General features: G+C 43.4%; 1 protein-coding gene and 1 long non-coding RNA gene across 3 annotated transcripts; one reads left to right on the top strand and one right to left on the bottom strand.

Annotated features, from left to right (window-relative positions):
• Positions 1-5,550: 5,550 nt before the first annotated feature.
• On the bottom strand, positions 5,551-7,868 carry LOC104008136 (uncharacterized). Its single transcript, XR_682600.5, has 3 exons — positions 7,339-7,868; positions 6,423-6,479; positions 5,551-5,718 (listed from the first exon to the last, which is right to left on the bottom strand). It is a non-coding gene; the product is annotated as an uncharacterized LOC104008136 (long non-coding RNA).
• A 25,364-nt stretch (positions 7,869-33,232) lies between these two features.
• Positions 33,233-51,130, top strand: LOC736064 (lysozyme-like protein 1). 2 transcript variants are annotated; one of them, XM_054660926.2, is made up of 6 exons: positions 33,257-33,417; positions 33,624-33,729; positions 36,069-36,232; positions 36,746-36,904; positions 50,020-50,098; positions 50,895-51,130. In XM_054660926.2, the coding sequence occupies exons 3-6, from the start codon at positions 36,094-36,096 to the stop codon at positions 50,962-50,964; spliced, it is 447 nt and encodes a 148-aa protein (XP_054516901.2). In that variant the 5' UTR covers positions 33,257-33,417; positions 33,624-33,729; positions 36,069-36,093; the 3' UTR covers positions 50,965-51,130. The 2 variants fall into 2 exon arrangements, with proteins under 2 accessions (XP_001137565.3, XP_054516901.2); XM_001137565.7 differs by lacking the exon at positions 33,624-33,729 and having other exon boundaries at positions 33,233-33,417.
• Positions 51,131-72,089: the final 20,959 nt, after the last annotated feature.

The raw sequence follows: 72,089 nt of genomic DNA, 5'->3' as shown, positions 1-72,089 counted from the left end.
CAAGCTAATCTCAAACTCCTGGGCTCAAGCAGTCCTCTCACCTTGGTTCCCCACAGTACTGGGATTACAGGCATGAACCACTGCACCCAGCCCCAATATAAATCTTAATATAAAAGACCCAAAATGGGCCAGGCACAGTGGCTCATGCCTGTAATCCCAGAACCTTGGGAGGTCGAGGCAGGTGGGTCATGAGGTCAGGATATTGAGACCATCCTGGTCAGCATGGTGAAACCCCATCTCTACTAAAAATAAAAAAAAAAAAAATAGCCGAGCATGGTGGCGGGCCCCTGTAGTCCCAGGTACTCAGCAGGCTGACACAGGAGAATTGCTTGAACCAGGCAGGCGGAGGCTGCAGTGAGCCAAGGCCGCGCCACTGCACTCCAGCCTGGGAGACAGAGCGAGATTCTGCCTCAAAAAAAAAACAAAAAACAAAAAACAAAAATGAGATGCTGGCTAGAGCACCTCAAATATGTTTTCTTTTGGGACCAATCCCTTGACAGAGACAAAACAGTTATAGATTTTTCAAGGCACCCTTTAATATATTTTTAAATGTGACTCCAAGAAAATTTCAAAATGACCTGTGTGGCACACATTCTATTTTTACAGGACGGTGCTGACTTCCATGTTGCACGTGTTTTCACAGGAGCAATGGAAGGAACTTCTAGAGTCCCCTCTCTTTCCTGCCTCTTCTACATTTCCACAGACTGCACACTCACGGCAGCAGCCTCTCAGCACACAAAAGGAACATAGGAACCGTGAAGGGCGTGATGAGCTGACCATAAGGCCGGCTCCTTTCTGCCTTTGGTGCTAAAGATGGAAGGTTCCGGCACCTGCCCCCCTGGGTACCTCTCCGTCAGCAAGGCTAGAGCTACTCCGTGCAGCAAGCGCCCCTGTTCAGGCCCCACATGTCATGATTGTCTGTCCTTCTCCAAGGCAGCATTCAGACACCCCGCAAGCAGTGGGCATGTCAAGCCTCCTCAGCTACTAGGGGAATCCCTTAAGACAGACCAGGTTTAAGGTGCCTCACCCACCACATCTGAGCACAGCCAGCGGGTGACTGAAAACAGTGCCAGCCCTCGGGAAGGAACGAACCCAGGGGTTGTCAGAGGCCGTCTGAGAAACACCTGACCTCAACAGAACCTGAGATTGCCCAATGTGGGCTACAAAGGCCTAAAATAGATCCGCTTATTTTAACTTCAAAGAGCTTATTGTCTCCAGCCAAAGGGAAGCAGGCCACTGAGAAGAGTGGGAGAGTTCACTGTCTGCAGAAACAGCAGCCTCCACACGCCCAGAGGCAGCATTTCCCATTCCAGCCCCAGCCTGCTTGGAAGCCCCGGGGCTTCAGGTCACTGGGTTTTCGACCCCAAGGGCAACTGCAGTCAACTGGCCTCTCTTGCCTTCTAAAAACCTTAGCCAGCGTTCAGGTGGTTCGTATCTCATCCTCCACTCAAAGCCTTCTGGCTTCCACACCTAAGGTGATCCTCCATTCTTCTAAGGGGGCAGTGCACCCATTTCACTATTCACCAGGAACCTCTTTTGCTTTGTGCTTTTTGGCTTCATTTAAATTTCCACTGGCTCTCTGGGACTCCCAGTTCCTGATGGGCTGGGGAGTCTCTGCATCTTCCAAAATGATGGAGAAGGGGCCAGGCGCTGCTTGGTGCCAGGACATAGTAGTTGGCAGGTTTGCTAATGAGGAATGTGTTAAAGTCGTTTTTGAAGCAATGATTTCAAGACTCTTTTAAATAAAGTTTATGGGTAGCAGGGATACATTATTTGACAGATGGATTTTCTTTCACTTCAGGATCTCATTTTTGAAATCTGAATTTCACACGGTGTGTGAAAAATATGCGCATGTGTATACTTTCTAAATATCTAATTATATTTGAGAACTTTACAAATGGCTGAGGGTTAAATGTCTTTAGTTATGTTATCTTTAACACCATGTATGTCTCAAGGAAGAGAATTCAAATTGCCATTCCAGTGTAACCTAAGAAGACACAGAAGTATCAGAGGAAATAGTGTCAGAACTCCTGACTCACACTTCTATGTGCACATCTCATTTTGATTTATGTTTCTTAATGCATGAAAGTCACACTCATCATCTCTCCCTTTCACAGATGCTTAACTTATTGTAGAGCTAGAAGGGGCCTGGGGATCATCTGGTTGAAAGCATTCTTTTTCTTTTCTACTTGAAGACTTCTGATCCTAGAAAGTGACCAGGGAGTGCATCACTGGTGCATCATATCGCCTCCAGCCAGAAGGTGCATTTGCAATTGTAGGGCCAGTCAGCAAGTAAGTCACCATCGGTTTTGAAAGTGTGCACTACCTGGTCAAAAGCTGGTCATCATCACATCTGTGATTTAACAATTCATCAATACTTTCCCATATAAATGCTTGGTAGTATTGATCACCATGCATTACCTAATTTTGTTTCAACTTATAACATACATTACTGTACATTCTCAATAAAAGGCATAGCTACTCATGAAACACGCTTAAATGATGAACTAAATACTCGTAAATCACAATTATGTCCTTGTTTTTTATACTTAGGTTTAAAATCTCTGCATGGGAAACACAAGTCCGTATTTTACATGGAACTTAAAGATATTAGTGGTGAATTCAATTTTTTTCATTATAAAGGCTTTAATAACACACTAAAGCCAGACTTCACTTAGAAGGTTTTTAAACTGAAGAAAAAGTCCACACTTTAAAATTCAGGCACTTGCTTGCTGACACAGTGTGTGTGTGTTGCTGATCCCAGTTCTGAAACATCTCCAGGCACAGCCTTCTGCCCAATTTTAGCTGCTCTGTGACAGGTTCTCAGTGTGTACCCTAAGGACAAAAATGCACAAATGCTTCACAGAGAAGAAATTAGGTGGCACATGCTTGTCTCTTTGATGCACTTCCAAGAGTGATGTTAGTCTGAAGGCTTTTCCTAACACAGGGAATGTTACCTTCCTGACGAGGGACTGCCCTGCTGGCTGCTGGCTGGTGCCTTGCTGCCCTCCTGCCTCCTGCTGAGTCTGTTTCTCCAATCTTCCTCCCCGCTTTTCTTCAACAATGCCAATCTAGGAGGAAAACATGCCAGCCACAAAGAGTTCAGCACCAAACTCTTCCTTGTGATAGAACCATAATCTAGGTAAGTGAGGCGGCTTGGGCCAAGACACGACCACGACCACCTCATTGTAACATTTTGAATTTTATTTATTCTGAGATAGCATGTCTGGAAAAATAATAGAGTCCCTTTTCTAAGATGGCCCCGAAGATTTTACAGTTGATTGAAACACAGAGCTGAAATCTGACTTGCTAGATAAAAGATGCACCATTATCCCAGCCAAGGAATGTTTTTCCTTGCCCTTGGGCTGAGAGCAAGAGAACCGTTCTCAGAGAAAAAAAAAAAAAAAAATGCCTTCTAGCGACGCCTTCTGGTCAGTTGGTGAAATAACATGAAAGGACTAAAGCTGCATCGTAGCTCCTACTTGCAGAAGAGAATGCAGAAGTGGGCTTAAAAACATAAAGCCATGAGGTACTAACAGTCTCTTAATATCATCCCTTTCAATTAGAGGTAAAATTTGATGTTTATGACTGTTTCTCTTCAGATATTCTAAGCCCTGTTCTTTTCCTATAAATGAATTTGGTCTTTCTAATCTGTCTTCTTTAAACAGAAACTATTTCCTACCAACCCGTTTTAAAAAAATTATCCCAGCACTTTGGGAGGCTGAGGCAGGTGGATCACGAGGTCAAGAGATCGAGACCATCCTGGCCAACATGATGAAACCCCATCTCTACTAAAAATACAAAAATTAGCTGGGCATGGTGGCACGCGCCTGTAGTCCCAGCTACTCAGGAGGCTGAGGCAGGAGAATCGCTTGAACCTGCGAGGTGGAGGTTGCAGTGAGCCGAGGTCACGCCATTGCACTCCAGCCTGGCAACAGAGCGAAATTCCATCTCAAAAAAAAAAAAAATGATGTGTCCAATTAACCTACTTAAATCCCTACCCATAGCAGCACGGGGGAATTTTATTGAAGGGAAAGCAGGATACTCTGCTGTTATCATCTCTATTTTTTACAATGTGGAATATTATTACAAGGGCTATCCAGGACCCACACAGGGACTGTCCAGCACCCACCTCCACAATCTGTTCATTCCACTACTGAAGTTTAAATTAGAAGATACGGGAGACGAAGCCCCATTAGCTCATATTTTCGTCTCTTTTAGCTGGTGTCTGGTTGACCAGATTTCTTTTAAGGAAGCAGGATCTTGTACCTCCAGCCCATTTCACACTTAGCACCATGGCACACAGGCTGTCATTTTAATAGGTATGCATGACATAATATCCATGATTTGAGAATAGCTGTGTCTCTTTGAGTCTCTGTCCACTGACGTGTGTGACTTTCATATTGCATGCTTTTCCTGTCCTTGAATAAGGAATGCCTTCCTGTCTCTTTTTCCCTTAGTCACTTATTAGCTCCATGACAGTTAAACCAACCTGCTAGGGACATATTAGAAACCAAGACTCAGATCCTATTAAAACACGGCCAAGATGAGAAATATGGATGCATCCCATTAAAAAAGTAACATTTCGTGAGTCAGTTAAGACAACCTCACTGATGACCCTGGATCATCATTACTCTAATTAACCTTATACTTAGATGTGCCGCCTGATGATATTGTGTGTAAAAATTAAAGCGTAAACACTTAAAAGATGTGGATGAAATACACCAAGGATTTGTCCCATCCAGTGTGTTTACAAGATCAACTGCCATTTTCAAATGCAGAGCAGGCTCAGCCTGAGGAGGACAGGAGTTAGACCCCTGTCTATCCTAATGTTGTTGAAATGCAAACCCTTTTTGGTCAAGGAACAATGTCATAATACCTTAGGCACAAGAGCAACTGTGTGGAAATGGGGGCTGGGTCCTTCCGCTATAATGAAGCACAGATTGAGATCTTTGCCTGACTGTGTAGGGGACAACTTTGTGCCTCCATTTGAACATATCAAACTCCATTAATGACAGTGATCTACTAAGAAGCACCTGAGATACAGCTACTGTGTATGGCACAGACATTCATTTCCACACTTCCTCATATCTATGATGATGTGTCATGGAGTTTTAGCACATTAGGCAAATCAAATTAGCACTCATAATATTCTGCAGCCAAGGGGACTGGAAGTACAGAAAGATTGAGTTGGGAAGACCAGGGAACAAGAACTCACATGGATGGATGGGTGGATGGATGGATGGATGAGCGGATGGAGAAAGGGAGGGAGGGAGGAGGGAAAAGGAGGAGGGAGGGAAGGAGAAAGGGAGGAGGAACACGTCTAAACCATTTCTACAAAGAATCTAGCTCCCTTCTTTGATGGACAGATTGCAAAAGGATAGTGCCTGCTTAGAGGCAGGTGTGAGAAAGAAAAGATAATAGCCCTTTAAAAGTTTGCAATGACAAGAGACACCAAGATTCTGTTCTCCAAATCACTTCCATAAACCGAATTAAATACAAAAAGAATTCTTTGCTTCATACATTTTAATAAATCAAATTCTAGGGAGAAAACATATTGCCAAACATTGAAACTTCAGAGTTAGATATTCAAGAGAATAATTTTAAAAGCTATGACAAATCTTCAAAATTTAACAGTCCTTGAGACAAGGCCACTTTATCTTGAAACTTTCCTTTGATGTGGGAATCCAATGAAGCTTAAGTTTTTATTGTTGAAATCTAAGGGAAAAGAAATAATATAACATTGAAATAGTTACACAAAATGTTAAAAATCCAATGAGAAAAAATTCCCCAAACTCTCTCTGAACATACAATTTAGGAAAAAGGAAACCACTAACCAGATAAAAACTAGAAATACAAAAATGACACCTTCCAAGAATCAAATTCCACATGGAAATTTACATAGGCAAGTTTTTTTTTCCTCTTCTCAAAAGTAGCCAACTTTACTAAATGGGTAAAACTAATAATAACACAAATAATAATAATTCACACATAGTTCAATGCTATCATTTGAATTTGTCCTGGCAACAAGAATACCTCAAAGCAATTAAGTACTGAATAGTTCCATACTCAGGAATAAAGGAGAAAATAGGAAATTTTGGTCACGGTAACTAGGAATGTTTGAGATGCCTTTAAAGCATGGGAATGGGGACTGAAGACCAAAAAACAACTCAGCTGTGTCTTTTGCTTTCATTAAAATCAAACAATAATGACCAATAAAAATAACCATTTACTTATTTTTGAAGACAACATATATTATGTAAAGAAAGCTGGTAACAATTCTATACAGGAAAAACACATCCCAAGTGAACAGGTTAATCAAAACCACAGACAAAATTTATAAGCAGTCTAATGGCATGTAATCTGTTTTACATCCATAGGAACCATTTGCCCACTAAGAAAACCACAAATAGACCACTTACAGAAACTCCTTCCCCTAAGGAAGTGCCTTTGGCTGTTCAATAGTTACAGGCAGAAGCCTGAAGAAAAAGAAGTACAAAATATATCAGACGTCGACGCTTTATTATCCATCAAAATACAGCCTCGATCCTGGAATTTGGAACTGTGGCCAACTAAAGAAATACAGTAAAATGAAAAGTATAATGCCAGTAAAACATCTAAGCTTTTCTCCTAATTATACAAGTATGTTGTTATGTATTTAGCCAAAGAGAAATCAATTCAGAAAGCTTTCAAGTGCTGTCGGAGAAAATTCCTGAATCTGAGGTCCGAATTGTTCAAGTCACTTCCCAATAGTGCATTTGAGCTGGAAAGCAGTTCTGATGTATAATGGCTGAGTTTCAAATATGATACTCAAAATAACCTTAGCGTTTCATTTTTGTTCAATCAGTGAACTGAACATGCCACCCCACTTCAGTAGTTAAATTGAAAGCATGTATTTTCCTCTGTGCTGGAAGAAAGCCACTGAAAAGACAGTATCTTGTTCCAAACTGTCTCACATGAAGAGTTAATAAAAAGACGCTACTCACCACTGCCTACTGGAAATAATTTAGTATGTATAGCATTTGATTTAGAAAAATATTTTAGCTAAAGTGCAGCACATCTAGAATTTGATCCAAAGTGTGGGCATTCCAACTGCATTTGCAGTTTTTCCTACAAAAAGGTTTCAGTGGTTTAGTAGTAACTTTAACTTACTAAAGGAAAAAAATTCACATTATCAACAATCACAAATAAGCTCAGTTAGATATTTAAAGTGTCTTTTGAGAAACGTGTATAAGTAACTGGACACAGGAGAATACACAGGGCAAAATAGAGGACCCCAAGCATTCATTATGTTATAAAATCCATACATAAGTGCATTTCATATTTCTCTTGCCTTACCTTGTTTCTCAGAGAATTTGAAAGCTCCCAAATAGCTGGAAAACCCTGGGCTTCTGAACATGGCTGCACACAGACGGCTCGGTCACACAGCCTGCTCTACAGCTAATTCTCAGCCAGCTACCACCTTCGTCTGGTCTAAGCAAAACTGGGTTGAGATTTTTCACAGTGCAGGACTAGAGCGACCAGGCACTTGTGTCTTTGTGCCTATGGTACAGGAGAAGCAAGAGGCCGCTGGCTGGAATAGCTCAGACCCCATAATCAGATTATGAACAGAAATTAAGCCTGGAGGCGCTGCAACAGACTGGAGCCCAGTGATGGGACGTGGGTGATGTAGATGACCAAGGCAAAGCCATGGCGCATCCCAGCATTTGCTCCGGCTAAGGAGACAGTGCTGCAACCTAACCATCCTCGGAGGAGTCAGATACAACTTCCTCTCCCTACAGACACACATACAAAGAAAAACCTACAGAGAGCCTCGTGTGTTGGGAAGAAGAGACGCTTGAGTATTTCCAGGCTGCTCCAAGTCTGGCTTTGGCTGAGTTAAATGAAGTATTTTGCTAACAGAGAGCCAAAAACCCATACTTAAGATTTATGAACAACATATGAGTGAAACTGTGGGAAAAGAAAGGCAGATATTACTAGAGATTCCAATTTTTTTTTTTTTTGAGACAGAGTTTCTCTCTTGTTGCCCAGGCTGGAGTGCAGTAGCGAGATCTCGGGTCACTGCAACCTCAGCCTCCCCAGTTCAAGTGATTCTCCTGCCTCAGCCTCCCAAGTAGCTGGGATTACAGGCACCTGCCACCATGCCCAGCTAGTTTTTTTGTATTTTTAGTAGAAACGGGGTTTTGCCATGTTGGTCAGGCTGGTCTTGAACCCCTGACCTCAGGTGATCTGCCGGTCTTGGCCTCCCAAAGTGCTGGGATTACAGGCATGAGCCACCGCGACTGGCCCCAAAATTTTAATTTGAGGCAGAAGCCATTACGTTAAGCTTCACCTGTTAGACCGCCCCCAGTTTAATTTTAACCACAATATGTAGTCGGTGGGCCCAAGCAATGCTCATGCAATTCCAAGAAAAATTCGCAATAATTACAGACTGACCATATTTACAGAGAAATGGAACATTCAAGAAAACCAAGGGAAATAATCTCATTTGCAAGCTAAGGAAATAGGGCTAGAAAGGTAACTGGCTCCTGGATAGACAACTGTTTGGTGATGGAGCTACGGGATCCTGGGGAGGTGGGATCAAGACTGTGATTCACCACACCCCCACCTAGGAGCAGGGACTCTGAGTTTGTCTTTGTATCTTTAGTTCTGGACACTGTACCTGGTGTACAGTAGGGCTGCAGGAAATGTTTGCTGAATGACCACAGGAAATCACAAGATAATCTCTTCTAAAAACTAGACATCTCCTTCTAAAATGGGTGTGTGGAGTTAGTATCATGTGTTCAAACCAGGTGGACTTAGACTAATTTGTAAAATACAAACACACTTAAGGTGAAAATGAAGAATTATATGCTGAATTAATAAAGACACATAAACACAAGGTACATCAACCCTGGGTACAAGAGGTGTCAGTGATAGCATTTGGTATTTTTCTCTAAACTCCTCATTACATTATAGTCATAAGATCAGGAAAAAGTATGGCAAATAGGATAGTTAAAAAAAATTCAGCAAGGAACAATGTCAGTACCGTGGATAACTAAATTAGAAACTTGATGGTAAGGTCATAGATAATTAGCAACAAAAAGAAAAGAGGGAGTGTTGGGAGGAGAAGAGGAAGGAGAGGAAATAGTAGAAGCAACTGATTCTGGAAATAAAGAGATGAACCAGTCATGGTGGCTGACGCCTGTAATCCCAGAACTTTGGGAGGCCAAGGCTGGAGGATCACTTGAGGCCAGGAGTTCAAGACTGGCCTGGGCAACATGGCAAGTCCCTGTCTCTACAAAAAATAAACAATGAGCTGGGTGTAGTGGTGCGCGCCTGTAGTCCCAGCTACTTGGGAGGCTGAGGCATGAGGATCACTTGAGCCCAGGAGGTTGAGGCTGCAGTGAGCCATGATCACACAGCTGCACTCCAGCCTGGGCAACAGAGTGAGACCCTGTCTCAAAGAAAAATAAAAGAGAGAGAGAAAGAGAAAGAGAGAGAGAGTGAGATAGGGTGAAATTGTATGTTGACATGTGGACAAAAAAATCCTCTATAAAAAACGTAACACTTTACAGAACATAGTATCACTGCTTATCACACTTTCAGTGCCTGAAAACTGCTCTTCCTATAGAATAGTCAATTACAGTCATCCTAAAAGAATCTAAATGTTGATTTTGAATTATTATTAAAGAATAAGCCTATTCTAAATTTTCTTTTCAAATTGTCCTGTCACTTGCTTTTCCTTTTTTTCTTTTCTTTTTCTTTTCAACATTTATTTTAGATTTGAGGGTATGTGCTGCAGATTTGTTACATGGGTACATTAAGTGATACTGAGGTTTAGGATGCAATGGATCCTGTCACCCCAGGACGGAGCATAGTACCCAATCGTCAGTTTCTCAGCCCTTGCCCTCCTCCCTCCCTTCCAATATTTTAAAAATTTTAAATGAAATTCTACTACAGAATTTTTTTAAATGTTGGATATTCTCTTTAAGTTGGTAACAAAGTCTTATTAGAATTCTTTGCTTCACCTATGGATTATGATACAAAGCAAACTGACTTAAATATGACTTAATTGTTGAAAGGAAAAAGCATAACATTTTTTATGAAATTATGGATATAAAATTTAATCTATTATTTAAGCATCCTATCCATATGAAACCAAATAGGACTGTGAAGAAAAATCTATATTTTATGTTAATAGAAAGTATCTGTGAAAATTTTTCATTTACTCTCCAATAATTATAATGAATTATTATTATTTTTAGTTTTTCCACTTGACGTTCAAAAATCATTATTATCATCATTGTTTTAGGCTAGCTCATTCACACAGGGGAGCTACAAAATACCCAAACATTTCCTTACATCATTCTGTAGGTTAACATATTTATTTGCAGAGGAATTCTAAGTTGTGATTGTGGCTTTCTTAAATTTCAGGGAGAAGACGTTTTAACCGAGCGCTGATGGTGGTGTATTCCCTTTTCAATAGCATCACACAGCCACTAGCTCAGCATGAATACACAAAGTTCCCTGCTGCTGTGTCCACTGAGAAGCACTAACCTTACTCAGGGGCAATGCTTTATGGAAGTACAATATTTTAGCGGATATTTTTAAGGTTTTCATCTTTAACTAAAGAGAAGTAAAAGAAAATATTGAAGTTGCCTTTAGATGGGCATGCGAACCTGCTTTAGGAGAAGGGGTAAAACCGTGTGCCTGGGAGAGGCCAAGGGAGGTCACTGTCATAGCATGTCATGGAACATGGTCATGTCATGGTACACATCACACTATGCCATGGTACACATGACATCGGGCCATGGTATGTGCCATGTCGTGTCATAGTTCATGGGTGGTGGCTGGAGGAGACCTGAAGGATCTATGAGTAAGCCATTGCAATGCTGACACCCCACAGTGGTATCACTGGAACAAGTGAATCAGGCCCGGGTGGACCCTGGGAAGACTGGAGCCGAAGGGGCCTTTCTGATCACCTGGTCTTCATGTAATGAAATGTTAGATGACTCCTGCAGAATACTCAAGGTCACAAAGCTTGTGGCGTGGAAGTGCCAGGCTGAAAATCCACATGCTCTGACTCTCCCCAGGACAACTCCCACGTTCCTGATCAGCCTGAGCACAAGAGAACCGGGGCCATTGTTGCAAACTTGTCCTGGATTGAGGGAGGTCATAGGGCCTCCCAGCCCTGGCCCACATGGATGTCGCTGGTAAAGGGGCCAGCCTGACCCCAGAAGGAGCCGTCAGGCCAGCTGCAGTTGTCTTTCATAAACCTTATGATTTCTAGATCTAGTTTTGATCCCACAGACCTTGCTCGAAACCAGGGCTACCCCCAGATATGAGTAACTAGGGCATGGCTAAGGCCATAAGGCTCAGAGAGGTCAGTGACCCTGGTGGGGTGTGGGTGTTGTGTATGAAAAGAAGCAATTGATTATTATTTTCCTTTTCTTCCTAATTCTCCCACCTTACTGGAGAGGGATAAGATGTGGACATGGCTACTATGAACTGTGTAGGAAGCAATGACTCGTTAATTCTATTTCTGGAAATGCACACAAAGAAATTACTATGAATGAACTCTAGGATGTTTACCATGGTTTTGTTTATAAATTTATAAAATTAGAACTAGTCTACATGGGGGTGCATATAGAAGACTGCGTAAATAAATTACAGAAGCAAACTAGGGTTGAAACTCCATTACTGATTTGAAAATTCTTAATGTTACATTGGAGATACACACACACCTAATCAGAATGACAGGAGATAGAGCAAGCATTAATTTTCTTATAATTCAGAGATAACTCTGTTCATGTTTTTCCTTCTCTGTTTTCCAAAGTATCCACCATATGCACGATTTCCTTCTGTAATTAGCAAAACAATTAAATACAAATGAAGATGAAGCCACAATAAAATAAAAAAAAAATCAAAGAGGAAAATAGGACGGTGAGGCCAGGATAAAGTGAAAGGACATATATGGAAGCACTTTGAAAATGGACTGCATTATTTAATCTGTGCAAAGAACTCCGTATTGAAAAGAGATTCAGGTGCACTACACTCTCCTGCGGAGGTCTGTACGATGTCACCTCATGTTACCTCGTTGTGCTCACCTAACATCAGTGAAAGCACTCCCAGTCTACAGAAAAATGAGCTGGAATTTATTTATTTATTTATTTATTTATTTGAGCTAAGGTCTGGCTCTGCTGTCCAGGCTAGAGTGCAGTGGCATGAACACTGCTCACTACAGCCTCAACCTCCTGGACTCAAGCCATCCTCCTACCTCAGACTCTTGACTGGCTAAGACCATGTTCAACTATTTTTTAAACTTTATAAATATGGGATCTTGGCCAGGCACGGTGGCTCACGCCTGTAATTCCAGCACTTTGGGAGGCTGAGGTAGGCGGATCACCTGAGGTCAGGAGTTTGAGACCAGCCTGACCAACATAGTGAAACCCCATCTCTACTAAAAATGCAAAAATTAGCTGGGCATGGTGGTGCATGCCTGGAATCCCAGCTACTTGGGAGGCTGAGGCAGGTGAATTGCTTGGACCTGGGAGATGGAGGTTGCAGTAAGCCAAGATCGCGCCATTGCACTCCAGCCTGGGCAACAAGAGTGAAACTCTGTCTCAAAAAAAAAAAAAAAAACAAAAAACAAGTATCAGATCTTGCCGTGTTGCCCAGGCTGGTCTCAAACTCCTGGCCTCAAGTGATCCTCCTATCTCAGAGTCCCAAAGTGCTGGGATTACAGACATGAGCCACTGTGCCCGGCTATGAGCTGGAATTTAAATGGACAGTACAGGGGAGTGTGATATTACGACCTGCAGTTGTCTGAGTACATACTGTTGTGAGTTACTGATACACTTCCAAAATTAAAAAGTGCCATGGAAGTGAGTTTAATGAAATCTACTATAAGCCACTAAAGACCACAGCTGGACTGAAATTCCAAAGTGAAGGATATATTTTCATAGCCCAGTAAAGGAGCATTTTGTACACTAGCAACAGCCATAAATGGTATTCTCATTTTCTTTGTTGAATTTTCTTTATGTGTGTAGATCCTTAATCGGAGGCAGAACTGCCTGACCTGAGGCAATCCCCCATGGAAAGCCCACTTAGGCCCTTTCATTTCTCTTTGATCACATCTCACTGGTCGGTCAGACTTTCCAGATTCCTCATTTTAGTCTAATTCTCCTCCTGCGTGCACTGTGAAATGCTCTGTGAATTTTGGTTAGTGGTAATATTTTGGACAAGCCTGCAAATAAAATGTTGCGTTACATCACTGCATAAGGTAATTTAAAACAGACCACGTAGGTAGAGATGAAAAGGCAAAAGTACATTTAATAAGAAATATTACAAGTCACAACTATTTTTTCTTTATCAGATGCGTTGAAAGAAAACGGTGCCAGCCTTTCTATACTTCAGAATTCTTTTTCAAAGAAAAGGCTTATTGCAATCACCTAAAAGACTTTATTAGTGTCTTTAAAATAAATGTTCAAAAGAGTAATGTTAACATTTGTAATTAAATTATCTCCAATCGTTTTAGTTTCTGGTTCATTCCAAATCTATGACTAATGATTCTTGGGGAGAAAAATGCAGGTACCTCAGAGGAAGAAAGGGTGGAGAACTGATTGTCAGAAAAAAAGACATAGGTCAGTTCTGTTTAAAGTACACACTGAAATATACATACAATGGAATATTATTCAGCCTTAAAAAGGAAGGAAATTCTGATGCTTGCTACAATGTAGAGGAACCTTGAAGACATTATGCTAAGTGAAATAAGCCAGTCACCAAAGGACAAATACTGTACAATCCCACTTATATGAGGTTTCTAGAACGGTCACATTCAGAGACCGATAGTAGAAGGGAGTTTATCAGGGGCTGGGCAGAAGGAAAGTTGGGGAGTTGTTGAATAGGTAGAGTTTCAGTTTGGAATGATGAAAAAGTTCTGGAGAGGGATGGTGGTGATGGCCGCACACTCTGTGAGCGAATGCACCTAAATGCCACCAAACTGTTCACTTAAACGTGGTTGAAATGGTACATGTCATGGTGTGTATATTTCAGTGCAATCTACAATAAAATGTACACTGAGGGCAAATCACAGCTGACATACAATGCAGGCACATGCTGAGCACCTGGAGAACAGCTCTTGTGAGGGGCACATGGCCGGCCCACCACTCGCCGGAGGCCAGGAGATGCCAAGGACGATTCTGACCTCTTCAAAGCCCCAACCCACAAAGGGCTCTTAAATAATGATGGGATGAATAAACATAAAACTAGCTGTTCCCAGAACGATGGCTCATACCTGTAACCCCAGCATTTTGGGAGGCTGAGGCAGGAGGACTGCTTGAGGTCAAGAGTTAGAGACCTACCTGGGCAACACAGCGAGACTCCATCTCTACAAAAAAAATTTTAAATTAGCTGGGCATGATGGTACACACCTGTAGCCCTAGCTACTCAGAAGGCTGAGAAGTGAGGATTACTTGAGCCCAGAAATTTGAGGCTGCGGTGAGCTTTGATTATGCTACTACACTCCAACCTGGGTGACAGAGTGAGACCCTGTCTCTAATAATAATAGTAATAATAATAATAGTAAACCTAGGCGTTCACTGTATGAAGTCTGTGGCTGCATCCCGGGACATCATAAGGTGCAGCGTGCCACACCTTCAGAGCTGCAGGGGCCCACGCCTCTCCTCTCGTGAGAAGAAGACCTCATGCAGAGGGGAAGGGGCTGACTCGATTACAATCGTCCAGGGAGAGCGGAGAAGGCTCTGCCAAATCCAGTCATTCAGTGCTCACTACTTGATGGTTTTCACTTGAACAGAAAGCAGGGAAACACTGAATCGTCACAGAGGAGAATTTCTTGTGAGTCTAAAAGTCCAGATGGCAGACAAGCACATATATAAAATGTCTGTTGGTACCAGATAGATCATAGCTGTTCTAGAGCTAGACTTGAATGATTTGAAGGAAAGAGTTTCGAATCAAGTAATTTCTGGCCCTCCTTGTTCTCAGAAGGGCATCTTAATAAAATAACAACAATGACAAACTCAGCAACAATAATCGGTATGAAAATGCAAGATAAGCTCACCCACCCACCATCGCTAATGTCACCCTTGTTTTCCACATTTTTTCTTTTCTTTTTCTTTCTTTGTTTTGAGATGGGGTCTGGCTCTGTTGCCCAAGCTGCAGTGCAGTGCAGTGGTGCAATCACAGCTCACTGCAGCCTTGACCTCCCGAGCTCAAGCCATTCTCCCATCTTGGCTTCCTGAGTAGCTGGGACTATAGGCGCACACCACCATGCCCAGCTAATTTTTGTATTTGTTGTAGAGACAGGGTTTCACCTTATTGCCCAGGCTGGTCTTGAACTCATGAGCTCAAGTGATCCTCCCACCTCAGCCTCCTAGAGTGCTGAGATTACAGGCATGAATCACTGCGCCTGGCTTCCATGGGTTGTATTAATTGGCACCAGAGACCTACCAGGCTCTCAGAACAGGTCCCCAGCCCCTTGCTGATTGATGCGGGGTAGGGGAGGGTGTGTTCGTGATATTTCACACGCTCATGATTGACTTTCTTCATGGTCATATTATTGCATTGGGAAAGCAGATCCCGTGCTCACAGTGCAGGTGCCTTGGGGAGGTCATGACACAGAATAAATCAAAGGCACATTCCACACTGTCTGTTGAAATGACTCAAGACACGTTTACACTCATGCGTGGGTGTAACATTGGATTTGAGGCAAAGGATTTGAAACTTGGGTGACCCTCAGACCACATGGGGTGCTTGTCTAAAATGAAAGTCCTCCCACCACAGGTGATTAGGATACACCCACAGAGTTAGAAAACACGAATACAAGCCACAGATGATATAAAGCCCAGGAAGAAGCAGGGAAACAGCATAATCAGATGGGGTGAGTGTGATGAAGGAAGGCTTCCTGGAGGAGGAGACTGGAGAGCTTATTTGTGGAGGAGATGGTGGCAATAGATGAATGGGGAGGCCATGGGCCCTCACCTCCGTGCCAGGAAGAAGAGTGGACAGTGTGGGAGCTGGAACTGGGAAGAGGCCTAACAGGGGCGTGGGCTTAAATGGTCCCATCCCTCTGCATGGTAAATGCACCTGACAGCAATCACTTAGGCACACCCTGAGAATGGCCCTGTATGGCGGAGGCACCTGCATGGGGTTCAGGGTTCCAAGCTAAGAAATCCAGGAGAGGCCAACTGGAGATTCGTTCCTTATCTGTGAGGAACATCTGAGCAGCATTCCCGCCCCGCCCCCACCACTGCATGCACAGGGGGTCCGGACTGTTTGTTTTGGGGTATGTGAAGGCTGCCAGGTGGAGATTGTCGGTGGAGGTGCCAAGTGGACATGCTATTACTATATAAACTGCATGCCTTTTGAAAGCGGTTGTGGTTCTCCCACTCAGCCCACTGCCACTGGACTCTCTCCCCGTATCCAAGTCCCCAACAGAACCCCGTGCCTTGTTCACTGGCTCTGGGTCTCTTCTTCGGCCTCTTAAAACTGGTGCCTTCCCATGGAGTCGACAGGGGTCCGGCAAGCAGCCACCCACATTCAGACGGAACGTGCTGTGGGACCAGCCAGGGCATTTCGGGGTGGGAAGGGAGGCCGTGGACAGTGCGTGAAGAAGCATCAGAGCCATCCCTGAAGCCCAAGTGAAAAAAGAAAATTCAGACGCTTGTCACACCCAGACATCAAGCTGGGATACATCATGCTGCTTGGTCTTCAGGTAGTGAGAAAACACATTAAAAAAAATAGGGTCTTGCTCTGTTACCCAGGCTGGAATTCAATGGCATGATCATAGCTCACTGCAGCCTCTACCTCATGGGCTCAAGTGATCCTCCCACCTCAGCCTCTCAAGCAGCTGGGACTGTAGGCACCCACCATCAATGCCCAGCTCAGTTTTTTATTCTTATTTTTCCTCCTGTTGTTGCTGGGGTGCAGTGGCATTATCCCGGTTCACTCCAACCTCAACCTCCTCAACTCAAGTGATCCTCCCACCTCAGCCTCCCGAGTATCTGGGACCACAGGCGTGCATCACCATGCCCAGCTAATTTTTGTATTTTTCGTATGTGCTTTCGCTATGTTGCCCAGGCTGGTCTCAACCTCCTGGGCTCAAGTGGTCTGCCCGCCTCAGCCTCCTAAAGTACTGGGATTACAGGCGTGAGCCACCGCGCTCAGCCAAAATTATTTCTTTAACAGAAGGAGAAAAGTGAATTTGTGCTTTCCCTGAACAAGTAGCAGATGTACGCAATGAAATGAAGACGACAAGGACAAGGACACCAGATGGAGCAGAGCCAGCAGCACCTCAGACGTTGTCTCCCAACTGTGCTAAAAATACACACACACACACAAATACACACATACACACACACACACACACACACAAGCGCTGAGTCTGACTCCAGCAGTCAGAGCTGTCCCTGTTCTCATGCAGCAGCTTATAAGCCCTGCTGCCCCAAGATCTCTGGAGGGAGGGGAGAACTGAAGCCGGGGTCCGGAGCAGTCAGGAGTCAGAGTGAGCCGCGGTTCGCGTCTGTCTTCCCGGCAGGCCGTCCGGACGCCTCAGCTCAATGAATGAGAAGCCGCTTAGACAAGGGATGTGAGCCAGAGCGCTCTGAGCGCGGTCACTGCCGCATCCTGAACACAGGCTCCTCCAGGTGTTCGTTTGCCTCATGTGCAGCTTTGGTCCATGAGCCGTAACCCATAGAACCTGAGGCATCTGAACGAGCATTTCAGTGCAGGAAAGTGCCGTCTTCACTAACTTTCAGCTACTGCAGCAAGTTTGGAAGAAACTCAAAAGAGAAAAGATGGATTCAGCCTTACAGGTTCCGTTGGGAAAACGGTCCCCGTGGATGCTCGGCTGTGGCTATTAACCACACACACTCATTAAACAGCTTTACTGAAGAGAACACAAAGGAAAGGGGAGGCTGGTTAATGCAATTTGAGGAGAGAAATGTACGATGGAGAGGTAATTGAGTGCATTCAGTCTACTCTACATTTTTATTTTAGTTTTTAATTGACAACAAATGTACATGTTTATGGGGTACAGAGTGATGATTGGATACATTTAATGTATAGTGATCACAGATTCACTAGTGATCACTAGTGATTGCCCACTAAGCCCTAGATACATGAGCTATACCATTCTGTCCTTGGGGAAGTCACCTCCCCAATGCAAGTGACTTATCCACTTAGCCCACTTGTGGCAGCCCTGGAACGCACGTCCCCTGGCTCCTAAAACTCTGCTGTTTCCATTGTACCACCTTATTATCTGGTGATATTTCCTTCCTACCACACACATGACCTCACCATTAGATTAGAAAGACTTTAGTATAAAACATAAACAAGATTGAGAGTCTGCAAAACATCCTGGGTTAAAAGGAAAACATTCCACATTTCCTGATATAGAATACTATGAAGCCATAAAAAACAATGAGATCATGTCCTTTGCAGGGACATGGATGGAGCTGGAGGCTATTATCTTTAGCAAACTAACGCAGGAACAGAAAACCAAATACCGCATGTTCTCACTTATAAGTGGGAGCTAAATGATGAGAACACATGGACACACAGAGGGGAACAACACACACTGGGGCCTTTCGGAGGGTGGAGGGTGGGAGGAGGGAAAGGATCATGAAAAATAACAAATGGGTACTGGGCTTAATGCCTGGGTGATGAAATAATCTGTACAACAAACCCCCATAACAGGAGTTTACCTATATAACAAACCTGAACTTAAAAGTTAAAAAAAAATCCTGATAAAGTCCATACTCCGTAGAATAAGCCCTGATACAGGACTGAACACACAAGCTACGCAGTGAAGAAAGCCTTGTACCATTCTGTCCTTCGGACAGTCACCTCCCCCTGCAAACCTCCTGTTCTCCAACCAACCCATAAAGTATGCCTGCCAAGGAGAGTGTATATTCCTGTCACCACGGAGGACTATCATTTATAGAACAGTAAGTACTAGGCCACGTCTCCGGGGCTGGGGTTCTCCGGCTTCGTACAGGACACAAGCTCACTGCCACCACCTCTGCCAGCCAGTCCCCAGCCACCAGCCTCCGCAGTCTGCCTAATAAGGCAATCTGCAGGTTGACCGGTGGCTTACAGGTCACCACTGCAAAATGCACACTCTGGGCTTGAAGCAAAGGGAGAGGCTACCTTTTGGCAGACAAAGGGTTACCCTGTGCCAAAAACTCTTCCAAGGCCGCACTGGGACTCCATTTACATAATAATAGAAACTTGTCCCTGCAGTTGGCCAGACTCCAGCCACACGGTCCAGCTTACAGAGCTGAAGAAAGCTGAACTTCTGCAGTGGCCTGGAGCTTGCTCAGCCTTTACATGGAAACGTCTCCTCTTTGCCTTCTCCCAACCTCATCAGAGGACTCCCAGAAAGTCCATCTTGCAGGAACTTATGTGGCATATATTCGATTCTCTGAGGCTCCCTGACTTCAAAATAGCAACCTGCAAATTGACTGCATATCCCAGATGCTTAAAAAAGAGCCATAGGTCAGGGGAACAATTCTCAGCATTCCAGAAAATAATTACACACTAGCGAAAAGTGGACGTCTGTATTTCCAACTAAGGAGGCGGAGTTGTTGGTCAAGCGATGCCTGATTACAAATATTCATTATTTTTAATTCTATGAAGATCTGGACTCAGAGACTCTCCCCCACCCTGGCCCCTGCACTATACTACGCATACAAGGAAAAGAACAGATCTCTGGTGATTAATTGCAGCACATTCATCATTGCATGAATTTACTTCAGCTTTTACCCACGGGGCCCCTTTGTCATTCAGAAGGCATCCCACCCACTGGCTCACCAGAATTTAATATGTCCCAACGGAGTTTTGAAATCTACCAGCATTTCAACAGTGGACTGGAGCTGCCGAACCACAGCAAAATTAGGAAGGGGTCAAGGAGCATGAGATAGCAATACCGTGGAGGTTAATAGTCAGCAAACCACTAGTTTAGAGTCCTGTGCCTAGTCAAATCTAGCACCGCTGAAACGTATGCCGGTGGCAAACAGAGACGCATCTGACACTTCGTCCCTTCTCTCTGCCCTTTGTGCCGGTGTCCAGTGCGGACTCTCTTCACGTTAAGACACTTCCTGTGCAGCTTCTCGGACACCCAGCAGTGAACATACAGCACCCATTCATTCTCCGCTTCTCTGGGAAATGGAGTCTGGGATGTCTGAAACAAGACTTATGAAAAATGGTTGCCTATTAAGGGCTATTATGTTAGAGACATAAATAGCGGATTGATTTTTAGTTTTTACTAAGCCAGCATTTACCAATTTAAATTTTGTTCTAGGGGGCTGGGCACAGTGGCTCACACCTGTAATCCAAGCACTTTGGGAGGCTGAGGCGGGCAGATCACCTGAGGTCAGGAGTTGGAGAACAGCCTGGCCAACAAGGTGAAACCCTGTCTCTACTAAAAATACAAAAATTAGCCAGGGGTGGCACGTGCCTGTAGTCCCAGCTACTTGGGAGGCTGAGGCAGAAGAATCGCTTGAACTCAGGAGACCGAGGTTGCAGTGAGCCGGATCGCGCCACTGCACTCCAGCCTGGGCGACAGAGCAAGACTTTGTCTCCAAACAAAACAAAACAAAACAAAACCCAAAATAGTCCCTACGGAATTCTCTATAATAGAGTGGGGAAGGAAAATAAAACCTTGGGATCCCCAAACTCACTATGCCAAAGGGAAAGTGAAGCTTAGGAACTGAGTCACATAAAACTGCCTTCCTTTTGCTCCCAAAAAGATAGCTGTGACCTCACAGGCTTACTTTACCTTATGTAAAATGTAGATAAACCATGCAAGAAACAAATATGTAATTGACTTCCCCCCCTTTGTTTTCACAAGTAAAATGTAGATTCACTAAGTGCTCATCAGAGCCTCACAAGAATGTGACAACTTGCCTCATTCCCTACTGACATGGCTTCACTCTCTGTCCCCACCTGAATCTCATCTGGAATTGTAAACTCCACATGTCAAGGGAGGGACCTGGTAGGAGGTGGTTGGATCGTGGGGGTGGTTGCCCCCCTGCTGTTCTCATGATAGTGAGTGAGTTCTCATGAGATCTGATGGTCCCAATGGGACTTACGTCTGTTTTTCCCGGGTGCATTCTCAACCTTGGCAAAATAAACCTTTAAGTGGATTGAGATGCCTCAGTTACTTTTCAGTTTACAAGAGGTTATCAGAAATTCCTGTCTAGATATTCATGCCAAAGGGGAAAAAACAAGGATGTGAGACACTCGACACCAAAAGCCTGTCCTCCAGCTCTGTGGAAAGTAGCACTGGGAAACAGAGTTTTATTTATTTATTTATTTTGAGACAGAGTCTTGCTCTGTCACCCAGGCTGGAGTGCAATGGAGTGATCTTGGCTCACTGCATCCTCCTCCTCCTGGGTTCAGGCAATTCTCCTGCCTCAGCCTCCCGAGTAGCTGAGATTACAGGCACCAGCCACCATGCCTGCTAATTTTTGCATTTTTAGTAGAGACAGAGTTTCACCATGTTGGCCAGGTTCCTCTCGAACTCCTGACCTCAGGTGATCTGCCTGCCTTGGCCTCCCGAAGTGCTGGGATTATAGGTGTGAGCCACCACGCCTGGCCTGGAAACAATTTTAAAAAGTAACATCAACCCCATGCTGCCCTATCACATCATCGCCTGCACGGCCTCGACACTGAAGCACTCAGCTCACACTCACCTTTGTCTCCTCTAACTTAGGCAAAGGAGGAGAGGATCCACAGCTGGCCAACAGTGTGGTGGGAATCTGGAGGGGAGGAGAGCGGCTCTGGGCCCACTGTAACCCCCAGAAACTGTGGGGACTTCACCAGTCCCCTTGCATGTCCCCTGCAGCCTGTAGCCACGGAACAGGCTGGCATTTGTTTATTTTAATGACAAGCAGCTAATTTCCTACTGTTTAAGGCCAAGTTAGATGGCACTGAAGCACCACCGTATTCCCCCTTTCCTCTTCAGTTGCTGGCTTTGGGGGCTGTTTGAGCCCCAGTTGGAACTTCCAACCAGAGACCAGGCAAGAAAAGAAAAGGAGGTGAGACAATTTAGTTGCCAGCTACTGACCCTTGCAGCAAGCTCTGTCAGTCAAGACTCCTGGAACAGGGGGTCTGGAGTTGCAGAGAGACCTGGATCTACATGGATGTTCTTATATGGCCAAACCTCAAGACCTCAGGAACTGCAAACTGAAGATAGTAATAAAAGAATACATTAATTTCCCACATAATAGGCAATGTCTACCAGACTAATATTAAGTTTGTTCTCATTAAATATAATGTTGTAAAGGAAAATTCCTCCCTTCCAATCCCTGGGACTCCCTCCTTAATAATATATTACCAGACCTCCCATCCCATAGGCACTCCCATGTTAAGTCAGTCTGCCCAACAGGTTCCCAGCACAAAAGAGCTACTCACATGCCTGATTGTACTGTGCCAGCCCCTGACACTCAGCCGTGATGGAATATATTTAGTCACCGTCTGTGCATCAGAACTAGAACCTTTGCATTTCCTCCCTGATGTTAAAACGGCATCACCCTTGATGTTAAAAAGTCAAATAGCCTTTGGCTATTAGATCACATATGGCATTTAATTGGGTATCAGAAAGTGATCGTAAAATAAGGAAAGACTCGATCGTCATTTGCAACCTATTTATATAATACTTTATTTTTAAGCACATTATCAGGCTGTATTTATGGATGTTATTTTTAACCTGGACACATGCTTACCTTGTGTTAAGCTTAAGATATGCTGATATAGTTTTAAACCTCATCCTGCAGTGCTGATTTGACTTAGTCACAGTTATTCACATCTAAGAGTATCAGCTGAAGTACTAACCACTCCTTGAAAAATAGCGCCTTAAAAACTTGATTCCTGAATGCACTCTGTCTCCCTCTGGTGGCAGAAAAGAATTGATGCACTTCCCAAAGCCAGTTTTACAAAACACTCTTACAAATAGAAAACCTGAAGCTAGGACGTTTTTTTTCCCCATAGGTTTTTGGGGAACAGGTGGTATTTGGTTACATGAGTAAGTTCTTCAGTGGTGATTTGTGAGATTTTGGTGCGCCCATCACCCGAACAATATACACTGAACCTGATTTTATCCCTCACCCCCTTCCCACCCTTTCCCCCTGAGCCCCCAAAGTCCATTGTGTCATTCTTATGCCTTTGCACCCTCATAGCTTAGCTTCCCCTTTAAGTGAGAACATTTGATGTTTGGTTTTCCATTCCTGAGTTACTTCACTTAGAATAATAGTCTCCAATCCCATCCAGGTTGCTGCGAATGCCATTAATTCATTCCTTTCTATGGCTGAGTAGTATTCCATCACATACATACACCACAGTTTCTTTACCATTCATTGATTGATGGATATTTGGGTTGCTTCCACATTTTTGCAACTGCAAATTGTGAAGCAAGGAATTTCTGTTTAAAGTAGCTTTAATATCTCCAAGATATGCAATAAATTAACTGTTAGCAAATTATTTCATTTATTCACTCAACAAATATTTATGAAGCATCTAATATGCCAAGCCTGGTTCTGGGGATGTGGATACAGAGACAAACTCCCTGCCCACATGGACTTGGCTTTTAGCAATAAACAAATTAAAGAATAATGTTTCACATACTCACTGGCCTTTTCATTTTTTTTCATTTTTTTTTTTTTATTTTTTGGAGGTAGAGTCTTGCTCTGTCACCTAGGCTGGAGTGCAGGGGCACGATCTCAGCTCACTGCAACCTCTGCCTCCCGGGTTCAAGCAATTATCCTACCCCAGCTTCCCAAGTAGCTGGGATTAAAGGCACGTGTCACCACACCCAGCTAATTTTTCATATTTTTAGTAGAGACGAGGTTTCACCATGTTGGCCAGGCTGATCTCAAACTCCTAATCCACCTGCCTTGGCCTCCCAAAGTGCTGGTATTACAGCCGTGAGCCACCGTGCCTGGCCTGGCCTTTTCTTTTAATGTACGTGAAGTGAAATGTATTTACGTACATGAAATGTCAAATACTCTGGGAAAGCCTGTGATTTTGCATTGCTGCTTTCTCTCTTCAGTTCCTTATCTGTCATTCACCTTGACCTCCCCAGGCAGGTCCAGAACTTTCCACCCCGTGCCTTCAAGAAGAACCTGTTGAATAAAATGACTATGGGCCATGGAATCAAAACCCAGGGAATCCAAACTAAGAGGCTTTATTGTCAGCTAAATAAAAGGGCTTTTGCAGTTTCACTTGCCCATATTATAAGCTAAAACATTGACAGTTATAAAAGTGAGGGAGTCTTATAACTAATAGGTCTCTATAAAACTGATGCAATAACGTATCTTAGCAAAAATTTTGTATATAAACACTGCAACTGTGTGAACATGTGCCTGCAGTCCTAGCCACTTGGGAGGCTGAGGCAGGAGGGTCCCTTAGGTTCAGGAGTTTCAGTCCAGCCTGGGCAACGTAGTGAGACCCTATCTCTAACAAAAAATAAAATAAAATAAAATAAAATAAATTCTCCCTTGACTGCGTACGAAAGCTCCCGTGCATATCAATGGAGGCAAGGAGAAGCAGTACCTGGAGAGGGTGGGGGTTGTTTTGGAACCTCAGCTCAGCCAGGGGCAATGGAGCTGAGGGCGGAGGTGACAATGCTGTATGACTTCTGTCTCTACTAGCTCCTGAACTGCAGCCACAGATGCCTGTTACACTTGGACCCAAGCAACCCTACATAAGCTGTGAGTCATTGTGCTCGTGAGTCACCTGTTCAGAGAATGTGAGTTCTGCAAGCAGCATTTCTCTTCTCTTCACTACTGATGGTGAAGGAATATCAACAGGATGGAGAAAAGTCAATGGTTTGAATCTGGTGTTTGCCCTCACCTGTTGTCTGTCCCTGGGGCTGCCTGCTGTAGGCATGTTACTGACAGCAACATGTGACAGCTTCTCCATCGTGCCTCCAAGGGGTTTCTTCACTTCAGTTTCTTCCTACATACTGGGCTTGCTCATAGGTCATCCCAAACTTCAGGTCTTAAGAATATTGCCATAGATAGTCCTCTTATGAGCTAGCTGATCATATCTTTGGAATATGGTAAAAATAATTAACACTAGAAGATGGACCCACAGGGAAAAGGGGAGTCAGGTATGTCTGAAACCTAAGAAAGGATTTGGCTGTGTTTTCCAGGGATGTAAGGATAATAGTATATAGAACAGAACACCTAGGCCAAATTGTTGGTTAGGAATGTCATCTCCTTGGTTCGTTTTTTTAGTGTCTTGCTATCTGTTCCGAATCTTAGAACCACAACTCTAAAAGAGGTCTGAAAAATTTTGCCTTCAAGGCTCACCTTTATATAAAATTCACTATGGCTGAAATGAAACTCATATTCCTTCTTGTTTCTGTCTTGGGTTTTCTCTTGGATTGGTGGTGCTGAGGCTTGAAACATTGGAGAAATGTTTGATGTTTTTCTTTCTCTTTTCTTTCCCCTCTCCTTCACTAAGCATGGGACAATTATTCCTTGTGTCTTTTACATACATCTGTTTATTGCCAGTCCCCATGTGGGGATGTCTTGGCAGTTGTGTATGTTGGCCTGAACCTCAGGAGAGAAATCTCAGCCAGAGATAAATTTGGGGATGAAGAAGCCAAGAAGATAACCAGGGACAGGGTAGGTAGAGCAAGAAGATAAAACCAGGCTAAAAACCTAAAGACAAAAATGTTTAAAAAATGAGCAAGGGGATCACAGAAAAAACAGAAATGGGCAAGAGGAGCTGGGCACAGTGGTGCATGGCCGTAATTCCAGTAATTCAGGAGACTGGTGCAGGGGGATCACTTCAGCTGAGACCACCAACATAGTGAGACCTCATCTCTAAAAAAATGTTTTTAAAAATTAGGTGTGGTGGTGTATGACTGCATTCTCAGTTACTTGCGAGCCTGAGGCAGGAGGCTCACCTGAGCTCAGGAGTTAGCGACCAGACTTACCCAATGGACTTGACTTAGAGATGCATTACCTGTGGGAACCCCTGAAACTTAGGGCATGTGCTACAATCCCCAAAGTTCCCTAGAGTAGTCTTAGACTCAGCCCTGTCTGTCACCCTAATGTCATAATGACTCCCGCACTGGTCTATAACAGTGCCAGAAATCTGACTAGTAGGAGTTCATTGATTTGGGTTAAGGCAGTGACTTTTTGTTTTCTAACAAATTTGAAACCAGTTATTATTCAGAGCCCAAATATTCAAGCTCCTTCCACTGCTCCTACACCCACAGAAATTAGAGCTGGAGAGCAAGTCAGATTGCTCTGGGGATTAGGAGTGGGTGTGTCCATTCCCTAAGGTGGCTCAGACCTCCTGGTGCAGGGTTTGGGGAACAGGGAGCTCAGTCCTAAGGTAACATCATGGGGATTTTCGTCTCTGAAGAGCTAAAGCTTTCAGTCTGAAAACTGTATTTGAAGATGTCTCAATTCATATTGCCATTCTGTTGGGAAAAGTTACACATTGAGTCAACCTCAGTAATTAATTCCCAATCGTAAATTCATTTGTCAAGTTGGCCAGCTGAGCCCTCAGGAAAGTGGCCATCCACGGTGTCAAGGTTAATAGAAGATGGAGAGAACTAACTATTACAGATTTTCTCACACTTTAGTGGGCATTAGGATCACCTGGGGAGCATGCCAAATCTCAGACTCCTAGAGGCCACCACACCCCTAATTCTGATTCTGCAGACCTAGACTAAGATCAAGAAAATTTTATTTTAACACGTTTTTCAGGTGAGGTTCCCAGGCTGATGGTGAGAACTACACTTTGAAAAACACTGGTAAAAACATTGTAGACCCAGTTATAGGAAATATCCAGAACAGGTAAATCCACAGAGACAGAACACAGAGCAGTGGGTACCAGAGCTGGGAAAAGGGGAAATGGGAAGTGAATTAATGGGAACAGAGTTTCCTTTTGGGGAGATGAAAAAGTTATGGAACTAGAGAGAACCGATGGATGTGTGCTGTGAATGTACTTAATGACTCTCATTGTATACTTTAAAATGGTTAAAACAGTACATTTTATGTAATGTCTACTTTACCCCAAATTTTAAAATAAACAAATAAATGAAAACACTGCACGCATTTAAAACCTCTGCTGCCATCATCATCACTGAGCTGACCAAGTCTATGTTTGATTTGCTTCGTGTTTCTGCGTGGTCTCAGCTTTGTAGCTGGTGACTCCATGTAGGTAAATGTGTAAGTCAGCTTAGGAGCTTGAAATTTTACCCCTGTGTTGTTTGGCTCTTGTGTCTTCATCTTACTTTCTATGGTCCCCAGATAAAAGGATGGAGAATAATGTATCTATCCATTTGCTTCTTTTAGTTTACTGCGATATGTGGCCGTTTAGGTGGCACACAATATCACCAGTGCGGTCCCATTTTATATGAAAAGTAAGTAGGATCAGACTGTATCGGTAGAGTGAAATTAATACAGTTAATTTGATTAAAATGAGACCTTCAAACAACAGAACCCTCACATAATTTATCATGAGAAGAGGAGCGACTTTGAAGACGCTTTGTGGCACCTGTGTGCTGGGTTTCTCATTGGCAACATAGTTAGAATCATTGGCCACTGTAGAGGTTAATCACTTTTATTTTACAATAATCAAGCAGTTCAAATCCGCTCACCTTTTCTGTGATAAGTGGCTATCAACAGTATGCTAGCTAACAGATTTTTAAACTTACTTTGGAATCATTTTAGATTTATAGAAAAGTCGTGCGGAGTCCAGAGTCCCACATACCCTTTTCCCAGTTTCCCTAACATGAACATCTTACACGTCTACAGCACGTTTGTCAAAACCAAGAAATTAACATTGGTACAATGCATTAACTGCAGGCTTTATTCAGCTTTCACTCGTTTTTCTAATATTGTCCTTTTTCTATCCCAGGATCCAATCCAGGACACCGCACTGTTTTTAGTTCTCATACTTGTTTAGTCTCTTCCAGTCTAGCGTTTTCTCAGCCTTGCTTTTCTTGACTTTGACATACTTGAGGAGCAGCGGTCAGGTATTTTGTGGATGTCCATCCTTTGGGGTTTTATTAATGTTTTCTCATGATTTGAGTGGGGTTATGGATTTTGGGGAAAGAAAACCACAGAGGTGAAGTGCCCTTCTTATCACGTCCCATCGAGGGACATAACATGACTCATCCTTGATGAGGTTAACCTGGATCACTTGGCTAAGATAGAGTCCGCTGGGTTTCTTCACCAGAAAGTCACCATTTTCCCCTTTCTATATTCTATCTGTGGGAAGCAAGTCAGTCAGTCCAGCCCCTACTCAAAGGGAGGAGAATTAAACTCCATTTCCTGGAGGGGGATTACACAGATTACTTAGAATTCTTCTGTGAGACAGACTTGTTTCTTGTCCTCAGATATTTATTTATTCAATCATTTATTTATATCAGTATGTCCTCATATATATTTATTTTATTCTCTGAGTTAGAATCCAGTGCTATCGTTATTTATTTTGTTGTGTGATTGTCCCAGTTTTGGCCACTGGGAATTTTCTCAGTTTGGTTCCTGTGTTTCTTTGATATGCGCCTCCCCCAACCGCAGCATTTCCTTATTTTCTGGGACCAACAAGATACTGCACACTTATTTTGCATTTTCCCTGACCCAGTCCTGAAATCAGCCTGTTTTCTTTTTCTTTTGAGACAGAGTCTTGCTCTGTCGCCCAGGCTGGAGTGCAGTGGTGCAGTCTCGCCTCACTGCAGCCTCCACCTCCTAGGTTCAAGCGATTCTCCTGCCTCAGCCTCCTGAGTAGCTGGGACTACAGGCGCGCACCACCACACCCAGCTAATTTTTTGTATTTTTAGTACAGATGGGGTTTCACTATGTTGGCCAGGATGGTCTCGATCTCCTGACCTTGTGATCCACCCGCCTTGGCCTCCCAAAATGCTGGGATTACAGGCATGAGCCACCGTGCCTGGCCAATCAGCCTATTTTCTAAAGAGTCCTGGTTTCTTTTACTGGAGAATGAAATGGTATTAGAAGCAAGTCTGTGTATTGAGAATGCTCATAGCTACTGGAGTGCCACTGTTTCTAGGTAGATGGACAGATTTATATTCATGTCTCCCACTCTAATCCAGTATCACAGAGTTCAATTCTAGTCTTTCTCTTTTGCTTGTTTTTAACTTCTCTCTCTGACAGTGTGAAATCTGGCTCCCATCGTCTGCAATGTTTTTCTTCATTTGTTTATATGTAAAGTAGTTTCAGAATTGCTGACACTGGCCAGGCATGGTGGTTCATGCCTGTAATCCCAGCACTTTGGGAGGCCGAGGCGGCTGGATCACCTGAGGTCAGGAGTTCAAGACCAGCCTGGGTAATATGACGAAACCCCATCTCTACTAAAAATACAAAAATTAGCTGGGTGTGGGAGTGCATGCCTGTAATCTCAGCTACTGGGGAGGCTGAGGCAGGAGAATCGCTTGAACCTGGGAGGCAGAGGGTGCAGTGAGCCGAGATCTCACTACTGGATGCCAGCCTGGGTGACAGATGGAGACTCTATCTCAAAAAAAAAAAAAAAAAAAGAATTGTTAACATTTACCCCTATGAGAAAGAAATTCACCAACTGGAGTACAGTGTTTATGTACAGATTGTTTCGTCTTTAGACTTTAAATATCCAGTCAAAACACTGTTTTCCAAAGTTACCTAGATCAGTGGCTCTTTTCATACTCCTTCAGCAAATGTATGTCATACATTTGTAATACAGTTAGGTCTTTTTGTCGCAGATTAAATTCTATCCTGGTATCCCTCAACATCCTGGATGATTTTTTAAATTAGCATACAATGAAGCTCCCCCTTCATGGTGTATGCGCCTATGGGTTTTGACAAATTCATGAAGCCATGTATCAACTACCCCAGTACCATAGAGAACAGTTCCAATGACCTAAAATAGGATGTGTGTGGTCCCTTTTTAGCTGATTTCTCCTCTAATCTTTGACAATCATTGAACTGTTTTCCATCCCCATAGTTTTGCCTTTTCCATAATGTCATACGCCTGGAATTATATAACATGTAGTCTTCTGGGTCTGTCTTCTTTTATTTAGCAAAATGCATTTAAGATTCATCCACATTGTTGTAGGAATCAAATAGCTCATTCCTTTCATTGCTGAGTAGTATTCCATTGTATGGCTAGATCCCGGTTTTTAAATATATTTGCCTGTTGAAGGTCATCTTGGTTGCTTCCATTTTTTAGTGATTATGAATAAAGTTGCTATAAACATTGGTTAGCTTGTTTTTGTGTGAACGTAAGTTTCTGATTCACTTGATTAAATACCTAGGAGTGTGATTGTTGATTTATATAAGTCTGTGTTTAACTTTATAAGAAACTGCCAAACCGTTTTCCAAAGTGACTGTACCACTTTGCATTTCCACCAGTGATAAATGGGAATTCTTACCGTTCTCTGTCTTCATCATCATTTGGTGTCGTCTGATTGATTTTAGCAATTCTAATCAGTGAGAAGTGATATCTAATTGTGGTTTTAATTTATACTTCCCTGGTGACAATGATATTGATCATCTTTTCATATGCTTATTTGTCATTTGGATTTCTTATATGATGAAGCGTCTGCTTAAATCAGTTGCCCATTTTTTAATTGGGTCATATGTTTGCTTATGGTAAAATTTTAAGAGTTCTTTATATATTCTGAATACAAGGCTTTCATCAGACATGTGATTTATAAATATTTCTTCCAGTCTGTAGCTAGTCTTTTCATTCTCTTAACAGTGTCTTTCAAAGAGCAAACATTTTTAATTTTGATCAAGTCCAACTAAACGTTTTTTTTTTCTTTCATGGATTGTGCTTTTGTTGTTGTGTCTAAAATGTTATTGCCAAACCCAAGTCCTGCTGATTTTCTATGTTTACTTATAGAATTTCATAGTTTCACTTTTTACTTTTATGTCTTTGATCCATTTTAGATTAATTTTTATATGAGATATAAGGTATGTATTCTTCAATATGCCTTGTTTTATTTTGTTGGTTTTGAACATGTGTTTTGAGCATAGACAGTCTTATTTTAGTACCATTTGGTGAAAAGAACATCATTTTTCCATTGAATTTAATTAGCATCTTTATAAAAAATGTTGTTGACTAAATATTCATAGATCTATTTCTGGGCTCTCTCTTCTGTTCCACTGGTCTATGGGTCTATCTTCCCACCAATATCACTCTCTCTTGATTACTACAGCTTTATATTGTCTTAAAATCATGTAGAATGAGCCCTTCAATTTTGTTCTTTTTCTGAATAGTTTTGTTTATTGTAGTCCATTTGCCCTTCCGTATAAGTTTTAAGATCATCTTATTGATATTTTCAAAACAATTTTCTGGGATTTTAATTGGAATTCCATTAAATCTATAGATTAAATCTTAACAACATTGAATTTTTAAATTCAGGAACATGGTATTTCTTTTCCACTTAGGTCTTCTTTAGTTTTTCATCTGTCTTATAGTTGTCAGAATATATATCCTGCACACATTTTGTTAGGTTTACATTTAAGTACGTCATATTCTTGTGTGTGCTGTTGTAAATGATATTTTTCATTTTAGAAGAATCTAAAATATTTTGATTCCTAGTATATAAGAATACAAATGGCTTTTGTATATTTACTATGTATCTGAAAACTTGCTAAACAAGCATTTTTGAAAAAAAAGACAATCTGTCTCTATTTTCTCATTGACTATAAAATTCCTATTTCAAAGCACTTTGAAAAAGATGTTTGAAGAAAAACCTATGTATTTTCTCGTATTATAGACAATTCACAAGAAAAAGCACACAGGCCAGATGCCGTGGATCATGCCTATAATTTCAGCACTTTGGGAGGTTGAGGTGAGCAGATTGCTTGAGATCAGGAGTTTGAGACCAGTCTGGCAGACATGGTGAAACACCATCTCTACTAAAAATACAAAAATTATCTGGGCGTGGGGGCACATGCCTGTAATACCAGCTACTCGGGAGGCTGAGGCATGAGAATCGCTTCAACCTGCGAGGTGGAGGTTGCAATGAGCCGAGATCACACTACTGAGCTCCAGCCTGGGCAACAGAGGGAGACTCTGTCTCAATTAAAAAAAAAAAAAAAAAAAAAGAGAGAGAGAGAGAAAAGTCCACAAATGGCTTCTGAAGATAAGAAAAGATGCTCAGACAGCTTGAAATAAGGGAAGCTGAAATTGAAACTTTGCTGACAAATTATGTTTCATCTCTAATATTGGCAAATATCTTAACCTTTGGTAATAGGGTATGCTAGCCATCTTCGTCATACAAGCCCACGTGGAAGGCAATTTGGCAACATCTAGCAAAATTACAAAATTACAGTCCTTAACCCAGCAATTCAATTTCCAGGAATGTATCCTACAGATATTCTTGCAAATGTACAAATGACAAATATACAAGATTACTAATTGTAATATGTTTATCATAGAAGAAAAAATACCTTAAGTGTGAGTCAATATGGAATTGGCTAAATATGTTATATCTACACAATGTAATACTATATAAACTTAAAACTAGATTTCAACAAGACCTTTGCATTATTTGCAGATGGAATTTAATAAAATACAATAATTAGTTAGGTACAACTAACAACAAACTTATACTGAGATCTACATATTCCAATGAGAATTCATTTCAAATGTGTCATTAAATCTGAACACAGAAATAAATGGACGTTCAAACTAGCTCTTTATTGAGTCACAAAGTGTTAAGCCAAATTTTTTAAAAAAAATGAAATCATATTAATTATACATAAACATTTTTTCTTTCTTTTCTGGCCCTCCTTTGAAAATATTTTATTAATTAACAATATAACTATAGCAAAGAAATGTGCTGTTAATTAATTTTTAATGTTAATTTCACCTCTCATTCATTTTCAGATTCTAGTTTTGTGTATGTTGATAATTTATGTAGCATATTAGTACAGAGGTACAGAAGTGTGATTTATAATTTAATATACATCTAAAGGGGATACATGCTTAACTTTATTAATGGAATTTGTGATAAAGTTTGCAGACTGTTGCCTTAGAGAAGAGCTCTCACTTGGACGGGAGGCCCTGGCCAAGTTGTGTAGTAAGGAGGGTTGTTGAGAGGAAAAGAGAAAAAATGAGAGGTATTAAGGCCCAGAAGAGAGTTAGCACCTGCCTCAGAACACAAGCGTGCAGGATGATATAGCTTTTAGTGCCAAGAAGTAGAATTCTAGCATCTCTAGGTGGTGAGAAACAAAGGACTAAGAATTTTTCTTTCTCTAACATTCTAAAGAAAGGTTCTTGAGCTAGGAAAGGATTACTCGAGCCTTGTTAGAATCAGACATGGCTTCAGGGGATGCAGGACGCTCCCCTGAGCTGCCTGTCACCGACTAAGTGGAGCAGTGTTTCTTCCGCAGACTCAACTGAGAAGTCAGCCTCTGCGGCAGGCACCAGGAATCTGCCTTTTCAGTAAGACCTAAATTACTCTTATGAAGCCCCCTGTCCCTGAGAACCAGCAATGGCAGGTTCTTGAAGGATGTAGAACATGATGCTTGGGGTTATCATTGCTACGGGTTTTGTTCTGACTTGTTTGAGATCAGTTAACATTCTAAGGCAGAGGATGGAAACCAACTTTATTTGTAAGCTCTGCATCTTTTTTTTTTTTTTTGTAACAGGATGTCACTCTGTTGCCCAGGCTGGAGTGCAGTGGCACAATCACAACTCACAACAGCCTCAACCTCCCAGCCTTAAAAGATCCTCCCACCTCAGCCTCCCAAACAGGTGGGACCACAGTCACACACCACTATGCCTGGCTAATTTTTGTGTATTTTGTAGTGACAGAGGTCTACCTTTGTTGCCCGGGCTGGTCTCAAACTCCTGGCTTCAAGCAATTTGCCCTCTTCACCCTCACAAAGTGCTGAGATTACAGGTGTGAGCCACCATGCCCGGCCTAAGCTCTGCATCTTAAACCTAGTTTGTCTGTCCCTCACAGCTTAACACAATGCTATACACCACGGACTGGCATGATCTCTCCGAAAAGGGCCAGATAATAATATGTTAGGCTTTGTGGTCTATACAGCCTCTAACACAGCTACTCAACTCTGCCACTGCAGCAGGAAATCAGCCACCAACAATATGTTACCAAATGGGTGTAGCTATGTTTCAATAAAACTTTACATACAAAAGCGGGCCTGGTTTGCCCACGCTTGCTATTCACGTTTGTAATGTACATGCCCCTCATGCAATGCAGTTCCTTACCTTATTGCTTAGTCACCTTAAAGCCCTGCTTGTTACTCAGTGCGGTGGCCTTGCTGATGACTACTTATCCCTGTTTTGGGCCTAGCCTTTCAATGCAGGAATCCAGCCCCAGGGAGAGAAACTAATGACTGGAGAAGTTTCCAGGCAAGTGCAGAAAATGACACGGGATGAACATATGTAAGAACATCAAGTTCAGGATCCCGAGTAGTTGTCAGAAATTTCACTTCACCCCATCCCAGCAAGGCTGTTGTATTTGGGGAAGACATTATTTTAAGAGGGGAGGAGATTGTGGAAAATCAGTAGGCAGCAGGAGACGGCGCTCTTGATCCTACTCCCATTTCAGACGATTCTGTGGGGGCCTCTTTATTGTCCCTCTGCTCCCCCAGGTGCTTTCCTCCTTTCATGAGGCTTTGTCCTCCATCCCTCTTGCTCCCCAGTCAGGCGCCAGACTTTTAGGAGGCCCCCCGGAGCACTGGTGGTGAAGCTTAGCAAAGCAATGTATTTGCAATCTAAGATAAAACAGTAGTACTTTGGAAGCAATGCTCCCACATTTTGAAATGCATCAAGAAAAGAAAATGAAAGATTAGGTGCTTAATCTTCACCCTTCAATAAACCCCCAAACGATGAATCTTTTTTTTTTTTGAGGTGGAGTCTCGCTCTGTCGCCCAGGCTGGAGTGCAATGGCGCGATCTCTGCTCACTGCAAGCTCAGCCTCCTGGGTTCACGCCATTCTCCTGCCTCAGCCTCCCGAGTAGCTGGGACTACAGGCACATGCCACCACACCCAGCTAATTTTTTTGTATTTTTAGTAGAGACGGGGTTTCACCGCGTTAGCCAGGATGGTCTTGATCTCCTGACCTCGTGATCCGCCCATCTCGGCCTCCCAAAGTGCTGGGATTAGAGGCGTGAGCCACCGCGCCTGGCCTAGACGATGAATCTTAAAATTTTCCATTCAGGTCCACGTGTATTTCATCTCTGGCTGAAATGGGGTGTCTGTTTCTACACATCCAGTTGATCCTTGAACAAATGTGGGGGTCAGGGGCGCCAATGCCTGCTCAGTTGAAAATCTGCATGTAACTTTTGACTCCCCAGAAGCTTAACGACTAATAGCCTACTGCTGACTGGAAGCCTTATCAATAACATGAACAGCCAATAAACACATATTTTGTATGTTCTATGTCTATACTGGATTCTTACAATAAAGTAAGCTAGAGAAAAGAAAATGTTATTAAGAAAATCATAAGGAAGGGAAGTTATATTTACTATTTGTAAATATTAACTATTTGTTAATAGTAAATATTTACTATTATATTATATTTACTATTTGTTAAGTGGAAGTGGATCATCATAAAGGGCTTCATCCTGGTTGTCTTCACACTGAGCAGGCTGAGGTGGAGGAGGAAGAGGAGGGGTTGGTCTTGCTGTCTCGGAGTGGCAGAGGCAGAAGAAAATTTACAGATAAATGGACCCACGCAGTTCAAACCTATGATGTTCAAGGGTCAGCAGTATAGGGAATGTTTCACCCTTGTATTCTATTTTTCATTCATAGAATTAAAATAGACATCCTAAAAATGCCGCCTGTGGTTTTCACCTGGATGTGTATTAAGGAAGGTTAATTTTTTCACTTACTTAACCCTGAGAACACAGCATTGACTTGAAAGTTACTGTATGGAAAAGCATTAAGGAGACAGCCTGCAGTCGCATTCCTTCCCTGGACCGTAGAGTGGCTAGTTTTCCCTGATGGTGGCTCTGAATGACCAAAGTGACAGGCAGCATCTAGGCAGGGCTGTGCACAGTCACCGCTGCTGGATTTCGAAGTTCCTGAATCAAGATCATTTGACCCATTCTCCTGCTCTTTGGCAGGTTCTGTCTCCGGCAGGCTTTGAGGATGAAGGCTGCGGGCATTCTGACCCTCATTGGCTGCCTGGTCACAGGCGCCGAGTCCAAAATCTACACTCGCTGCAAACTGGCAAAAATATTCTCGAGGGCTGGCCTGGACAATTACTGGGGCTTCAGCCTTGGAAACTGTGAGACTCTTTCTTTCCTGCTCTCCTTCTGTCCTTGACCTTTCCCCTGAGATGTTGAAGGTCCTGGCCACACTCCCTGCTGTGTCTTCCCAACTACCCCTGCTCTGCCCTCACCGCACCCAGGGGTGGCTGCTAGCCTAACTGTGGCTCTCTGGGTCTCCTCTCCTTCCTCCCCTGCCCCTTATTTCCTTATTCCTGGAGTCCTGTCCTTACGACTCCAACCAGGGAAGGGGAAAATAATGCCACCTCTGCTGGCATTGTGGGGAGTGGGGGGACTTGACTGTTGGTCTAGATTAGGCTCAGCCCCTGACTGGGTGTGCAGCTTCAGGTGTGCCATCCCAGCCCCCGATGTGCCCCTCGTGTGCCCCCTGGGCACATGCCCGCCCTGCCCTGCCCAAGGTGTATTGGGAGGAAGCAGTCAGGTAACAGGGATGAGGAAACTTGCCCTTAGACCAAGCTTAGAGCAAAAGATGGCACCTCCTTTGCTGGCGTTTCTGGCTTTCCCCCCTCCAGGGATCTGCATGGCGTATTATGAGAGCGGCTACAACACCACGGCCCAGACGGTCCTGGATGACGGCAGCATCGACTACGGCATCTTCCAGATCAACAGCTTTGCGTGGTGCAGACATGGAAAGCTGAAGGAGAACAACCACTGCCACGTCGCCTGCTCAGGTGAGGCTCTGACTTTCCAGTGATGCCATCCTCAGGAGCAGGTGAGAAAGCCGACAATGGGATCACCAACCATGTCTTGCTTTAACTAAAATTTGGAGTTCAGACTTGCAAATAGGTCTGTTCAAGATTGGTAAATTATGCAACAGTTTCCAAGGTGACACTCAGGATCCTGCGGCTGACTTGTCCAAAGATGACTTATTCCTTGTAGACAGTTTTATGAAGCCCTCCCCAAAGCAGGGGGATGGACAAACAACCCTACTGCCCTTTCATGTATAGAGATATTTGATGTCTTCAGTAAGAAAAAGGAAGCTGCCTGCCAGCTGCTTTCCATAAGCAATTCACTCAAAGGATGCAGTTTGTACTTCTTTGAGCAGAATGAGATGAATACAATTTACGTTTCTTTCTCTTTTCTCTTTTTTTGAGACAGGGTCTCACTCTGTTGCCCAGGCTGGAGTGTAGTGGTGCGTTCATAGCTCATTGCAGTCTTGACCTCCATGACTCAAGCAACCTTCCCTCCTCTGGGTGGCTGGAACTACAGACATATGCCCAGCTATTTTTATTTTTGTTTTTTTTTGTAGAGACAGAGTCTGTCTGTGGGGTCTTGCTATGGGGGTCTCGCCCAGGCTGGTCTTGAACTCCTGGCCTAAGGTGACTGTCTGACTTCACTCTTGTACCTTACATGGCAAAAGGGACTTTGCAGATGTGAGGAAGGATCTGAGCCTGAGCAAGAGAGATTATCTTGGGCAATGTGGGTGGAGCCAATCCAATCTCATGAGTCCTTAGAAGGAGAGAATCTTGTCCAGCATACCGAGTCATTAAAATATCATTGAATTCACTTAGAAAGGAATTAGGTTTCTAATGCTGCCCTAAAAAATTACCACAAACTTGTGGCTTAAACATCGCAAACTTTCCTTACAGTCCTCTAGGCTGGAAGAGTGCCAGCGGATTCACAGGGCTGAAGTCAAGGTGCTGACAGGCCTGTTTTCCTTTCTGGAGGCTCTGCAGGAAAATCCATGTCCTTGCTCATTTGGGTTTTGGCAGAATTCAGTTCCTCGGGGGTGTTGAACTGAGATCCTTGTTGCTTGCAGGTTGTCACCCAAGGGCCATTCCAGGCTTCTAGGGACCACTTACACCCCTTGACTCATGGCCCCTTACTCCATCTTCACAGCCAGCAATAGTGGGTCGAGTCCCTTTCACACTTTGAATCTTTCCTCCTTCTGTCATGGGATCTCTTTGTAACCACAGCTGGGCAAGATTCTCTGCTTCTAAGGACTCAGGCAGAGTCCCTTTTGCCATGCAAGGTACAAGAGTGAAGTCAGAGAGTCACCTTAGGCCAGGAGTTCAAGACCAGCCTGGGCGAGACCCCATAGTGAGACCCTACAGCCAGACTCTGTCTCCACACAAATTAAAAATAGCCAGGCATATGCCTGTAGTTCTAGCCACCTAGAGTATATTTTCTGAGAATCAAGTTGTTACATTTTTTACCTCCTATATCATAAAGAATCCTGGCTGGAAAACAGAACAAATGCAAACTGGGTAATTGGAAGAGAATATTAATAGACTCTACTTACAAAGATCTGATCAAATCATAGAAAAACCATGGCAATAGTGAAGTGAGGGATTAGGAATCCCTTGCCCAAAGAGGAATGGAAAGAGAGCTGTGACCAGCACTGAGGTACAAAAGGTCTGCCGGGAGAGGACTGCCTTCTAGGATCTGAGATCTTCCCTCAAGGGACATGACTTGTGCTGAGTGACCTGACAGAAATAAAGCTGGAAGATATTATATGTATATGCCAACCTCAGTGTCCTTCCTCTGTCCCTTCCCTGCTGATGCCTACTCTTATTTAAACCCCTCCAGAAGTCAGAGGACGTGGGAATCCATTGACGCCAACTGTGTGTGTTGGCCTCTGAGTGCACAGAGCATGGTGGAGAAGGGTAGAGAGTATCTCATCAGGGCAAAGATGAGATACTCAGCTCAGCTCCTGTGCACCCTCTCTCACAAAACTGTAGGAAAACGTACTCCACCAAAAGGATAAACTAAAGCAATTAAGAGGAAACATAGTTCGGGAAACAAGGGACTCGATAAGGGAGAAAGGCAAGAGGAATGCCCAGCCTGAGAGTGAAGGATGATCCCAGGATGAGCTTTTATTAAAGATTTCTAGTTACACCTCATTACGGTAAGAGAATATGGTCTGTATCAGTGGTCCCCAACCTTTTTTGGCACCAGGGAACAGTTTGTGGAAGACAAATTTTCCGTGGACGAGGGGGAGGAGGATGGTTTCAGGATGATTCAAGCGTATTACACTTATTGTCCACTTTATTTCTATTATTATTACATTGCAATATATAAGGAATAATTATGCAACTCACCATAATGTAGAATCAGTGGGAGTCCTGGGCTTATTTTCCTGCAACTAGACAGTCCCATCTGGGGGTGATGGGAGACAGTGACGGATCATCAGGCATTAGATTCTCATAAGGAGAATGTAACCTAAATCCCTTGCAAGCGCAGTTCACAGTAGAGTTCACACCTATATAAGAATCTAATGCGGCCACTGATCTGACAGGAGGTGGAGTCCAGGCAGTAATGTGGGAGATGGGGAGGGTCTGTAAATACAGATGAAGATTCACTCACTCACCTGCTGCTCACCTCCTGCTGTGAGGCCACACACATAGGTCTGTGGTTCAGGGGTTGGAGATCCCAGGTCTATATGATTTCAAACCTTTAATATTTCTTTAACCTTGTTTTACAGCACAGCAAATGTGTCTTACGGTGAATGTGCATTTGAAAAAAAATGTATATTTTATATTTGGTGGGTGGATGTTCTATAAATGATTGTTACTTCCTTTCTAATTTTCTTACTTGTTGTACTATACAGTGAGAAATACATACTGAAATTTGCAACTATCATTTTAGCTTTGTCTATTTCACCTTTCAGTCTTGTCCATTTTTGAAGCTTTGTTCTTAGGCATATATTCTTTGAGGGTTGTTACGTCCTTGTGGTGAATTGACTCTTTTATCACTGGAGTCCAAGTTTCTCCTTAACTCTGGTGCTATTTCTCATCCAGAAATCTACTTTGTTTGATAGCAGTATAGCCCACTCTCGCTTTCTTTGAGGAAATATTTGTATAGTATGTTTCTTTCCATCCTTCTACTTTTAATCCATCTGTCTTTATATTTAAGGTGAATTACTTATAAGTAATGTAGAGTTATGTGTTGCTTTTATATCCATTCTGGTAATTACTGTTTTTCAGTAGGAGTGATTAAACCATAGGTCAGCAAATGTTTGCCTAAAGGGCCAAATGATAAATATTTTAGGCTTTTCAGGCCATATGGTTTCGATTGCAACTACCCAACCATGACATAGTGTGAAAGCAGCCATAGAAAGTATATAAATGAATGGGCCTGGCTGTGTTCCAATAAGACTTTATTTACAGAAACGGGAGATTGGCCTGTGGGTTATGCCATGATTAGGCCGTTTGCATTTAATGTGATTACTGATATGACTAGTTTTTTCTTTTTCTTTTTTTGTTTTGTTGAGTTGGAGCTTTGCTCTGTCGCCCAGGCTGGAGTACAGTGGCGCGATCTTGGCTCATTGCACCCTCTGCCTCCTGGGTTCAAGTGATTCTTCTACCTCAGCTTCCTGAGTAGCTGGGACTACAGGCACATGCCAACACACCCAGCTAATTTTTTGTATTGTTTTTAGTAGAGATGGGGTTTCACCGTGTCAGCCAGGATGGTATCGATCTCCTGACCTTGTGATCTGCCTACCTTGGCCTCCCAAAGTGCTGGGATTACAGGAGTGAGCCACTGCACCCGGCTGATACGGCTAGTTTTATATTACATCTTGCTATTTTGTTTTCTGTTTGTGCCATCTATTCTTGGTTCCATTTTTTTCTGCCTTCTTTTGAATTTATTGAATATTTTTTAGTATTCTCTTTTATTTCCTCCATTGGTTTGTTAGCTATACTTCTATTTTGTTTTTAGTTGTTACTGTAGGGTTTCTAATAGGCATCATTATCTTATTACATTTTACCTTCAAATAACACACCACTTCATATGTAACATATGAGTTTCTTAACAGTATACTTCAATTTTTCCTATTCCATCCTTTGTGCTGTATTGTCATGCATTTTTCTTCTATATTTGTGTACCTCACAACGCATTTTTATAATTTTTTCTTTAAACAATTGTCTTTTAAATAAATTTTTAAATGAGAAAAAAGTTTTATAGTATCTATTACACATTTACTATTTCCAATACTCTTCATTCCTTTGGTGGATTTACTTGAGCAGACAGTTAATTGATATCGTTTTCCTTCAGCCTAAAGAACTTTCTTTAACTTTGTTTTGTTTTGTTTTAGAGTAGAGGTCTATTAGCAAGCATTCTCTCTGTCTGAAAATATCTCTACTTATTTTGATTTTGAGGAATATTTTCTTTACATATAAAATTCTGGGCTGACAGTTCTTTTCCACCTCAAGTTGTTGTTATTGTTGTTGTTTTGAGACAGGGTCATGCTCTGTCTCAGAACAACACTGTGAGTGTAGTGGCATGATCACAACTCACTGCAGCCTTGACCTCCTGGACTCAAGTAATTCTCATGCCTCAGCCTCCTGAGCAGCTGGGACTACAGGCACGTGCCACCATGACTGGCTGATTTAAAAAAAAAAAAATTGTAGAGATGGGGTTTCGTCATGTTACCCAGGCTGGTCTCAAACTCCTGGGCTCAGGAAATCCTCTCACCTCAGCCTCCCAAAGTGCTGGGATTATAGTTGTGAGCCACCACACTTGGCTTCAAGTTTTTAAAGATATTCGGTTGCCTTCTGGCTTGCCTTGTGTATGATGGGAAACCAGTGATTTCCTTCTGTTTGTCCCCGGTATGTAATATGTGTTTTTTTTCTCTAGTTGTTTTTAAGATTTTCTCTTTGTCACTCATTTTCAGCAGTTCGATGATGTGTGATATTTGTGTTTATCTTACTTGGTATTCATTAACATTTTGTATCCCTGAGTTTATAATTTTCATTAAATTTGGAAACATTTCAGCCATTCTTTCTTCTACTGCTTTTCTTTTCTCCTTCAAGAATTCTAACGGCATGTATGTTCGATCGCTGATGCTGTACCATTCATCATTGAGGTTCCTCGTTTTTTAGTATTTTTCCCTCCCTGTGTTTTATTTTCAATAGTTTCCATTATTATGTCTTCAAGTCGGCTGTTACTTTTTTTTTTAATGCTAATCTATTAAGCTTATTGATTGGATGTTTCTTTTCAGATACTGTATTTTTTATTTGGCATCATAATTTTGTTTCTTTCATTTCATTTTATTCCTGTTTCTCTTTAAGTCCTTGATATAAATCATCATATTTATAAGCAGCGATTTAAATTTCTTATCAGCTAATGCAATCAACTGTCATTTCTGAGTCTTGCCGTTGACCAATCTTTCTCTTAGTATGTGTCACATTTCTCTGCCTCTGCGCATGGAATAATTTTTTATTGAATACACACACAGTGTATGTGTTGACGGCTCTTGTGAGTCCTCGGGTCTTGTCTTCTTAGTTTAAAAGAATTTCAACAAAAGACACATAGCAAAGGAGATGTAGCATAAAGTAATTTATTGAGAAAGAAAAAGACTATTTTGAAAGTTAGGTGCAGAATAGACAGTACACCCTGAGAGAGGAAGATTTCAGGGCAGCCTGCTGGTGAAGATTGGACAACAAAGACCGGTACCAGGGATGCTCCCTTTAATGGAGACTTCCATGGTTACTCATAAGCGGGTGGGAAGAGGTGTTGCTAGTAAGCATGTTCTGGGCGATCCTCTTGGTGCACTTGCTCAGTAGCTGTACATGCTTGTCCATACATCTCATGTCTCATTAGCACCTTAAATCTCCACCCAGGGATCTGTTTTTTATTTTTATTTTTTGTGTGTTCTAATAAAACTTTATTTACAAAAACAGCAGTGGCCTCACGCTGCAGTTTACCAACCTCTGCCCTTGAGGAAATTCTAAACGATCCTTCTATTCTCCTTGTAGAAGATGATATTACACAATTTTTGGCATATGAAGAAGCAATCGATAAATACAAACACAAAAATATGTAGGAAAATCATATTATCTGTGCCAAACAGAAAATTGCAGAAATATTTCCTTTTTGCAGATTTTTGTGAATTTTTCCAGCTTTTTAACACTTGCAACATGCCATTTTTTAGTATTTGAAATAGCTGTCTCTTTAATATCTAAATCTTCTTTTCTTTTTTTTAATTTTTTTATTATTGTACTTTAAGTTTTAGGGTACATGTACACAACGTGCAACTTTGTTACATATGTATACATGTGCCATTTTGGTGTGCTGCACTCATTAACTCCTCATTTAGCATTAGGTATATCTCCTAATGCTATCCCTCCCCCCTCCCACCACCCCACAACAGTCCCCAGTGTGTGATGTTCCCCTTCCTGTGTCCATGTGTTCTCATTGTTCAATTCCCACCTATGAGTGAGAACATGCGGTGTTTGGTTTTTTGTCCTTGTGATAGTTTGCTGAGAATGATGGTTTCCAGCTTCATCCATGTCCTACAAAGGACATGAACTCATCCTTTTTTATGGCTGCATAGTATTCCATGGTGTATATGTGCCACATTTTCTTAATCCAGTCTATCATTGTTGGACATTTGGGTTGGTTCCAAATCCTTACTATTGTGAATAGTGCCGCAATAAACGTACATGTGCATGTGTCTTTATAGCAGCATGATTTATAATCCTTTGGGTATATACCCAGTAATGGGATGGCTGCGTCAAATGGTATTTCTAGTTCTAGATCCCTGAGGAATCGCCACACTGACTTCCACAATGGTTGAACTAGTTTACAGTCCCACCAACAGTGTAAAAGTGTTCCTATTTCTCCACATCATCTCTAGCACCTGTTGTTTCCTGACTTTTTAATAATGGCCATTCTAACTGATGTGAGATGGTATCTCATTGTGGTTTGGATTTGCATTTCTCTGATGGCCAGTGATGATGAGCATTTTTTCATGTGTCTGTTGGCTGCATAAATGTCTTCTTTTGAGAAGTGTCTGTTCATATCCTTTGCCCACTTGTTGGTGGGGTTGTTTTTTTCTTGTAAATTTGTTTGAGTTCTTTGTAGATTCTGGATATTAGCCTTTTGTCAGATGAGTAGATTGCAAAAATTTTCTCCCATTCTGTAGGTTGCCTGTTCACTCTGATGGTAGTTTCTTTTGTTGTGCAGAAGCTCTTTAGTTTAATTAGATCCCATTTGTCAATTTTGACTTTTGTTGCCATTGCTTTTTGTGTTTTAGACATGAAGTCCTTGCCCATGCCTATGTCCTGAATGGTATTGCCTAGGTTTTCTTCTAGGGTTTTTATGGTTTTAGGTCTAACATTTAAGTCTTTAGTCCATCTTGAATTAATTTTTGTATAAGGTGTAAGGAAGGGATCCAGTTTCAGCTTTCTACATATGGCCTGCCAATTTTCCCAGCACCATTTATTAAATAGAGAATTCTTTCCCCATTTCTTGCTTTTGTCAGGTTTGTCAAAGATCACATAGTTGTAGATATGCAGTATTATTTCTGAGGGCTCTATTCTGTTCCATTGATCTATATCTCTGTTTTGGTACCAGTACCATGCTGTTTTGGTTACTGTAGCCTTGTAGTATAGTTGGAAGTCAGGTAGCATGATGCCTCCAGCTTTGTTCTTTTGGCTTAGGATTGACTTGACAATGCGGGCTCTTTTTTGGTTCCATATGAACTTTAAAGTAGTTTTTTCCAATTCTGTGAAGAAAGTCATTGATAGCTTGATGGGGATGGCATTGAATCTATAAATTACCTTGGGCAGTATGGCCCATGAGCATGGAATGTTCTTCCATTTGTTTGTATCCTCTTTTACTTCCTTGAGCAGTGGTTTGTAGTTCTCCTTGAAGAGGTCCTTCACGTCCCTTGTAAGTTGGATTCCTAGGTATTTTATTCTCTTTGAAGCAATTGTGAATGGGAGTTCACTCATGATTTGGCTCTCTGTTTGTCTGTTATTGGTGTATAAGAATGCTTGTGATTTTTGCACACTGATTTTGTATCCTGAGACTTTGCTGAAGTTGCTTATCAGCTTAAGGAGATTTTGGGCTGAGACGATGGGGTTTTCTAGATATACAGTCATGTCATCTGCAAACAGGGATAATTTGACTTCCTCTTTTCCTAATTGAATGCCCTTTATTTCCTTCTCCTGCCTGATTGCCCTGGCCAGAACTTCCAACACTCTGTTGAATAGGAGTGGTGAGAGAGGGCATCCCTGTCTTGTGCCAGTTTTCAGAGGGAATGCTTCCAGTTTTTTCTTTTCTTTTCTTTTCTTTCTTTTTCTTTTCTTTTCTTTTTTTTTTTTTTTTGAGACAGAGTCTCACTCTGTCACCCAGGCTGAAGTGCAGTGGCACGATCTCGGCTCACTGCAACCTCCGCCTCCAGGGTTCAAGCAATTCTCCTGCCTCAGCCTCCCGAGTAGCTGGGATTACAGGCGTGTGCCACCACAGCCAGCTAACTTTTGTATTTTTAGTAGAGACAGGTTTTGCCATGTTGGCCAGGCTGGTCTCAAACTCCTGACCTCAAGTGATCTGCCTGCCTCAGCCTCCTGAAGTGCTGGGATTACAGGTGTGAGCCGCCGCACCCGGTCGACATACTTTCCTAAGCAAATTCAGTTGTGTCCAATGAGTACTTTCAAAACATCCCAATTGTGCAACAAAATGCTCTAACAACGTAGGAGGGGACAAACAACTTTACGCGGTGTCTGCTTCCTGGTCCTGCATGGCCTGACCCTTTCAGGAATCCTTACAGAACATTGCCAGCCAAGCAAACTGCCCTGCCCCCAGTACAAATGTGCGCTTTCTGTACATGCCTGGGATGACCTCCAATCCCAGAATAATAGAATGTGATCTGCTTCCTCCTCACTGTGTCTCTCCAACCCCTAGAGACAGCCCCAAACCCGTGTCTCCCAGGAAATACGCTAGACCACTTCCAAACACAAACGAGTGTCTCAGCATTTATTAAGCGCTTATGCACCCGAAATAAAGGGTCTCTAAGTAATTTGAACATATATCAGGTACCAAATGCTTAAGTTTGGATAACCTCATAGGTAAATAATTACTAGAAAAATTAAAAGTATATTTTCATTATCAACTTTATTAGCATATAGTGTTCCATGAGCAGGAATCTTGCTTAAGTGGCCTCTGTTGGAAGAAGGAATCAGAGGAAAACAGAATTTAAGCCCTCTATCGGAATACAGGCTCATTAACTGAGTGTGTGAACTTGGTTTATGGGGATAAAATGGTACCCATAGAAATGGTTGTTCTGAGGACTGATGGAGATTTTGCGTGAAGAGATTTAACATGTGCCTGACATAGAGTAAGATTTCAATAAAGTATTAGCTAGTGGTAATAGCTATTATTATCCTAAATATTTATATCTCAAGAAGATAGGCAAAAGACTTTTTTGTTGTTGTTTGTTTGATTGTTTGTTTTGAGATGGATGTTTGTTTTGAGAGGATGGTCTCCATCTCCTGACCTGGCGATCCGCCCGCCTCGGCCTCCCAAAGTGCTGGGATTACAGGCGTGAGCCACCGCACCAGGCTGGCAAGAGACTTTTATAAGCTGATATAGCTTTAGTTTTCACTGTAGAACTATAAACCAAATGCTAGTGAATCTGCGTATGTTGTTTCAATTGCTGTCTCTTATAGACGATGCATTTTGTTACTTTTTCTCCTGGTTAATAGAATTTTGTTTTAAATAAAAATTAAGCCACATTTAGAATAAATTTGCTTTAAAAAAATCTATCACTACGTTTATCTTCTAGTGAAGCCTAACTGAGAAAGCAACAAAATTAGCAACTCAAGGAAATAGCATGCTCAAGGAAAAATTCCACTTTCAACTGAGTTAACAAAATAATTTGGAATTACAATGCCTTATTGAAATGCAACATTTTATGCTAACATTATTTTTGGTTATTTTTCTGGTAATAAAAGTAGTACATTTCAATTGTAAAAAATTTTAGAAAATACAGAGTAAAGACATAAAAGCATTGGTGAACCCACAGTTAAGAGCCAATCTTTCTTAAAATACTGGTGAATTAATGACTATCTTTTTTTTTTTCTAAACCAGTGCTATCTAATAGAACTTTCCATGATGACAAAAATGTCTTCCATCTGTGCTGTCAAACAGAACCACTAGCCATGAGTGGCTATAAAGTATCTGAGATGTAGCTAGAACAAATAAGGAACTAAAGTTTTAATTGTGTTTAATGTTAATTAATTACAATTTTTTATATTTTTCCCAGCTTTATTGAGGTATAACTGACAAATCAAAATTGTATATATTTAAAGTAAATAACATGATAATTTGATATATTTATACGTTGGGAAATGATCACTACAATTGAGTTTAACATTACCTCACATAATTACTGTGTGTGTGTGACAGTGTGTGTATGAGAGACAGACAGAGAGAGAGAGAGAGAGAAGAACACTTAAGATCTACTCTCAGCAAATTTCAAGTAAACAGTACAGTATAATTAACTATGGTCACGATAGCGTACATTAGACCCCCAGACCTTCCTCACCTTATAACTGAAAGTTTGGACCCTTCCATCAGCATCTCCCCATTTTCCTCACCAGCCGCCGCTCTACTCTCTGCTTTTATGAGTTCAACTTTTGTAGATTTTGCATATGTGTGACATCATGTGGTATTTGTCTTTCTGGGTCTCACTTCCTTCACTTAGCATGACGTCCTTCCGTTCATCCATGTTGTTGCAAATGTCAGCATTTCCTTCTTTTCCATGACTGAATAATATCCCACTCTCTATATAAACATATTTTTATCCATTCATCTGTCAACAAATATAATTTTAATTTAAATTATCACATGTTGCTAATGCCTGCCATATTGGACAGTAAAGCTCTTGATGGATATTTTTATGATATTGGGAACTTAACGTTGCATTGGGAGCATTTCTCCATATTATTAAATATCCTGGGAAAACATAATTGAAACAGCTCTTTATTTTATTAAATGAAGGTATTATGACTAATTTGAATATCACTGATTATGAGGCAATTAGATTTTTTCATTTTAACTCTTGTAAATAATGCTATAGTAAACCACTTTGTAAAGAAATATTTGTCTAGTGTCATGACTATTTCCTTAGGATAGATCTGGAGAGAGAAATTATTAGGTGAAAGGATAAAAACCTCGTTAAGGCTCTAAACACATGCTGCTATGTTGGTTTCCTGAGACACTGAATCCATTATACTCCCACCAGCAAGTATCCAGAGAACCTGCCTCTCCGTGCCCTTGTCAATATCAAGCATTACCCAATTCTCTTAAAGAAAAAATCTTTGCATAATTGACAAGCAGTAATGAGATCAAGTGGTTTGAGTATTTTTGTCCTTGATTGGTGGTTGTGGTGGTCATGGAGATGGGCCTCCCAGATCCCCTGCTAAGGGAAGACATGCTGCCCCCGCTGCAGTTGTGTGATGAGCAGACAGTACCTGCCACCTGCTTCAGGATTGGCTTCAGGTGCAGGTTGCTCCCTTCCGGGATGACCCACACCCATTGATGTGTGAGGCAGAGGCATGCAGACCCGGCATGTGGGCCTGACTTGGGTCACTCTGATGGGCAGTGCTCACTTGGGAGCTCATGGCTGGGCTTCCCAATGAATTGCTGGGTCTGTGTCACAAATGGACATCTCCGTCTGCCCATCCTGCTTCCCCCCAACCGATTCCTTTCATAGGTGTGGATTGCTGAAAATATCTGGCATTTCAAACCCATCTCAGCATCAGCTCCTGGAGGACTCAACTTGCAGTAGAAGTAATGTTGAACTTGTTTTGTTTATTTGCCTTTTTCTGTCATGTTTGTGTTGAGGATTTTGAGGCCACTTCTAAGCAAGCAGGAAAGAATGTGGATATCAACTAATACATTTCAATTCAAAGATTTGTTATGTCTGAAGCAATAGAAAAAATAATAGGTGGCGGGGCATGGTGGCTCATGTCTGTAATCACAGCACTTTGGGAGGCCAAAGCCAGAGGATTGCTTGAGCCCAGGAGTTCCAGACCAGCCTGGTGAAACCCTGTCTCTACAAAAATAAAAATAAAAAATGGTCAGGCGTGGTGGTGCATACCTGTATTTCCAGCTATTTTGAAGGCTGAGGTGGAAGGATTGCTTGAGGCCAGGAGGTTGAGGCTGCAGTGAGCTATTATCATGCCACTGCACTCCAGCCTGGGTGACAGAGTGAGATTCTGTCTCAAAAAGGAAACAGAAAAGGAAAAGTAATAAAGACAAAGACTGATGTATTTGATTTAAAAGGTAAAACTTTCTGCACATGAAAAACACCCTGGATAAAATTTTTTTAAGACACAAACTGAAAAATGACAATAGACAAAATTTAATATTTACCTGTAAAGAAACCTTACATGTCAAACTAACCCAAATACAGAAAACACTATACTATCCTGTCTTATGTTCCTTTTTTTTTTTTTTTTAAGACAGAGTCTCACTCTGTTGCCCAGGCTGGAGTGCAGTGATGTAAACACAACTCATTTCAGCTTTGACCTCCTGGGCTCAAGTGATTCTCCCACCTCAGACTCCCAAGTAGCTGAGACCACAGGTGTGTGCCATCACACTAGGCTAATTTTTTTACATCTTGTAGAGATGAGGTCTTGCTATGTTGCCCAGACTGGACTCAAACTCCTGGCCTCAAGTGATTCTCCTACCTTGGCCTCCCAAAGTACTGGGATTGCAGGTCAGCCACCACGCCTGGCCTGTGCCTATTTCTTTAGGACATAAGGAACATTTTCACATAGCGTCTTCTCTAAACACATTTCCAAAAACCCTTCAGGATTGGGCTCTTCCTCTGAAACGTCAGGTAGTGCAAGACGAAGATGGTCTTCAAACAAAAACAAAGTTCTTTTCATTATGAAGAAGCTCAACAAAAATGAGATTGTGGCTTTGCAGGGAAAATTATAGTTCTTCCAACCTTCCCATCCCAAAAAGACTGAGAAAAATGAAGCAAACTTGAGTTGGGGTCCCTCTCCAATAACAAAGTCTCGCCTAACCCTGATGACCTCTCTTTTTACAGCCTTGATCACTGATGACCTCACAGATGCGATTATCTGTGCCAAGAAAATTGTTAAAGAGACACAAGGAATGAACTATTGGTAAGAGTCTTTCCTTGGAAGACTTGGGCTGTCATGGGCAAAACCTAGTGTGTGTATTTGTCACAGTTATGGTGGAATTGACAAACTCACCTCCGCAGAGTGGTCCAACCAATGGAATGAGACCTTGTCTATGTTCTCCTCCATCGGTGTGTGGGTGTGCAGTGAACATAGTAGTACATAGAAAGGGAGAGGAGACATGGGATTGAGTTAAGATAATTTGCAAGTGCTTTTCATATGAACATATTCCAAACAATGGAGAAAGGTATTTTCTAAAGTGACTTGGAAAGGGTCAATTGAGTCAATTCAACAGAGGGAACAAAAAGCTTGAGTTTGCTCTAGATTTGGATAAGATTTTGAAGGTTATGGCAACATTTTGCAGGGAAAGAGAATGAGCAGCAGCAAGAGGAAAGTGAGCAGGTCTGTGTCATGGCGACTCAGCAGAAAGCGTCCCCAGCATTGAGCCTGGGGCCTTGCATTCCCCGCTGCTGTGTTCTGGTGAACATTGCCAGCCGGCCCCACTCAAAGAACCCGAATTTTCACAGATGTGGGTGTGACATGAAATGACCCATCCTTACAAAAGTTGATTGCTTGTTGCTGAAGCTAACAATGGCTAGGAGAAAACCAGGAGATCAAAGTCTGAACAAGGCAAAATGACAGCGTCCTTGGATCTCAGAAGCAAATGAAACCCAACCCAGGGTCCACTGGCGATTTTGGTTAATTTCTGTAGGCTTTGAAACTGAGACGGTTTGGATTGTCACGCTTCTTTCTGCTGCTCTTGCTTCCCTCTCGTCCTCAGGCAAGGCTGGAAGAAACACTGTGAGGGGAGAGACCTGTCCGAGTGGAAAAAAGGCTGTGAGGTTTCCTAAACTGGAACTGGACCCAGGATGCTTTGCAGCAACGCCCTAGGATTTGCAGTGAATGTCCAAATGCCTGTGTCATCTTGTCCCGTTTCCTCCCAATATTCCTTCTCAAACTTGGAGAGGGAAAATTAAGCTATACTTTTAAGAAAATAAATATTTCCATTTAAATGTCTTCACCCTGACTCGGTTCCCTTTTCTCTTTCTTTCCTTTCTTTCTTTTCTTTTCTTTTTTCTTTCTTTCTTCTTTCTTTCTTTCCTTCCTTCCTTCCTTTCTTTCTCTCTCTTCCTTTCTTCCTTCCTCCCTCCCTCTTTCTTTCTTTCTTTCTTTCTTTCCTTCTTTCTTTCTTTTTCCTTCCTTCCCTCCTTTTTTTTTTTTTTCAGAGTCTTGTGCTCTGTCCCCCAGGCTGGAGTGCAGTCATACGATCTCAGCCCACTGCAACCTCCACCTCCTGGGTTCAAGCGATTCTTGTGCCTCAGCCTCCCAAGTAGCTGGGATTGCAGGCATGTGCCACCACACCCAGATGGGGTTTCTCCATGTTGCCCAGCCTGGTCTCAAATTCCTGAGCTCAAGGTGATCTGCCCACCTTGGCATCCCAAAGTCCTGGGATTACAGGTGTGAGCCACCGCACCCCACCCTGACTCAGTTTCAATGATGTCTTAATGGCATCGTGTTAAGACTTGAAAAATTGCCTCCAAAATGCTCTAGCCCTGAGGGAAACAAACGTCCCTTCTTCATTGTAGGGAGTCCTGGTTCCTGTGGCCAATCGAAATAAGACTCATTTGAAAATAAGACTCCCTCATCTTCAGGGCCATCCTCAGAAACAGGATGCATGCAGAAGGGTTAGGTTAAGAGCTGGGAGCACCTGAGGGGCGGAACCCCCTTAAGAGTATCCCAGTAGGACCATAGATGTATGCATACCCACAAGCCTAGACACCATTTGTCTACCTACACGCACGCAAGAGATGTGGAGAGACAAGGCAACTGAGATTCATGGTTTGATGATTAAAATTCTCATGAAGGTTTTTAGTTGTATTTTCTGTATTTTGCATTCGGCATTTTTCAAGTTTTCCATGACATATCTTGCTATTGAAGAAAACCATCCACTTTTTTCCAGAATAAATAAATAAATAAATAAGACTTCCAGTGAGGCACAGTGGCTCATGCTTTTAATCCCAACAATCTGGGAGGCCAAGGTGGGAAGATTGCTTGAGGCCAGGAGCTCAAGACAAGCCTGGGCAACATAGCAAGACTCTGTCTTTATGATATTTTTTAAGCCCTGCATGCATTAGGTATTTGTCCTAATGCTCTCCCTCTCCTTTCCCCCAACCCCCTCAACAGGCCCCAGGGTGTGATGTTCTGCTCCCAGTGTCCATGTGTTCTCATTTTTCAACTCCCACTTATGAGTGAGAACATGTGGGGTTTGGTTTTCTGTTCTTATGTTAGTTTGCTGAGGATGATGGTTTCCAGGTTCATCCATGTCCCTGCAAAGGACATGAACTCATTCTTTTTTATGGCTGCAACATTTTTTTTTAATTGCAGCTTTTACCCCAAATCCTGCTGGAAAGTCAAATAGGACAAAATAGATAAAATTGCAGCTCTTACCCCCAACATCCAGAGAGTTCCCCATGTTATTCCAGCTTCTACTTAAATCAAGCTTTTCAAACCCGGCCCAGATGGCTTTAAATGTGGCCCAACACAAATTAGTAGACTTTCTTAAAACATTATGAGATTTGCTTGTGATTTTTTTTTTTAGCTCATCAGCTATCGTTAGTGGTCGTGTATTTTATGTGTGGCCTAAGACAATTCTTCTTCTTCCAGTGTGGCCCAGGGAAGTCAAAAGATTGGATACCCCTGATTGGAAAACTGACTCCAAAAATAAGTGCTTCAAAATTCAAGGTGAAAGGGCACTGGGTGCGCTACCATTAGACTCATCTATCTTTTTGCAAAATTCATAAAATTTCTAAGCATGCAATCCTACTCTTCCCCCATGTTTGATTTATTTCTATAATAATTTAGGGTAAAAAATGCATTTCCCAGATAATTTTCCATAATTAATGCCTTCAGAAATTCAAGAGGAAATGACTACTTCTATGCCTGAGCTATCTTTATTCAACAAAAGTATATTTTAGAAAAACCCACACTCATGTTCCCTTTATAGATATTTGGAAGTAGATTTTCATTTTCTCCCCATGGCCACATTATCTGTTGGTTACCAGGTACACTGAGCAGACTCTTGGGTATTAGGGGATAGTGACTGGCTTATGTGGGGACATGCTTTCTGTGGGAACTCAGCTCTGCCTGGTTCTTGGGACAGCCCCTGCTATCTCCAGCATCTGGCTCTCTGTATCCCAACTTGTTCCCTGTTGTTTGTTCCTGGATGCTTTCTGGTCTGGTCTGCAATTTTCTCTTGATTCCTTTTATACCCAGTATATCATTTCCCTACAGATGTCCTTGCTCCTGGTTTTTCCCAAACTTGGAGGTTGTGCTTCTCCCCTAAAGCCTGTTCAAGCCTGACCCAGCCAACATGAAGCTCCCTGCTCCTCTAACCCCCTAGTGCTCTTGCCTCTGAACTCATGGCTGGTGTGTGCCATAGGATTAGGTCACTGGGAATTGGTGTCCTCATCCAGCCTGTAAGCTCCTTGAGGCCTAGACCATGTCTTTCACTGGTATATTGTCCACAGTCCCTTCTCCAGTGCTAAGCACATAATAGTTAACATTCAAAAATATTAGATGTTGGCCAGGCACAATGACTCAAGCCTGTAATCCTAACACTGTAGGAGGCCAAGGCAGGAGGATCACTTGAGCCAGGAATTGGAGACCAGCCTGGGCAGCACAATGAGACCCCATCTCTACAAAAAATACAAAGATTAGCTGCGTGTGGTGGTGCACACCTGTAGTTCCAGCTACTCAGGAGGTTGAGGTGGGAGGGTCGCTTGAGCCCAGGAATTTCAGGCTTCAGTGAACTATGATCAAGCCACTGCACTCCAGCCTGGATGACAGAGTGAGGCCCTGTCTCTTAAAAAAATTAATTAATTAAAAAATTTGATGGGTTTTTTTGTGCCACTGGACACATGTGGAATCACAGAAGGAATACAAATCAGACCTCGCATTAAGAACATTTTTGTTTTCAAATCAAGTTCATGTTTATTATTTCATATGCTCCTCACAACAACCTTGGGATATAGGGGAATGTAACCTTCATTCCACACACGTCCCTGAGATACGGAAGGGGTAACTATCGCCCAGGGGCCACAGCGCAACAGCAGAGAATCCAAGAGGCCCCTGCTGCCCTGCGGGGATCTTCAGAACTCAGTGACAGAACGTGTCCTAGTTCCTTTACGAACAGGAAGTACCTGAGCCCTTCACCTGTGTTCCACACAGCCACTTCCTTGAGTGTCTCAAATATGGCACAAACCCTAAGCCAGCCCCTGAAAGATCTGCAGGAACAATTTAGTCTCTTCAAGGTGAATTTTAAAAATAGAGGCTTTATCAAGAAAGCCAGAAAGATTTTCTCTGTGTCTCCAAAATGGAAGGAAAACGATCTAGATATCTAAAATTGAAACTCCCAATAAACAACAGTTACTTTTTCCAACTAGAAACCAATTACATTTTTTGATTTAAAAGGTTTAAGGGCCATGCATGGTGGCTCATGCCTGTAACCCCAGCATGGGGAGGCCTTGGGGAGGCTGAGTCTGGAAGATTGCTTGAGCCCAGGAGTTGGAGACCAGCCTGGGCAACAGGGCAAGTTCCCATCTCTACAAAAAGTTTTAAAATTAGCCAAGTGTGGTGGTACACGCCTGTGGTCCCAGCTATTTGGGAGGCTGAAGTGGGAGAATCACTTCAGCTTGGGAGGCTGAGGCTGCAGTGAGCTGTAATTATACCACTGCCCTCTAGTCTGGCTGGGCAACACAGCAAGATACGTAGGCTAATTAGCCCACTCCAGGCCCACTCAGCCTCCTGGCGATGTTTCTCCAGGTTATCGGATTTCCTCTACAGTGCTTCTGTCTTGAAGGGTCCAACTGCTTGAGGACGGACATTGCTATCCCCCAGGGCTCAGGCTGAGAGCAGTTCTTTACATGCAATGACGTCTAAGGGTGGAAATTCACACATCCAGCTTGCAAAAAAGCCGCAGCCTGGGAGAGCTTAGGGTCCCGATGTGGGAGGAATCCTGGGTGTAGTAGAAGCTTTGGGAGCAACATGAGGCTCCTTGGGGGCCAGGAAGGCAGCTTCACAGCACTCTGCCTTGAACAGGTGATTCTTTTCCTCATTTTTCTCCCCTCTCTCATCCGATTCCACAAGTTCAGGGAAACGGAACAGGGGACCCTCAGAAACTGTTCCGATTTACAGATTCAGCAAGCACCTGTGTTTAAACTGATCCTCCAGTAACAGAAAGAGAAGAGGAAGCACAAAGGCAGAAGCTAATAAACAGAGTCTTGCTGGAGAACAGGAGAGAGGAGAGAGGTAAAGAATCTGTTTCCTTACACGAAGCTGCAGTTTGCACATTTTTTACCACTGGGGCCTCCTTTGCTGATGTAACCCAAAAGAAACGCTGGGTATTGAACGGAGGCATTGTTTTACTCACCTTATTGGTTAGGCTCTGTTCATAACAATGATCTACATTCTTTGTAGGGTAGAAAATATTTTTCAAAACTCTAAAAATAAAAGAAAATAGGCTGGGTGCGGTGGCTCACACCTGTAATCCCAGCACTTTTGGAAGCCGAGGGGGGCAGATCACGAGGTCAAGAGATCAAGACCATCCTGGCCAACATAGTGAAACCCTGTCTTTACTAAAAATACAAAAATTAGCGGTGGCTCACGCCTGTAATCCCAGCACTTTGGGAGGCCAAGGCGGGTGGATCACCTGAGATCAGGAGTTTGAGACCAGCCTGGCCAACATGGTGAAACCCCATCTCTACTAAAAATACAAAAAATTAGCCAGGCGTGGTGGCGGGTGCCTGTAATCCCAGCTACTTAGGAGGCTGAGGCAGGAGAATTGCTTGAATCCAGGAGGTGGAGGCAGCAAGCCAAGATCGCACCACTGCATTCCAGCCTGGGCAACAAAAGCGAAACTCCGTCTCTTAAAAAAAAAAAAAAAAAAGACCAAAAGTATGAAATCTGATCACAGTTTGATCCATCATCTACCATTTGGTTGGTACTAAGAGAAAACATTTCAAGTTGGTACTGTACTGAAAAACCCAAAACATGCCCTTACTGTAGCTCCAGGTCCTCTGTCCCTGGTGATAGAGCAAAGTTGATAGCTGTGCAGAGTGGGGAGTAGACAGGGCGCCCTTGAGAAGTTGCCAGAGTTAAGTTAAGCCCACCTCCTCTGAGACTAGCTCCGTGAGTACAGACAAGACACTGAAGTTCTGTGTTTCACCTCCTGTAAAATAGGAATAACAATATTTGCCATGCACGGCCATGGTAAGGACTAGCAACTGTGTTAGAAGCACATCGCACAAACCAGGCTTTTAAAAAGCGTTGGTGACTAATTCAGCTGGGGATGGAGGTGCATGCCTGCTAGTCCCAGCTGCTTGGCAGGCTGAGGTGGAAGGATCGATTGATCCTGGAAGTTCAAGGCTACAGTGAGCTATGATGGCACCACTGCACTCAGCCTGGGCACCAGAGAAAGACCCTATCTCTAAAAAAAAAAAAAAAAAGTGATTATTATTCTATTTCTGTATTTTTCCTTCTCTGTGATTTTCTACCAGGTGATTTCTAACAGGACCTGCAGACACTTCGACAAGATAAACTACATTTTATGTGAAATAAAGGCATGTTCAAAAAGCAAGAGGGCAGATCGTGGCTGAATGAGACCACCTGAAACTGAGGCTAAGTTAATTTTCACAGGTCCCTGCTACTAAGATTTCTAAGCTACAGGGAAAAGGTAAACTCATCGCTAGATTTCCCTGCCTGCTCAAGACCACACCCCAACTGGCAGCATAATTCTTGGTGAGGATGAAAAAACTAAATATATACTTGCCTTGAAAAGCAAGTATAGGTTTTCAAAACAGTATCCTGTTGCCAGCTAAAGCAAACAGAGCGGTTTCAACCCCAGGAACTGACAGGCAGTGCAAAAGGGCAGATTGGAAGAGATTAAATATTTGTGCAAAAGCCTATACCCCTCCTTCACAAAGGGCTGCCTCTGTCTGGCATAAAAGGGAAGGGATGCGGGAACTGAGAAGAGGGCCTTATCTTTCCAGAGGAAGGACTGTTTGGGGACGGAGGAGGTGGAGAAGGGGAGAGAAAATAGCAGAGGAGGGGAGACATCAGATGGGTGTGTGTCCCCTGGTCACTGTCGGGCCGGGCCAGGCTGCTGTCATCGGCTGAGGCTGCACTTCTGACCCCTGCGGTGAAGCCAAGCCACACGGGCTCAGGGGCAGACGGAAACAGGATGACTCGAGCTTTGAAGCTGCCAGCCTGTGATGGCAGAGAGGCCAGAAAGAAGCCCGCTCCAGAACCCACTCTCTCAGCAGCAGCACCACATTAATTTGCAGGAGGGTGGGAAGGACAGAGGAGGGGAGGGGCGGAGAGTGGAGGGCAGGAGAGGTCGGGCTGGGACCGAGGCCAGGGAAGCGGGTCATGTGCACAAGGCAGCCCAAAGCCCTGCCAGGGGGTGCCCAAGAAGGACCTTAGAGAAAGGAGATAAAATTGTAGTTTTCGACTCTGCTGACAGTCGATCAAAGCTAGTTTCTGCTTCTGAGACATTTTAGTGTCTGCCAGGAACTCAGAATTTAGAAGAGAAAAAAGAAGAGGAAAGGAAAAAATCGACAATGGAGCAGTCTGCGCGGGCGGTGGGGAGAAAGATGAGAGTCTTTGAGGAATTGGGATTTTTCTGTGGACTTTGGAGCTCCTCGGGGCCCACCATGAAGACCAACATGTGGCCGGCGGCACAGGGAATAGCACCCCTGGGAGGCCCTTAGAACACAGCTCAGGTTACCCACATTTGAGGAGAGACAATGGGAGGGACGGCCTGCGATCCCTTGGGCCAGCTGAGGGACAGGGCTGGAACTGTGGTTCCAAACCCTGGCTGCACAATGCAATCGTCAGGACATTTCAAAAAATGCAGATGCTGGCCGGGCGCGGTGGCTCACTCCTGTAATCCCAACACTTTGGGAGGCCAAGGCAGGCAGATCACGAGGTCAGGAGTTCGAGACCAGCCCGACCAACATGGTGAAACCTCATCTCTACTAAAAATACAAAAAACTTAGCCGGCATGGTGGCAGGCGCCAGAGGCTGAGGCAGGAGAATGGCGTGAACCCGGGAGGCGGAGCTTGCAGTGAGCCGAGATCGAGCCAGTACACTCCAGCCTGAGCAACAGAGTGAGACTCCGTCTCAAAAAAAAAAAAAAAAAAAAAAAAAATTAGCCAGGCATGGTGGCGTGCGCTTGTAATCCCAGCTACTCAGGAGGCTGAGGGAGAATTGCTTGAACCCAGGAAACTGAGGTTGCAGTGAGCCGAGATCACGCCACTGCACTCCAGCCTGGGTAACAGAGTGAGACTCTGTCTCAAACAAAACAAAAAATGCAGATGCCAGACCTGGCTCACTTGAGTTAAATCAGTCTCCCTGAAGATGGGGTCCTGATGCAGGTTTTAAAAAACTCCCTCATTGATTCTAATGCCCAGCCAAAGTCATGAACCCTGAGTAAGAGACTTAATGGGGCCCTGCTGAGGACAAGCTTCCCTTGGGCTATGGCATCCTCTCTCTGCACTGGGTGATATGGTTTGGCTGTGTCCCCACCAAAATCCCATCTGGAATTGTAACTCCCACAATTCCCACATTTCGTGGGAGGAACCCAGTGAGAGGTAATTGAATCATGGGGAGTGGGTCTTTCCCAGGCTGTTCTCTGATAGTGAGTAAGTCTCATGATATCGAATGGTTTTAAAAACGGGAGTTTCCCTGCACAAGCTCTTCTCTTGTCTGCTGCCATGTGAGACGTGCCTTTCACCTTCCACCATGATTGTGAGGCCTCTCCAGTCATGTGGAACTGTGAATCCATTAAACCTCTTTCTTTTGTAAATTGCCCAGTCTCGGTTATGTCTTTATCAGCACTGTGAAAATGGATTAATACACTGGGAAAAGAGCATCGGGGTCACCCACCTTCTGACTATTCCCTGAAGACTCAGGAAGCCTTTCCCCCTTGATGGCTGAGAGTCAATCCAGGGACCTCAAGAGTGGAGCCTCATCATCAAAGCAGACTGGGGACAACAGAGGACAGAACACACACAACATTCAGCAAATATTTGAAGGTCAGGCATGGAGGTTCATGCCTGTAATCCCAACACTTTGGGAAGCTGAGATGAGAGAATCTCTTTAGATCAGGAGTTTGAGACCAACATGGCCAACATAACAAGACCCCCTCACTAAAAAAAACATAAAAATTTAAAAAAATTAGCCAGGTGTGGTGATGCACACTTGTAGTCCCAGCTACTGGGGAGGCTGAGGCAGGAGGATCTCCTGAGTCCGGGAGTTCGAGGCTGCAGTGAGCCATGATCCCACCACTGCACTGCAGCCTGGGCTACAGTGAGAATCTATCTGAAAAAAAAAAAAAAAAAAAGCCCACCAAAACAGAACCAAAAAACCCCAAATATGTGAGTAACTGTGCCAGGCACTATGCTATGCAAATGGTGAGTCTAATCAATTAGTTGATTCTGCAGCTCTGGGTCTTCCCTGTAACAGAAGAACAAACCATACCCTGAGGTCTACAAGTGCAGAGAGAGCAAAATCACAGTTTCCAAAAAGATAAATCCAGGACTCTTCATGCGAATATAAAATGAATACATGTCAAACACTTTATCTGACTCATTAATTAATGAGGAAATCAGTAAGCTCTTAATACCAGGTCGGAGAGATGTGAAAAGCTAGGTATTTATAGGCAATTTACAAAAGGAATGTTAGGGTACGATTACTGGGTTAGATACAAGCTAGTTAATATCTTACAGGGAAATAAACTATACACTTTGGAGTTGTTTTTGTTTTTCCTGCCAGATAGAAATGACTTTCATCTCTACCAAGGAAAAATCTATAACTTAACACATAACTTCTCTAAGTCTAGGAATTTTAAACAACAGTTAACAGTGAGTTGAAGAAAATGCTTCTACCCCCATGTGACATTGAAAGGACATGCTGCCACCAATTTGCCTGATTTTCAAGTTTTTGACCATTTTTCTCTCTCTTTTTTTTTTTTAAGAGTCAGAGTCTCACTCTGTCACTCAGGCTGGAGTGCAGTGGCATGATCAAAGCTCACTGTAGCCTCAAACTCTCACATCAGCCTCCTGAGTAGCTGGGACTACAGGCACTTGCCACCACAACGGTCTATTTTTTAAAAATTATTTTTCTTAGTAGAGATGGGTTCTCGCTATGTTGCCCAGGCTGGTCTTAAACTCCTGGTCTCAAGTGATCCTTCTGCCTCAGCCTCCCAAAGTCCTGGGAATACAGGAGTGAGCCACCGTGCCCAGTGGATCATTTTTCTTGAAAGAAAAAGGTGGTGAGACCATAGGCCTAGAGAAGAAATAGGAAGGTACAAAGCACAAGAAAGTCCAGAATCGATGCAACTACAAACCCATAAAGTGCAGGTCCTGTCTGGTTATGCTGGGCACTTGTACGAAGGGGTCATCCACATATTAGCTATGGCCACTGCCACTGGTCATTCAAGATCCTGGGAAGAGTGACTCTAGGAACATTGGAAAGTCCAAGGCCTTCTGCAAGATTTCTGAGCACTAAAGAGCTTACATTCTCATGGTCTTTTCTGGCTCTGAGCCTCCACTTCTGCTGAATTTGTTTGTTTAAAAATCCTCTCCTTGGCCCAGGCGCAGTGGCTCACGCCTGTAATCCCAGCACTTTGGGAGGCCGAGGCAGGCGGATCACCTGAGGTCAGGAGTTTGAGATCAGCCTGGCCAACATGGTGAAACCCCATCTCTGCTAAAAATAAAAAAAAGATTAAAAAAAAAAGTAGCTGGGATTACAGGTGGTGCACACCTGTAATCCCAACTACTCGGGAGTCTGAGGCAGGAGAATTGCTTGAACCTGGGAAGTGGAGGTTGCAGTGAGCCAAGATCATGCCACTTTACTCCAGCCTGGACGACAGAGTGAGACCCCATCTCAAAAAACAATAATAATGCTAATAAATAAAAATAAAAATCCTTTAATTGTTATGGTTGTTACTGACAGAAAAGAGGTTTCTTTTCTTCCTTTCTACAACACAGAAATAAAATTAAACCTTCCATAGAAGACATTTATGTCTTCCTTAGAAGGTTTAGGACTTTCCTTAGAAGGTTTAGGAAGATTGAAAGATCTAGATTTCCAACGCAAAAAACTCAGACATAAGCAATTCCTGTTCCTTAAATGATGCTTCTCCTCCTGCTCCCCTTCTGGGGTTTTTCCTCTTGTTTTCTCTTTTCTCTCTGACCAAACAGCCTATTTTTCTTTTGTTCTGTTTTTTGTTTTTTGTTTTTTTTTGAGACAGTGTCTTGCTCTGTCGCCTAGGCTGGAGTGCAGTGATGGTATCTTGGCTCACTGCAACCTCCGCTTTCCATTCAAGCGATTCTCCTGCCTCAGCCCCCCATGTAGCTGGGACTATAGGCACCCACCACCACTCCCGGCTATTTTTTGTATTTTTAGTAGAGACAGGGTTTCACCATATTGGCCAGGCTGGTCTTGAACTCCTGACCTGGTGATCCACCTGCCTCAGCCTCCGAAAGTGCTGGGATTACAGGCGTGAGCCATCACTTCCAGCATGTTTTTGTTTGTTTGTTTTTTTAATCATCTTGGCTTGTGATAATTCGGATGCTCAAAGTTTTATCTTCTCTTTAAGCAGTTGATGAAAAAATGCTCTTAAATGAACTTTGATCCTGCCTATAAGAAAAATTTGGTTCTGGCTGATAAGAAAGCAAAATTTTTACCCACACTTATAGTAAAATTTATAGATCCCTCTTCCCCCCACAGCACTGCTCCCTCTGCCCCAGCCCTGCACACCCAGGATCCACCCTGCTCCCAACTTGAGAGAGGGAAAGACCTAAGTGTACATTTGGGGCAGAAGTTTCTTTGGTTCTGGTGTTCTGAGCATGCCCTTAGTTTCATGAACCTCTAAGAATTTCTTGATTTGGTGAGATGGAGCAGGGACCTCTCTAAGGGTCTGCTGAGCACCCCCAAACATGAAAATAAAGGAAAATCTTGAGTTCCTTCAAGGGAAGTTCCAGGCACCTAGCTGGCCCTGAGAAGTAAATGAGCAACTTGGTAAGCAAGAAGGTAATAGTAGCTTCAAACAGTAGCCAAGGGCCGGGTGTGGCCAAGACTCGTGACTGTAATCCCAGCACTTTGGGAGGCCAAGGGAGGTGGCTGTGTCTCTAGAAAAAATACAAAAAAAAAAAAAAAAATTAGGCAGGTGTGGTGGTGCATGCCTGTGGCCCCAGCTACACGAGAGGCTGAGGTGGGAGGAAGGCTTTAATTTTAGCCTAAAGGGCAGAGGTTGTGGTGAGCTGAGATCACACCACTGCACTCCAGCCTGGGCTACACAGTGAGACCCTGCCTCATTTACAAAAAAAAAAAAAAAAAAAGATGAAAGCAGCTGACTGGCTGGCTCAGGATATTCACTAGACAGTGATGCCTAACCATGAAGCATTCATTTTCAAAGACCTGGGATTTTATTATTTTATTTGAGTGCATCAGTTTCTTTCCTTTAAAAAAAATGTATTTCAATAGTTTGTGGGGTATAAGTGGGGTTTTTTGTTACATGGATGAATTATATAGTGGTGATTTATCCCCAGTCCCCCACCCACTTCCCCTTTCTGCATCTTTAAAGTCCATGATATCACACTGTATGCCTTTGCATACTCATAGCTTAGCTCCAACTTATAAGTGAGATCATGTGGTTTTGGTTTTCCACTCCTGTGTTACTTCACTTAGAATAATGGCCTCCAGCTCCAGCCAAGTTGTTGCAAAAGACATTATTTCCTCCCTTTTAATGGCTGAGTAGTATTCCATGGTGTATATATACCACATTTTCCTTACCCACTCATTGGTTGATGGGCACTTAGGTTGGTTCCACATCTCTGCAATTGTGAATTGTGCTGCTGTAAATTTACGTGTGCTAGTGTCCTTTTCATATAATGACTTCTAGGAAACACAGTTTTGATGAACACTCCAACCTACATTCCTTGCATCACTTTGGGACTTTTACACACTCCTATAATTCTCAAACATTTCCGCCCCTCTGCCTTCCAAGTAAGATGCTTACTCAGCCAACAATTCCTGAGTGGCTGCTGTCTGCTAGGTGCTGGATACACAAAGATGAAGAAAACGCAGTGCCTGGCCGAGTCATGAATTCCACTGTGGATGTGTTGAGTTTGAAGTTCCTGTAGTACTTCTGGGTGGAGATGTCCAACAAGCTGTTGACTATTTAGATTTGAAGCTCAGAAGTGACATTCAGAATCAGGGAGACATCACACTTCATTTGTAGTTGATCATGAACGTGAAAAGCGTGGCCCAGGACAGAGCATAAAGTGGGAGGAGCTATGAGCAGGTACAGAATCCTGCAGAACGTGGGCATGCCAGCGAGGAGACAGGCTCGCGGAGGACAGAAGGAGGGTTCCGAGAGCCGTGGGCAGAAGCAGGGCAGGGCGGTGTCAAAGAAACCGGGGGCTATGAAGGGACAAAGGAGAAGGGTCCCCTAGAAGACAGAAGAAAGTCCATTGGATTTGGAGCAGGAAGAGGCCCATTGAGAGTGGCCTGAGGACAGAGTGCTTATAAAGACAGCCCGACGACAATGGCTGCTTTTTATAAATAGTGTGGATGAGAAGACGAGAGTCAGGATAGTTACTAGGGGAACACTGAAGGTAGTGGGGAGTCGGTTTGGGGGCTATGTTGGTGTTTGGCTGTTTACTTATTTACTTATTTGTATTGGGAGAAAGAGATTTGATGACATTTACAGATGGAGGGAAGGAGCCAATAGCGAAGGACAGGTTGGTGATTAGAATACGTGAGAAGGGCTGACACCCCCATCCCACCGCTTTTCTCCTTGTTCCAAACAAGCTGCGTGCCCTTTGATGGTTTTCTGCCTCCTCTCATCCTCAGACACCCCACCTAGAAAAATGTACAGAGTAAAATGGTGAATCGTGTGTAAGATCTCTCCTAGCTCTAAGAAAATTCCATTTCCCAATTTCAATCTTTCAGTTATCTAAATAGCAAAGGGAAGAATTATACAGGTTAAGTATGTTTAAATAACTGCCTTTGAAATGAAAGCCAGCCTTACAATATCTCACATCACTAAATGCATGCGTGTCATAAAATGCAAAGCAACCCATTAAAAATAGTCATTGGCTGGTGTGCGGTTGACCATGTAAATGGCACGTCTCCTTCTGCATGTGGATCTAGGGGCTGGCCCTCAAGATCCACCATCCACATGTCACACCCCAGTTGAGTCTTCAGATCCAGCCTGTCTGTATTTCCATTCTCGAGCACTGGGTAATGTGTTCCTGGCTTAGTTCTGTGCCAAACACGTAGTTAACACTTCAATTTATAAATCGTTTGTAATTAGCCTCCCTGGCCAATTACAATAGAGAATTTGTATACAAGTGAAGATATTCAGGCATGCAGAAAATTAAACAGTCTATATACATATTTAAATACATCTTGCAAATTGCAGGAAACATATTCACATTACGTTTTGTGAAGGCCTCGGCTGTGTTTAATAGGCCCTTTCTAATAAGGAATGTTTTGACTATGATCCTCCCAAACCACTATAGCACTCAACAGAAAGACACGTTTTTTTATTCATGAATCTTATAAACTTGAGCTCAAGAAGGCCTTGGCACGCTTGTTTTGTGCCCCAGCAATGGAAGGTGAGTGCTAATCTCATTCATTTCCTTGATGAAAAGGTATCTTGATTGCTCTGCAACTAGAAGAATGGCTACTTTAAGTCCCAGGGGGGGATCTCCATTTCCCTCCCTGGGACTGACACAGAGGGTCAGTCCATTAGGGAGGCCAGACCTCCAAAAGAAGAGGGTCTCAAAAAGACAAAACTTGGTGAGCACATTCCTCCAACTCAAACATCATTAACACCTTCATTCTTGGGACAATGATAAAGTTTCTTGATGAGTGTTGATAATTACCTACTTTAAAGATTATTCAGACCCCCTGCTCTCTTTTCTGTTCTCTCTCTCTCCCTCTCTCAATCTCTCTCTACCTTTTGGTGCAGGAAGAGAATGAGCAAAAATCAAACCAGTCATCTGGGCTCTGCGATAAGCCTTTCAGGTTGAGAGATGAGCCACCAGGAGAGTCAGGGAGGTTTGGCCGGAAGGAAAGGTGGCTTGTTGCTGTGTTTCTGTCTCTCCTGTTGCGTTTGCTCTCATTACTGATGAACTGGGGGACTGACTGAAGAGAGGGGCTTCCTGTATCTGTGCTCTCTGGGGGCCGACTTCTGCCTGCCTTTCTGGTACCCGTGCTCTGCCAACAATGTGTGGCTTGCATTCAATTTGTCCAAACACTTACTGATTTTAATTAACCGATTTCTGTCCCAAGAACCAACATCAAATACTCTTATGATCTTTCATGGTGAAGCAGAAACCACTGGGTGAGGGGACAGGAAATCGTCCCGCTCCCAACTCCTGCTGGTTACACTGAGCTGGGGCCAGAAACACCCTGTAAACCCTCGGGCAGTCATTCATTAGAAATAATGTCATTGAAATGGAAGTTGCCATGGTACAGTGGCCTCCAGCTGAGAGCCCAGACTACTGGGGAGGAGGGAGGGAAAAGGCGTTCCAGCTCCTGCTGCTACACGTTACCCTCACTCCCACTGCGCAGATAAAGCACCACAAAGGGTTAGCGACTCTTTCATTTAAAAGGTGATTCAGGTGAGGTTTCTTTATAACTCCATTGAATAAACGTTGCAAAAACGTTGGGCTCAGAAGAGTAAAATCAGAAGCTGAAACAAAATGACTTAATTGCTTTGCCATATAGAGGCATATTTAGAAATGAGAGGTGCAACAGGAAAGATTGCATCACTGAGATTTTAAATCCTTGGTTACTGCAAGCAAACACAGCCACAAACCTGGATCCAAACTCTGTCCAAGTTGAAATAAAGGCAAGATTGGCTTTATTACAAATGAGTAGAGGTATGGGCTTATTGGGATGGGCAGCTTTTGAATTCTTTTTGCCTGATGTCGTTTTACAGAGATGGATAGCTGGGCATTCCAAGCCCAAGGATAGGGACTCGGATTAAACCAAGTGTGTGGTTTGGTTTTTAAGCTGTGCTGGAGGTCCTGTTACCTAATGACCCGGCCTCTGCGCTCTGCAAATAAGCCTCATCTTTCTGGTGAAATTAACAAACATAGGCTTTTCCACCTGTCACCGTGGGTATACATGGAATGTGGAATTGCTCTTCAACTTCAAGTTGCTTGGCGGGCCCAGCGTGCTCCAGCCCCTCTGAGGTGTCCAACCCTGCTCTGCCTCCTCTTATCTGCGTGACCTTAGGCAGGTTAGTTTCTGTGAACTTCTGATTTGTTACTTCTAAAATTAAATGTATAATAATAATAGTAATACCTACTGTATTTGTTACTGTGGCTGCCTAGCAAATGACCCAAAACTTAGCAGTTTAAAACAATAAACACTTGCAGCCTCACACAGTTTTCTGCAGGGTAGGAATCTGGGAACAGCTTAGCTCCAGCCCAGGACCTCCATGAGGCAGCGGTCAAGGGGCAGGCTGAGTCCAGAGTTATTCGAAGGCATGACTGGGGCCAGAGGACCTGCTTACACGATGGTGCATTCACAGGACTGCAGACAGGGAGCCCCCAATCCTCACCTCCCGGGCTTCTCCACAGCTCACTTGAACGTCCTCATGGTGTGGAAACTGGCTTCCTTTCCCCACGGTGAGTGATTCCAGAGAGAGCAAGGGATTAAGCCACAGTAGCTTTTTCAGGATAGCCTGGGCAGTGACAAACCTTCACTTCTGTGTTCTGACGGCCACACAGACCAAACCCAAGTACTGTGGGAGAGGCCCACACAATGCTGCCGACCATGTGTCCCTTGAGGGGTATTAGGGAGATGAGTGTGTGTCCATGTGAAGTAAGCAAATGACACCCGGTAGAGGCTCGATAAAATAAACCAAAGTTATCATTATTTATCCCATCAGTACGAAGCATCCCAATTCAAAATGTGAGGCTGAGAAAGAACTGCTAGGTTAACATACAGAAGAGCCAAATGACGGCTGGGCGCAGTGATTCATGCCTGCAATCCCAGCACTTTGGGAGGCCGAGGTGGGTGGATCACCCGAGGTCAGGAGTTCAAGACCAGCCGGGCCAACATGGTGAAATTCTATCTCCACTAAAAATATAAAAATTAACCAGGTGTGGTAGCGTGCTCCTGTAATCCCAGCTGCTTGGGAGGCTGAGTCAGGAGACTCACTTGAACCTGGGAGGTGGAGGTTACAGTGAGCTGAGATCGTGCCACTGCACTCCAGCCTGGGTGACAGAGCCAGACTCTGTCTCAAAACAAAAACAAAAACAAAAAAGCTGAATGGGGATGACATTTATTCAACAAGTATTTACTCACAGAGTTCTTACTATGCACCAGACACTGTTCTGATTACTTGGACTATATTAATAAACAAAATCAAGATCCCTGCCTTTAGAGGTGAGACACAGACAACTAAAACAGACATAGTAAATGAGTAGATTGTATAGCACATTAGAAGGCAGGATGTGCTATAACAAGAAGAAGAAAGGAAGAGCCAGTCAAGGGGCATTAGGAATGCAGGGGCAGGAGGTGCAGATTGAAATATTCAGCATGGCGCTAGCACGGGTCTTATGGGAAAGGTTCGGCAGAGCGCAGAGGGGCCATGAGGCAGGCCCTTTCCTGGGAGACACAGACTGCTCTGCAGAGATTACGTCCTAAGGCTTCACTGCAGCCTGGGACCGTCCCACCTGACTCTCCTTCTCTCTCCTGCATTGGAGATCTGACCTGCATCCCAACCTGATGCCTCCCTCAGCCTCCTCCCTCCTTCCTGATATCTTCTCATGGGCAGATGCTCTCGGAAAAGCCTCGCTCACTGAATCCCCCCCCGGGCATCTGTATCTCAGGGGACCGGGTTGGCACACCAGGGAAGGATGCCAGCTTCTGCACTGAAGGAAAAGGGCAGCACTGCAGGGCTCAGAGAGAGAAGGAGTGCCATGGGAGCTGCTCTGAAAGGATTGTCCTGACGCAGTTTTGAAGATAACCCTTAGGAGTAGCAGGAGTCACAGCAGGAGACCAGGTGGAATGTTCTAGGTTCTGCCACAGCCAGGAAATGATGACGCCACTGTGACCCGGGGCAGCAGGCAGGTGGGAGAAGTGGTCTGACTCTGGGTGTATTTTAAAGATACAGCCAACAGGACTTCCTGGTGGATTAAGTGTGCCGTGTAAGAGAAAGAGGAGTCACGGATGTTCAGCCTAGGAAGCTAGACCAATGGAGCCACGAACACCTGGAATGGGGGAACCTGTGGGCGGAGCAGATCTGGGGGAAATTTGGACACATCAGTGTGACGTCTCCTAGACATCCAAGCCACCATCTCAAGGAGGGACTTGGACGAATGTGTGTGCACTTTGGGAGAAAGTTCAGGGCTGGCAATGGACATGCAGGGGTTGTTATGTGTAGATAAACAGATGTTTAAAGACAAGGGACAGGATAAGGCCTCAGTGGGGAGATGAGGAAGTGATGAGGCTGGAAACCAAGAAGCAACCGCAGCAAATCTCAACTGATTTAGAGGTTTATTTTGCCAAGGTTGAGGATGAGCTCAGGAAAAAATTACACACACACACACACACACACACGCATGTTACAGGAGCATATGTAGCCTGTGCTTTTGTCCAAAGAGGGTTTTGACAACTTCAGTGTTTAAAAGGGAAAGAATGGGCAGGAGAGGAAGGAGGAAAGGAAAAAAAAGGGAGGGTTGGCAAAAAGAACACTGATTAGTACACACTGAATCCACATTTTACATGTGAAAAGGGGAGGTCAATTATGCATTTGTCTGTGCTCAGTAAATCTACATTCTACAGAAGATAAAGTAAGCATGTGAAATTACAGCTATCTGGGAAAAAAAGGAAGGCAGTTGTTGGTTTGTTGTTTGTTTGTTTCAGCATAACTCAGTTGCCAAGATTCACTTTTCCCTTTGGCACGGTGAGTTTGGGGTCCAGGGATTTTATTTTCCTTTTGCAAGGCCAAAGATATTGTGACATTACAAGATTAAGGTGCAGTGAATGACACAGCAGAGAAGGCAGAGTGACCAAGGAGCAGGAGGAAAACCAAGAGAAGGTGGCGTCCGGATGCCAAGGGGAAAAAGAGCATGAAAGAGAAGGGACCATCAACACACCCCAGCTGCTGAAGCCCAGGACAATGAGGACAGAGGAATGGCCATTGGATCTAGCAGTGCAGAGGTCATTAGTGACCGTTAAGGAAAATGCTGTATCTGGCTTTTCCTTTCAGAGGCCACAACTTCCACATGTGGGTCCCCTACACTCATCACCAGGGACACAGGCTCCAGACCACCCTGATCCCTGATGACCGCAACTTCTGAAGCAGCTCTGCCCACTCTGCATTCTCCTTTGAGCCTGGTCTCTGCTCCTTGAGGGAGGGGACAGCCTGCCCGAGTGCTGAGCCACACTCCCTGCTGACCTGAGCATGGGAGCAAAGTGCTGCACTTGCTCATTTTACCAGGTGGTTTCCAGAGACAATGTTCCTCAACGAAAGGAAAGTGTCCTAGTGATTGGAACTGCACCTCGAAGAGCTTGAGTCTCAGAAGGAGAATCACTGGGCCAAGTGTGATGGGAGTAGGGCCCTGGTCCCAGCTCTTCTAGTGACCAGTGTTGCGGGTGAGCCACAATTATCTGGACCGGTGGCATGGGGGTAAAAGAATTTACCAAGACAGTTGTAGATAAAGAAAGGCAGATTTGTTTGTTTAAAAAAAGCATGAAAATATGTTGCAAGAAGGCAACAGGCAGCCAGCAGAAGAACAGCTGACAGCCAGGAGGCAGAGGCTTGCTGGGGATTTTATCGGATGGTGCTTGTGCTGTGTGCTGGAGAGGGCTGTGTGCGGCACTGACAACGCCAAGGTTGCAGTGAGCCAACTTGCAGGTGTCTGGTGATACCTGGGCACAGGAAGATTGTGAGTTATTTGCACAGGAGGGCTGTGTGTCTGGACCATGAAGAAAGGCAGACTTACAGCTTACCTGTTTCCCCTTTTTGCTTTCCCCTCCTCCCACCAACCTGACTCCTTTTTACTAATTAGGACTCCAGACCCAGCTCTGTCCCTGTACTCACCTCACCCTTCTCGGCCTTATCCGCTTCCTCTGTGGAATAAGGGGATCTGCCACCAGATTCTCATGCTATCTGGATGTTAGAAGCCCCACATGCCACTCGGTGCATCTAACAACGTGACCTACTCAGCACATTGTGGATTTCTAAATAAATTTAGAATAATTTCTAAATAAATTAACTTTTAGGATAAGAAATAAAAAGAATTTTTTCCAGCAAAGAGAGGGGGAAATATAGGCCTTATCTTTATAGTCAAATACCAAACAAGGGACCTGAGCCATTGGAGGGGAAGAGGGGCAGCTGTTGATCACAGTTCGTCTGTCCCAGGGTCTCACCTGAGTCATCTGTTGCCTATTCAGTTAGAGAGCATAATAGGTACAATGATTTAAGAAAAATATACAGGAGGGCTGGGCACAGAGGGTCACACCTATAATCCCAGCACTTGGAGAGGCAGACGTGGGAGGATCACTTGAGCCCAGGAGTTCAAGGCCAGCCTGGGCAACATAGTGAGACCTCCTGTCTGCAAATAAAATAAAACAAAATTAGCTAGGAATGGCGGCATGTGTCTGTGGTCCCAGCTACTCAGGAGGCTGATGTGGGAAGATTGCTTGAGCCTGGGAGGTCGAGGCTGCAGTGAGCCATGACAGCACCACTGCACTCCAGCCTGGGTGACAGAGCAAGACCTTGTCTCAATAAAATAATATTAAAAGAAAAAGAAAAAAAATACGTGGGAGAAAACTCAGAATTGAGAAAATTCTTCTCATTAACTTTTCTCCTGAGACTTGGGGGAAAGATTGGCTGCTAATTGATTGCAATTCTGGAGTCAGAGGCCCAGTTTTCTAGGCTGAGGATCACTTGCTAGACCATCTCCAAAGCTCCTTCCACTTGTTAAGTGTCTAAGATTCCACAAAGTGACACCTACCTCCTCCAGGGGCTAAAGCCACCTGAAATACTACAGCGTGGGCTCCCAAGGCGAGGCCGCCTCCCTAGAAGCGTGAAATGAAATGAATGGCTTTGTTTTATTTTTTAATTAAATAAAGTCCTTGGGCAGAAGCTTGAAACAGATGAGACATCTAAAGAGGCAAGCTATGCTCTTCTAAGGGAGCCAAAGGAGAGTGTGTGGAAGGGCCAGCTAGACCTTGCAACCTCAGAATGAAAGTATTCGTGAAGAGTCAGGCATGCAAACCATCCCCTAGGCAGCAGAGCGGGAAAGATGAATCGATGGCCCTGCGGTCTCCACCACCCTTTCCTACCTGGGAAGTCTAGTGTCTGTAATTACTTCTGTTGGCCTCTAGATGGCAGTCGGGGAAAACAAAACTCTGATGGGGCCGACCGACAGAAACTAATAAAGATTGGAATAAAGCTACAAAACAAATATGATTTTTTAAAAATACAGCAGAATAAGGGTAAATAGATAAAATGTGAAGAAAACTAACCAATGACTTCCTGCATATAATACACAACCAATGCTTTAGGAGAAATCTCATTCAAAGCTACTTAATTTAGAATTCTGAAACCAAATTCACAGCTTACTTGGGTACGTTTTTAATAGTTCACAGTCACAATGCCAATATTTATGCTTCACTTTATGCAATAAATGTTATTGTACTAAGCAGCTTTTGAAAGTCTCTCTAAATTCTAAAGATCCCCTGAATATGCTCTTTTATTTTGCAGTGGGGGGCAGGGGAAGGGTGAACTACACCTTGATTTTTTTTCAACTTTTAAGTTTGGGGTACCTGTGTGGAATGTGCAGGTTTGTTACATAGGTAAATGTGTGCCATGGTGGTTTGCTGCACAGACCATCCTATCACCTAGGTGTTAAGTCCAGCGTCCGTTAGCTATTCTTCCTGA

This window comes from Pan troglodytes, chromosome 8, assembly GCF_028858775.2.
Source record: "Pan troglodytes isolate AG18354 chromosome 8, NHGRI_mPanTro3-v2.0_pri, whole genome shotgun sequence".
NCBI lineage: Eukaryota > Metazoa > Chordata > Mammalia > Primates > Hominidae > Pan > Pan troglodytes.
This window is presented reverse-complemented; position numbering and strand designations above follow the sequence as displayed.

Excerpts from the sequence above, each read along its gene's own strand:
- LOC736064 (XM_001137565.7), top strand. The coding sequence starts at position 33,305 with ATGCAGGACGCTCCCCTGAGCTGCCTGTCACCGACTAAGTGGAGCAGT. Across the intron at positions 36,233-36,745 it reads GGGCTTCAGCCTTGGAAACT|GGATCTGCATGGCGTATTAT; the intron begins GTGAGACTCTTT and ends TCCCCCCTCCAG. Across the intron at positions 36,905-50,019 it reads CTGCCACGTCGCCTGCTCAG|CCTTGATCACTGATGACCTC; the intron begins GTGAGGCTCTGA and ends CTCTTTTTACAG.